The following is a 72,089-nucleotide window of genomic DNA, read 5'->3' as shown; positions in this document are numbered from 1 at the left end:
ACCACCAAAGTATATCATCTACTGTCACAGTTCTTATAATGCATAACCAGCCCCAGTTTCTCCATGTCTTTACTAAAACTTCCTCTTTTGAGGTTAATTGGGCACCATTTTTTTCCCCTTCCTCCGTTGTTTTAAAAGATGATAGAGGAAACAGAACAGTTTTATCACAACCAGATAAAAATCATCTTGGACTTCACAGGCTCTCTGAAAATCTCTGGTTCAGATCCTTGTCCTGACCCAGCAGAACTTGAACTCAGATTCTTAACACAACAAGTCAATGAGGTGAAGGAAGCTGAGAACAAGTCTTCACTGACATCCTTTGTGAAACTCTTTCATACAACCATTACTGTATTAAAAATATACTGTGTACATACAGGTATATAGGGCTCCATCATTGTGTGGGAATGTAAAATTATTATTATTTTTTTTTCATAGTTTATATAAATGCTAGTTGCCATTGTGATGATACCTCTTGGTTTATTAAACAGACAGCAAAAAGGCAACAGGGAAGAAAAGTTTGATGTGCAAGAATGCAGTGAGAAGAGGAAATGTTTGTTCTTGAACTGTGTTATTTTATATTTCTTGCCCAGCAGAATTGGATTTTCTCATCTATTTCTAGTTTGTGTAATAATGAAACCTGTCTTTAGAAGTTGAAAGTATTTATTTAAAGGAGAGGTGGGTGCAGGTCCACCTCAAGTCTCTGGTCTAATAGAGGTCTGCTCACAAGGTTGGTTTCTCCCTACCTGCACAAAGCAGTAAAACCATAATTCAGCCTGGTAAATAAATCTGACTAGAAAGATTTGACCTCAAAGGTATCTATCTATCTACCTATCTGTCTATCTATCTATATATTTTTTCCTGATCATTTCACTCATCCTATGCTTTCAGTCCTTAGGGAGCTGTATGACACTCCCATTATATAGTACTTACTGAATTTCCTATATAAACTAGGATACCTTCTCTGGAGTTATATCTGTTCTTTGATGAAGCTGAACTGTAACTATATCTTTGGAAAAAAAATAAAAATAAATAAAAGGATATATTAGAGGATCAGGGCCATGTGACTGCAAACACACTGGGCTCTGAGAAAAGTTTTGTTGATGTTGTTTTATAAGAAAACCTGTTGCCATTAGTCTAAATCAGATCCACTCCCTAGCAGAGTTGCAAGCCCAACATCTGAAACCTGTTAACAACGCTGGTTGGTGGGATGTTGTTTTCCTTTCTATTTTTAATTTCATAAGAAATAGGAACTGTTGCTTTTAACAATCATGTAAGAATGATTTATGTTCAAAAGTATAGCTAGGTCTGGTCTGAAGCTTAATTTGGAAGAGGACGAGTTTCAATTGGTATTTTATATAGCTAATTGGTAGTGATGCCTGACCCTACCTCATCACAGGGACCAATGTTTTTGTAAAGAACTGAAGATACATGCTGGGCTTGACTGCAGGCACCCACCTCTAGTGCCAACTATACTTGCTTCCAAAATCTAAATTTGAATCACCCATCAGACATACTAGCTGAAAAAAAGTATATAAATAAATAATTGAATCTCTATTGCGCTTGCAGAAAAATTTAACATACATCCTTTTAGCTTATTTACAATCTTAGTTTATGAGTTTATGTGTGTGTCTGTTGTCTGTGTGTGTGAGTGCGTGTAGTAGGAAATCCTATCAGAATTCAGAAGTAATCCTGAGGACCTGAGACTACTTGATCTTGATGTGGGAGCTGACAAGACCCAGCAGAAGACATGCCATGTCTCTTTCTTATATACCTGATCTGTCTCCTATCAGGAGTAGGAATGTGAGCCTAGGTGGCCCTCAGTCTTGAGCCAGTCTTGGAAAATTATTCACTTCTTAAGATATTTTTTTTTCCTAAATCCTAACTTTTATTAAAAATGGAACAACAAAATCAAACTCTTTAATTAAATACCAGTTCCATGAGAGCCTGCTGTGCTTTCTGGTCATGAAAAATTTGAGTTTTCCACCTTGAAGCTTAATTCAAAATATCCCAGCATTTTTTTTCTTATTTTCTAGGACAGCTTGGTAAGGCACAATATCTATAAAACAAAATGGAGAAAAACACTTCCAGTCACTGTTCAGATTAAATGAATGTCCAAATAAGCAGCCAAAAACTGATAGCAGATTTTTGTTTATTTATTTATTTATTTATTTATTTATTTTTTACATATTGTTATTTGCATAGAAAATCTCCTCACCTAAATTTACTTCCTGTGTATTTTCTGCTTAGTTTTTACAACTGAATTCAGAGGTTTCAGGCAAGATCAGAGTCATTGACTACTTAAGTGATTTACAGAAACAGCTAATCTTGTAACAGTAGGACCACTATCTGAGATCTGCACAAGCATAGAGGAACTTGGGGAAACTTGGACTTTATCCCTTCTAGAGAAAAGGAAGTTAAAACAATTGTGAAAATTCTCAAAACAATAAAGAAGCAGAACTATTAGTTCTGAGGGCTAATGAGGGAAAGTAACCTGAGGCTGGAGGCTTTCCGTAATCTGTATTGGTACTTGCTTGGTACTTTCTGTATCTATATTGGTACTTGCTTTAGAAGACAAATTTAAATCAGATTTTAAATTAGAAATACTTCTTTACATATTTTTAATTTGGAATTCAACTTTTCAACTTGTGTTAAACTGAAAATATGGTTTTCATAAAGAGAAATGCATCTAAAATTTTTTTGGCTGAAGACTTTAATCTAATAATTGAAATGTTGAAAAATAATAAAAATAAATCTATTTGGAAAAAAAAAAAAAAAGCTACGTAGAAAATGAATCTTTCAAAAAATTTTAGAGTCAAAACACATTAAAATGAATTATTATTGTTATCAGAACCATCTCTTTATTTTCTAACAATTTTCCTTAAAATGATATTAAGTCACAGAAAGAAGTACAACAGAATACCATGTCCTTTTGTTGTTGAGACCTTGGAAGGACCTGCAGTTTCCATATGTAGCAACCAGAGGAGGGAGACTTTACTAATAATTAATAATTCTGATATTCCTCAACAGACCCAAAGAAAAGTAGTTCCTCTATTACTGTTTCTTCTTTCCTTTCAAGTCCTTTCCTTCAGGGCTTTCTGCATTTCTGTCTAGCAGTAATCCTCCAGACCCACTCACTGCAGTATCTTTGCCTATTTTTATTATTTATTTATTTATTTTTAAAATGTCATTTTAAAATCTATACAAGTATATTCACAATTTGAAAATAATATATATTACACAGATCTAGTTGTGAGTGATTTCTCATAGGCTTTTTCTATGTATTTAGTGTTCAGACACTAAAGAATTCTTAGAAGAAAGTGAATAATACATATTTTTGAAGTGAATTCAGCAGTTTTCATGTGAGCATCAGTAAAAATCATGAAGTAATTGACATGGAGCATCATCACGATAATCAATATTTGTTTGAACTGACAATTCCAGGTTTGGCTTCAAAGCAACATTTTTAGTCATAGTCATTTTAAGAGCTGAAAAACAACTCCTTACCTGCTATTTCTCTGCCCACAGAGGTATGTTAAGTTGTTATTTATTTATTTCAGACACTAATAAAAAAAGAAACTTAATGATAGCTAATATTCAGAAATATTCAGACCTTATTTAATACATGTAAACTATCAGTGTTCTAACCAAAAAAAAAATGTGTAGTGATGAATACTTGATTTTTTGTCATAGAATGATGACATTGCATCTGTTTGTCACATAACAAGCCATCATAAAGAGATTTATTAGGGAGCAAAACACCTCTGATGCTCTTAAAGTTGAAAAAAAAAATAGAAAAATAAAAGGATAAAAAGGAAAAGAATGAGTAGAAATTAAAACAGGAAAAATTTTCAAAAAAAAAAAAAAAGAATCAGTCTTAAAAAATAGCATCTTAATCATACATATACACTACAGAATATAGTAGATAACTGAATATTTACATCTTCTCCATGAAATTTTAAACTTCTGGAAAATGAAGTATCTTGTCTTCAGTAGATCAGGTGGAAATTTACTACCAAAGATGACAGTTTTTGAGTAGTTCTTTGCCTTATGTTACTCAATAACATCAAGCTGAATGGAATTTACAGTTTAAAAGTGTGTTTATTCATCTGGGCTTTCTCTCACTGATACTGTTGCATAGGGAGAAACAAAATCTGTCACCTGCTACTATGGCTCTGGTTTCTGCCATTATACAGACATTTGTGGTTGCCTAAGAACATAAAACCTAGGAAGACTGAAGCCTCCCTCTCCCTCTCCCTCTCCCTCTCCCTCTCCCTCTCCCTCTCCCTCTCCCTCTCCCTCTCCCTCTCCCTCTCCCTCTCCCTCTCCCTCTCCCTCTCCCTCTCCCTCTCCCTCTCCGCTCTCTCTTTTAAATCACACTAATAAATATACTCCATTGGAAGAAGGCTGTGGATATAGAGCCAGTGTAATTAAGATAGGTTTAGAACCTGAGACATGTAAGAGCAAAGGAAAAAAAAAAATCTATCTTCTTCAGATAACATTAGAGGTTTGAGCATGGAAGGTTCCAGCTAATACAGCAATTGCCTAGCAAATCACTGACATGTATGCTTTAAGTCAATATAGTATCAGAACTAGACAACATCTTGTGCAATCAAAAACTAAGTCTCAGGACTAGAAGAATAGAACTCAGGACTAGAAAAGTAAAATTTCTATTCCATTCATTAGAGGGAACCAAGACAAGTGCTCTACTAGGAATCATTTCGTTGCCCCGTTAACATAGCTGATTGACATCAGGACTTGAGTGGTAGAAATACCCCTACAGTGAATTACATAGTTTGGGGATATCTGCACCAGTGCTAATATCAGGTACATGCTGGCATTTACCTGGTCTGACATGTTTTTATCTTGTGAATCACAAAAGAATTGATTTGTAGTTTGCAGGAAACCATAGAAACAACATTGTAGTGTTATTAATTTTCAAGTGATAACATACTTCTTGACTATGCAGAAACCAGATTCAAGGTGGGGCTAATATGAAGAATTTGTTTTAACATATAACTGATGTGTTATTGATGTTATATAAATATAACAGTAGCAGCTTCAAAAATAGGTAATCTTGTGTGGTTATTTTGTTTGTTTGTTGCTTTATTTTTTGTTTTACTGTGGACAGCTGCTTAGGTAACAACCCAAGCTACCTGCAATGAAAACAATGAATATGAACATTTCAGTGAAGTTCATTTATCTGAGATTGTCCGTGTCTCAGGCTTCTTTACAGAAGGAAGTTATGAGGTGTGTTTTCTCTAGTCTTTGAAAAGGACGACCACCATTTCCAAGGTCTTTGTGTGGTATCTAAATAAATTGCATATATGGTTGTATCAACATTTCACACTATTGTGAGTCAAATCACTTTAATGTAAGATTAGCTCCTGACTCTTAGTATACTAAACCTTTAATAGACTTACAATTTTGAAATTGAAAAGATCAAAGCAATCATAAGCAGTGTGCATAATACATATTTTGGAAAGACTAGAATCTTTCTGGTATATATTTTCCTTTATTTGTTAATCAGTAGGGAAGGAGCAACATGCTGTAATAACAGAAAGGGAAAGAGGATTCAACTACACAATATGACATTCATAAATCAGTTCCACCTATTCCCTCCCTTTTCAGATACTCGTAACTTTCTCAAAATAAATTTAAGGGGCTGAAGCTCTCCATGCTTGGGTTCAATGGAAAGGTAAATACTTGATGTTGTTTGTTATTGTTTTGAGTGTTGTTTTGTGCATGCGTGTGCATGCATATGTGTGTATGTGTTTGTTTGTTTGTTTAAGTTAAAGTATTTGAGTGTGAATTATTCAGGAGTGAACCCAACGTATTTTCTTTGTATGTTTCAATTAAAAAAGCAATTTGTACAAATAAAAAATGACTAATAATCAAAAATTTAAACACAGACTTGCAAATATTTCTTATCACATTTATATTAAGGAATGGTCCTATTTCTTTTAAAGGCTTCAAATAGATGTAGTTGAGTTTAGAAAGCTGATTATGTGCTTATCTGTTTCAAAAATTGAGACCATTCTTTGCCTGTCCTTTAGCAACAAAATTAAGCAGAATGATGTCTAGGAGAATGCTTTGAGAATGACAAAAATGGGTCTGTTCCATAAGTGTTTTTATTAAAATGTGAGCAAATTAAAGTTTTGTTCCTTGTTATTTAGTTATTTATTTATGTATTCCCCAATGATTCTTTTATTAATTTAACCTTCTTTTAATCTATATCTTGCCAAACTAATTCAGATGGGATATTGGAAGTGCTGAAACAGTTTTCCTGGTCTCAATGAGTTCTATAAAAGAAATACAATTTGAAGAAAACTGTACAATTAGGACTAATGTCTTACATGCCTGAATTCAACATTGGCATCCAATTTGGGAAGAATTTAATAGCTGTGTCCTAAACATTTCAATATTTCCCATAGTCTGAGACAGATTAAGATGACAGAAGTTTGAATAAGTATCATGACAAGAATTTGTAAAGGGTCTTGTTATTGATATTATTCTTGGTTTTATATCAACTGACAAGAAATAGAATCATAGAATCATAGAATATCCTGAGTTGGAAGGGACCCTTAAGGATCACCAAGTCCAACTCTTGACACCACACAGGTCTACCCAAAAGTTCAGACCATGTGACTAAGTGCACAGTCCAATCTCTTCTTAAATTCAGTCAGGCTCGGTGCAGTGACCACTTCCCTGGGGAGCCTGTTCCAGTGTGCAACCACTCTCTCTGTGAAGAACCTTCTCCTGATGTCAAGCCTAAACTTCCCCTGCCTCAGCTTAACCCCGTTCCCGCAGGTCCTGTCACTGGTGTTAATGGAGAAAAGGTCTCCTGCCTCTCGACACCCCCTTACGAGGAAGTTGTAGACTGCAATGAGGTCTCCCCTCAGCCTCCTCTTCTCCAGGCTGAACAGGCCCAGTGCCCTCAGCCGTTCCTCGTACGTCTTCCCCTCCAGGCCTTTCACCATCTTCATAGCCCTCCTCTGGACACTCTCCAACAGTTTCATGTCCTTTTTATACTGTGGTGCCCAGAACTGCACACAGTACTCAAGGTGAGGCTGCACCAGCGCAGAGTAGAGCGGGACAATCACCTCCCTCGACCTAAATAGCAAACAGTAGAAAGGGAAACTGGATTTTGAGATTAAAATAATTCTGCAAATTCAAGGTGAAATGCTAGAATCCCTAGTTTTCTTGATATTTCAACATTTATATATTTACTTATTTAGGATATATATTCTGTGAAAAGAATTATAAATCAGCTTTACTTATATATAATAAATCAATATGAAGCTGCTGCCTTCTATAATTTTGTGCAAAACCGAAAGGAAAGGAATATATCTATTGTTCACCAGAGGCATAGATGATCATCAAAATTCTTAACATCACCAGTTTTCTGAAGCCACAGGTTTGATAACAACAGCTTATTGTAATACATAGTTTTGATTTTTGACAAATATGAAAAAAATCCCTTTATACCTTAAAGTATGTTGATGTTTATGATTTAAAGAGTAACAGATTTTAATCTTTACTCCCATTTTTAAATGCCACAGCTTATATTCATAATATTAAACTTTTTATTTTTTTTCCTTTTTCTTTTTTTTTTTTTCCTTTTCAGTTTTGACCAGTTAATTAGCATATTGGCATAGTCCAAACTTTTGTTGTTGTTGTTTTTATTAACATATAGCCAAGTGAGTTTCAGGATCCAGCCTACAAATTCTGATTGATTTGGCACAATGACGGATTCTGATTTTTTTTTTCCTCTATGTCACAGAATCTGTTTTTCATGACTTGTCAAGCGGTCTTTGATTAATTGGCCTGGTGGTACATGGAGTAGAATCCAGTATTTTTCTTTTACATTTCCTAAAATGTATTTGACAATTCACTGTGCACACTCCAGTACCCTGGCACTGCTCTTTGGCAGAGCCCAGTGTGTCGCTTTTCAACCATGGCTAGTGACTTGTGCTCATCTCTATTCTGCCATGAACATTTCTAACCAATATGTAAACCCTCTGCTTGTTAAAGCCACTGCAAAAATGGTTTCCTATTAACCATTTTTATTTCCCTTGTTTGCCTAGCAGAGTAGGTACCCTGGAAATGCAAAGGAAATCCAGTAGATTATCAGCATTTAAAACAAGGCTACCACATACTGTTGTACTTGCAGTCAACAGTGATGAGGGTAGAGATTTTGACAAGAAAGCCAGAATTACTGAAACGACATTACCAAATGACTGTGTGTCATGACTTAAAAGAAAAAAGAATTTAAAGAGATGGAAAAGACCTATTTTATCAATTTATGATTTTATTTTTATTGTTATTTGCCAGCATGTTTCCCTGTGTATTATACAGGGAAGATAGCAGATAGAAAACTTCATATTAACCTAGGTTTCTCTCAAGCCTCATAAAAATTTAGTTTACAAAGTCTCTTCTTTATTTGTCAGCATCTGTACATCCAATGAAAACAGATATATATATATGTATTTTTTTTCCCCTACTGATTCTTTGGGGTTCTTCCTGTCTCTTTAAAGTAGCCAGTGAGGCTGAAATGTCCAAGGTCAAAAGAATCAGATTCCTTAATTGTCATTTATTGAGCAATGAAAAAAAAATATCTTAGAGTGTTTCAAAATAGAAGACACTTTTAAAATGGTGCCTTTATATATATGTTTTTAATCTAGCACAGGTATGATTCCCAAGAGTGGCACAATCCATAAAATCTCTCCCTAGACCATCATCTAAACTATTGACGTCATGGAAATATATAACATTGCTTCAATAACCTTATTGCTTTTGATTTTTCTCGTCAGCTGAAGAGTTCCTTCCACACAGAGTTTCTTTCAGAATTTGGCCCACATTTATTAGGAAAAAATAAAGACACAAGAACTTTTTTTTTTTTTTTTAATCAGTTTTACTAGAATTAACCCAAATGTTTATGGAGTGTCCTAATTCTGAGATGACAAAAGCACAGAGGTTTGCATTGATGTCTGCACCCAGACTTTCGATATTCATAAGCCTGTTGCTGTACTGAGCTGCAATCTCATGTAGATATTCAGGACAGATCCATTTTGCATATGACTCTGGGTTCATTGGAGGATGTGACCAGCTGATCTAACACCAGGATTGTCTGCTAATATGTACCATTTATTATTTCACCTCAGACTACTCAGTACTCCTTCACCAAAATACAAAAAATAATAGTTGCTGCTGTTTGAGAGATGTGAAGAGAAATCTTCAGGGCTGGTTAACCTCGATAATACACTTCTTCCTACTTTTTATGCTAATTCATCACCTAGACTGAAAACGGTCAAGAAATTAATATTTTATTCACAGACTTCCTACATGACAGAGTTCTATTCTGATTTATTGTAGAATCTAACAGTTCAAAGAATCATTTGAGTCATTGTACATCAGAAATGGACTAAAACACCTAACTATCCCCAGGATTTGACTCATGGCCTGCTGTCTAGGATCACAACACCTTCAGTGTTTCAGATGGCATTTGAAGTCTATAATCAGATCTTCATTGACCTAGATCACTCTTGCAATGGCATCTTCCAGTTAAAGAAAAAAGTTTGACCTCAGTCTGTTTTGGTATTTTTTTATTATTTTTAAATCTCAGGCTGTCTTGGGAATTTCCTGTAATTTATACTGTGGATTATATTGGTGCCATGTCCAAAAACACAGCACAAAGACCTGCAGAAAAAAAGGCTGTAGGCTATAGTTTGTGTATAGCCTGCATAGTTTGGTGCAAGGACGGCCACTTTTAATACAGTCAAGCAAATGACATAACCCGTATCTGTCCTGATACCCAAAATGGAATAGAATAGTAGAAGAGTGAATATTTCAAGTTAAAGGTGAGAAAGCCTACTGTATTGCTGTCTGATCTTAACCCCATTTCCCCTTCCTGCCATGAAAGAGCACTCTAAAGTACGTCCAATTCATTTCCTCGTTCTTTGCTCACCACACAACTATTTCTCTGTGTTGCCCTTTCAAAACAACCATCTCTTCTCGTTAGAAATACAGAGGAGGGAGAAAGGATTTTTTGTACCAAAATTCATTTTTTTCCCTGAATTTTATGTACCAGGGCTGGTTCACGGTGGTGTGGCTCTTGGGCACGGGTTCTTCCCTGCGATTAATGTCACCCTGAAGGGTGATTCAGGCCTCCTGCGATCTTAGTCAGTCTCCCTAGGAGTTTATCTTTCTCCAATGACTATAGGGAGAGCCACCAGCAGCCAGGATTCTGATCAAGGTGACTCAATGACTGCCGAAAGCCAGGCGATCTGAAATGCAGCCTGAGGGTTGCTAAATAGATTAAGAACACAACGCTGCTTTTTAGGATTCAGAATTGCATTTTCTCACTTGCCCAGGCTGATCCAGTGCTGAACGCAAAGTTCATTTTTCTGATATCCAGGGACATTACTGATGTCCCTAGACATGAAATATGGGGGAAAAAAAAAAAAAAAAAAAAAAAAAGAAGAAAAAACAAAACCAAACAAACCAAAAAAAACTTCAAATTCCACCTTAATTCCCCCTTTCCCAAACAAGCTTAACTCTCAATCCTGAGCGGTGCAGGATCTCTTTTGAAATGTAATTTGCTGAATGATATTTTGATAAATGATGATTATACCATGCAAAGCCATATAGGTTCACATCATTGTTTTAAAATTCTTTAACAGTCTCCTTGTTCTAGTGCTGCAGTATACAGCCTTTCAAGGAAATACATTACGTCTTCTTTAAAGCACGAGGGCTTGACAGCTATTTTGAGAATGGATGTCATAGTATGAATTGTATAAGCATGTGCAAAAACATTTAAAATTCACAGGATCTGAGTATAACTTTGCAAAGTTAAATTACTGTAATGTCAGAAGGATAAGAAATGTGTTCAGCGTTATGAAATGAACAGATATCTATGTGCTGTTTTCAGTCCTTATCATTTAATGGCATATAACAATGTTTTGCTGTTAGACAAGCAATCAAAAAAAAAAAATTAAATGTATATAACCTTGTCTTAAATCTATTTCACTCTGATCACTGTGTGACTGTAAAAAAACCACAGTGCAACATCATTTTCAAATGGTTTTCAGTCTAGTGGGATAGGTGTCAGTTGTGGGCGTCTTTCAGATGCTGGAGGTTTTAATCTAAGCAAAAGAGATCAATGTGCAGCACAGGAAGGAAAAGGCATTGCAAGAGTCTTTGAGAAGTTTTAGGCTTTTCTTCCCCTCCCAGCCCTTTCACTACCCTGCTATTTAAACATGAGCCATTGCCCTTGGCAGTGCTGTTTGTAAGCTACGGAGGAATTCTCCACATTGAGGCAAAATTAAAGCAGAACTAAGTAGCAGAGTTGTTTGAGGGCTTCCTCCAAAGCTCCCAGAAACCCATGTAAAGGTTCTCATTTTTTCCAACAAACACTCAGTCTGGCCTCAAGGCTCCCACTGAGTAGTCTGAATATTCTTCTTCCTTTTTGCTTCAAGCTTTTGCTCATTCTAGCCATTCCTCGTAACTTCTGTGGTCAAGATGGTAGGGTTAAAGAACTATAGAAATCACGTGTCCTGAGAAAACATCTGTACCACAGAAACTGCAGGTTTTGCTCTGTCCCAAAACAGAACAGTTCTTTGACATAAGAAAGTATCACCCTACTACAACATTTAGTAAGAAAAGCTCAAATGTAGTTTGATATGTCAGTGCAACACAGTTACTTCACTGGCGTTTGTCAGCACACATGAGAGCAGATTTCAAAACCTGAAGTCTCCTGGACAGGCTGATTTGGTTTTGTTGTGATAATTCCAAGAAGCTCTCTAGAAATAAGCACTTCACACTGAAGAAACACATTCTTAAAGAGATTGCAGCCTAAATTGGAAAGGCAGATGAAGGATGGGAAGGGAAACAGGCAGGAAGAGATGACATAACCACTCTTACCACTTTTCAAGGTAAGTCCATAGTACATGCTGAACTAGGTTTCAAACCTCTCAGCTGCTACATTGTTCATACAATGCTCCTCAGATGCAAACTGTGACATTCAGTGAAAAATGGAAGGTTGAGGAAAAAAAAATGATGTCATAGGGATTGCCTGAGCTGTGATGACATGGTTGCCATAGACCATAGCAACCATGGCTGGACTTGTGATTTTGACTTCACTGCATTACCCATTCACCATGGTCAACACTACTGCTGTGTTACAGCATAGCTTAGGACCAGCCTCTTTATCAACTCTGGGTGAGCAGTCTATTCCCAGAATCTAGCAGCCATAGGAAGCCATTCAGACAAGCCCCCAAATCCCATAGGATATCAGTTTTGCTAAAAATAAATAAATAAATAAATAAATAAAAATTATACTTCTTGCAAGAAATTATGCTTAAGATAGGTTTTCTGTGGAAGGGTTCATGGTAATCCCCAGAGGAGACTGACAGAATGAGTCAATTTTCTCTAAAATGAAATAACCCATCTCCAAATGTCAATAATTATGTGATTGCCTTTAAGTTCCCTAATTCTAAATTTACTGTTTCACATCTTTTGAAGCTCCGTTTTTAACCTGTTTTGGTACTAAGGTGGGAAAAATTTTGACTGACTGTTAGTTTTCTAAGAACAAGTGGCCTTTCTATTTTTTGTTTTCCTTTTTTTTTTTCAAGTTTGGTTATAAAACGATTCATAACTGTACTAACACCCACAGACAGTATCTCTAAAAATGATTTAAACAAAATGTATTGCATTTTGCACCTTTTTTCCATTGTTCTTAGAACTGCATTTGTTTTCATTAAGCCTTAACAAAGATCAGATTGAGCTGGAACTTGGGTAAGAGAGGTGATAAGTTTGCAGATAATAATGTATCTCATCAGTCATGAATTGCACAAATTAATCTTCAGATAGGGGCATGTCATACAAGAATTTACATGCTAGCACTTTAATTGTCAGAAGCTAGTTTCTATTAGGCAGATGGACTGTGAATGAGTAACAGCATTTCCCATTAGTGGAGGGAAAAAGAAAAATGAAGGTAAGTTCAAAAACATTAAGAAAATGCTTTAATAATATTGTTTAACTTAGCTTGTAATGAGGGGAAAGAGCAAGACCTTAAGCGAATTAAGACCATGTCTGCTTTGTTTAATATATACCGTCTCTCTGCTCAGAACAGAAGATGTGTATGGAAAAAGACAGTGAATTAAAGACGTATTACACAGGGAAAATGCATACAGAAAAGCAAAGATCTATTTAAAGGAATACTTTGAAAAGAGCAAAAAGAAATTCTGTGAAAAACTGTGCCGAGTGTTTTTGGTTTGTTTTGGTTTTGTTTTTTGTTTTTTTTTTTTTTTGGATAAAATTTGAATATTTCATTTTTTTCCGACCATTGCCGGTAAAAAGTGGGTTTTTCCTTCCTGTAATAAAGTGGACCAGAAGGGCCTTTGTACTGTGCGTGGTTTGATTTGCATAGGGAAAGAATGTGGTTGCTAGACACAGGCCACAACTCGGTCACTGTTTTTATGCTGTACTTTGTTGTTTAACATTTTGGAGCATGAATTGATCACTGTGTAGGTTCAGAAAAGTCCACGTCCATACTCTGGTGAGCTCTGAGAAAATGCAGTCCTACCTTTATGTGATACCAACTCTTTGGGTCATGCTGGAGAGGCAAGTGTTTGTGGATCAGCGCAGCAATGCTGAATTTCACGCTCAACTGTTAAATAAACAGGACAGCCACCGCTGGTTCACATTTCTGAAAATAAAAGGATTTGGGCCACATCTTTGCTTGGGATAAACTGGCTTCAAGAATAAGTACTAGTGAACAGCACCAGTTTTCACCAAGTCAGGGATTACCTTGTACATACATGCTTCCTTTGTAATTAAGGGCTTGTTCAAGATAAAGCTCAGCAGATCATTATGATGACGGTACTTTTTCCTGTTCTGCCTTTCAGTTATAATTTGAAAATGTTTTTAAAGTATTTATTGCACTTAAAAATAAAATAAAATTATGAGCCAGCACCCCAGAGGCAGCTCAGAATTATTACAACCTGTTGTTTTGCAGGTGAATAAAGGAGAACAAATATGGGTTATTAAAGCCTAGGGTTACTGTGAATAAGGAAAAATGAGGATTAAAATCAAGGTGATACAGTTGCTAATCTTTGGCTCCAATAACTAAACTGCAGTGGGTCCCACCTGTACTCAGGGTTTTTGGTTGTACATTTAGACAAGCAATTGAATAAAAGCTAAAGTCAATCCCCATTCCTGCTACAGTTAGGGAGCATTATCATGGATCTAAACGTGACATGAAAGCCTACTGAAGCTTGTCAGCACTAGGGTATATTGTAGACTTTTTTTTTTCCCCATCAGAGTAATTGAATAAATACTTAAATACATGAGTCATTATTCAAAGAACTGCCCATTTTTTAATATACATTTATCATTATGCATATTTGTGTTTACAGCAACAGAGGTTTAGGACTTCAGAAATAATTTTTCCCTTTCTTGCAATCCAGTCTCAGGTAGTTCTGTTGTCATGCTGTATTTAAGAATCAGTTATATACTTGTAGAAAGTATTGCATTATTTTATCTTAACACATTAAAGTATTGGCTTTTGGGATGATAGCCCTTGTTTTTATAAATATTTTTTTCAGTCACTTTGCCTTTGCTTAGTGTCTGTGCAAATGTAAGTCAAACTCCATTTTTTGTTTCGATTTCCTCCCCAAAAAAGTAGCTAACCTGTTATTTGTTCAATTGATTCCCCACCCCCACTCCCCACCCCCAGTGGAACACACTGATAACATTTTAATTTCTAATAACATTTAGTATCCTGAATATAAATGTTCTTGTATATCTAAGACTGATGAGATACTTTGCCTTCACAGTAATAGAAAATATTTTCATGCAAAATGTACCGAATATGAACTCATTTATGACAGTTTCCATAAGTGATAAGAAATGATTAGGGACACCTAGCATTTTTTTCTAAATTTGATGAAACGGTAAAGCTAATTTATTTTGTGTATTCCTCTTCCTTTTAGAAATGTTGTATGAACAATTCTGCTAAAAAATTTCATAAAAATATTTCACTTCTCAGAAAATATTTGGACTACTTTTTACAAAGAAAATAGAAATTGCAAAATTGGATGAATTAATCTTTATATTTAAGGATTTGTATTACATTTTTATTCACCATTTTAAAATACATAATTGTAATAGGGGCTCTAAGGAGAGTGTATACACGAACAGTTACTTTCTCTTTTGATTCCTCCATTTGTTGTCTTGTAAAACTTAAGTCTTTAAGAATTGAATACGTATGTATCAAGAAAGGAAACGAAAATTTTTTGACCACCCTATTTTATCACCAGTTCTAAAATATCAATCTCCACAAAAAAAAAAAAAAAAAAAAAAAAAAATCTTAAAGGCAGAATACCTCTTTTTTTTTCCAACCTCCTTTCCTCTAGGCCCCCAACTTTGCAACAGTCCATTGAATTATGGAATATTTGAGAATTCATGGGAGTATCTTCTGCTCATCCCCTTTACAGGTAGCTACTTCCAAACTAATCTCCCTGCACAGATTATTAAGATAAAAAGATTTTCTACTTTTTCCTTTTCTTTTGGTGAAGTCAGAGGAACCAAGTCCTAGAAGCAACCATTTTCTTTTGCTGGTACTAGAGGACATCCAGTGTCACAAGCTCAGTGAAAATACGTACACAGAATTGTCCTCCTGTAACAGCTTCTTTGTGGCTATGGTGGAAATAAGGTTTATTGAATGGAAAGCAAACTCCAAGCACCATAAACTTTGTGCTGATGGGAGTTTCTTATGAGTAGGAACATCGTAAGTTGTGGCAGGATTTTACTTTACGTCATGATGTGTTATTAGGGTAGCGGTTAATTTTAGATGGTTTTTCCAGTGACTTCAGTGAGATTTAGATAAAATGTCAAACTCTCTATTGTCCACACTTTTATTTATTTATTTTTTGCTCAGCATAAAAAATCAGTCTCTCTAATACTCAAGAAGTGGACATATGGCAGTAAATACATGGCTGGAAGAGGTACTTTATGCTAACTAGTATGATAAATTTCACTCACAAAATAAGGTTATGAATCTGTGAGTAAAATCCTTAAGATCGTGAAGGCAGATAATTAAACCAAGTTCTCTAATATAATTTTTAGAGATAATTATGTTTTATGAAATTGGTTTTCATTTTTGATAAAAAGTAGAAACACGAATTGGTGAGTAACAGAAAGCAAAACCTTCATTCAGTGTTAAATAAAGCACACACTGAGAACTTGAGAATTTACAATGAATACAAAGGAGGAATTTCTAGATCATGCATGGTTGATATTAGTAGATTTTTGGTAACTAAACAGAAAATTTTGTCAATAGTCATTTAAAAAGCTGTTAAAACCAACCAAGAAGTAGAATCTATTCTGCAAAATAGAACAGCTACAGTCACATTCTTTGTGTGTGTGATTCAAACCCACCAATATTATTAACCATAGGCTGATAGATGAAGCCAAAATATCGGTAAAAGAACAGAGTTTTTAACTGTGTGTAACACAGAAGAAAAACTGTTAAACTTACTCAGTTCTAAAGGCCTTTTCCATAATTTCTGCTAATGCAAAAGACTCCTGAGGCAACAAGACAGCTTACCTGCCAACTTTGACATTTCTATAACTAAATCAATATTTCAGGAGCCTTGTGTTATAAATCTGATGTTGATTTGAATTTCGTGAAAGTAATAAATGATCTAATTAGAAAACAAACAAAAAGGTGAGAATAATTATGGTGTTTATTCTACTGAGATGATAAGGTGGGCTTGACAAGACAGAATGCTCTTTCTAAACCTGGAGTCTGTCTACACTTGCAATTGATCTTAGGATTTAAAGTGTTTATTTTTTTGTTGTTGTTATTTGTTTGTTTTAATGCACCGAGTTAAAATGTATTACCTTGGTAGAGATGCTAAGAAGCAGTTTGCTTACAGTATCTCATACATTTCATTTTATATTCCTCTCACTGATTGCAAATTTTAAAATGCAGTTGTGAATATATTATTTATGTAGAAGTAGGTCTTATGTTTCGATGATTTACAGTAACATAGCTTCTAAAATCCTTTCCAAACAACTCTTTTCTTCACAGTATCATTCACAAATAAGAATTGTTGCATCATTTATTTATTTATTTATTTGAATAGAGAAACAACACAAAAAGTAAAGAAGGCCATTTTTCCAGCTCTTTTTCTGTACTTGCAGGTACAATCAAAATCAAAGATTGTGTTGGCACATGATTCTTTGATTTATTATTATTTAGGATTTGAAGTTGCATAGTTCACAAAACCTAAAGGAAAATTTGGGGCATAATTTTCTTTAGACATTGGTAAGTCCAACCCAAGGCCACGTATGTTTCCCTCAGTGCACTCAGACAGGTGGAATTAGGAGCCAGACTTCAGAAAGCACTAGGCCTTAAAGGGCTCCTCTCTAGCCTCAGTAGTTTCTTACAGGTGCATTTGTTATGTAGCTAATCTGTTGGGTTTCTTCAGAAGGAAAATAACAATAATAATAAAGTTATTGGTGAGTCAGTTTAGGCTTCCTGACTGTCCCACTGTATTAATGAACTTCCAGTGAGCAGCTCTTGGTTGAATCTCCTCAACATCGAGGTCTAGAGAACTCTGTTGTGGTTTCTACTTCATCTATTCCACAAGAACTTATTCTTATCTTGTCTTGACTTTTCCATATCAAGGGTACCAACAACTCAAAATAAAGATCCTCAGGTAAAAGCAAGACGTTTCACAAGAGTAGTGAAACATACTGTATTTGTGCCTAGTTACAGACTGAATGAGTGTACAAAGAAGCTGGTGGTTGATAATTTGATTCAAGACACCTTGCTTTATCTGATCAGTAAGAGCTGTATTGTGACATTAGAGTTTAAGTTGAAGTCTCATGGAACTTAAATAGTTGACTTCTCATTCAACATAGCAAGAAGTTTGGCTTTCAATAAGGGTCCCAAAGATGTTACTGGATTTGAAGATGGAGTCACCAAGTACCACAGTTCACATCAATGGGAGAGCAATGAAGCCACCAGCAAGCTCATGAAAATTAAGCCAAAAAGAGGCAGGACCTTTGTTCAGATCTGTATTTCAGGAGGTACAGAATATCCTTGCTATAATTCAGCAGTAGGGAAACCTACGCTGAAATTCTTGCTGGATTGAACTCCATTTAGCCCACTGGAAAGCTTCCCAGGACTTCAATAGTTTCACAAGTCACAGAACTTGTTTAATGTGCTTGGCTTTTACATGTGCAGAAGAAAACAAAAAAAAATATGAACCCATAATATGAAAGTCTCAGTTTTAATTCAATAATAACAGCAGCACTACCATTAACTTAAAAAAAAAAAAAAAAAAAAAAAAAGAGAGAGAGAGAGAGAAGAAAAGAACCATGGAAACACATAAGAAAATGGATAGTCTGATGTTTTGCATAGAACCATGGCTACATCTTTCCGCTGTGTTGTTTTTTGCACTCATTTGCACCAAGCAAGGTGGGAGTAAAATAAGCCTGTGCTGGGGCAGAGGATGCTAACAATTTCCACCCACTTTGCTTTCTGATTGTGCAGAGTGCAGGGCAGTGGTGAATCAGCCCCAGAGCCCCAGCAACTCCATTCCTGAGCACTGTTCCTGAGCACTGAGGTTGCTCGAAATGTTTTCAAAGTAAGGTTTTGTGTTGCTGCATCTCAGAAAGAAAAAAAAAAAAAAAGCCTTGCAGTTATTGTTCTCACAGTTTTACTGTTTTTCCCTGCTGTATTGCTATGAAAATTGTTTCATTCTTATTCTAATATTGTGAGCTTCAAGAATAGATCTCCTTGCCTAGCATTCCTCTGAAAAATGAAAGAAATGCCCTTCTGCAGCAAGCTTAACACTGCTATCATCTGCATAATAAAGATAGGCTGTATGTATAGAATATGCATATACATGTATAAATTTATACTGATATACTGTGTGGGCACAAAGATAAACAGAATAAGAATCACAGTAACAGAATAGGGGAGAGGCCTGTAGCTCAGTGACTGACATATATCACAGATCTCATCTGTCAAATGACTGAATTGAGAGGTTTTTATGAACATCTCTTCTTGGACAAAGTACTTTATATGTTGAAAATAAATGTATGCATGCTGATAGTGTGTGATTTCCTCAACAATTCCATAAAAAAGTTGTTTCTAATTCTTTCCATTTTTTATTTTTTTATTTTTTTTTCCTGGCAGTTTTCTCTCACATCATCTCCCAAGACAAAATAAAATAACGGGATTCTTAAAAATGCATGTGCTAAATTTTGGATCTCAGTATGGGTAAAATTATCTACTTAGTCATGAGTTCACACGTTCTCAGCACTACTCTAAACATCTCACAAATAATTAAAAATAGTACACTTCAGAGATATTTTTCTTCCAGATCTGTTGGGAATTTGCTTACTTGATTGCTATTTCTTTCTCTTGAGGGATGTAAAGTAAGGTAAAAAGGTGTAAAAAGCTTAAAAGTTATCAGAATTTTAGCATTATTTTTACTGGTTATCAGGAATCTTCTCTATATAATCTAATTGAGAACAATGTAATATCCATCTACTTGGTAAAGAAATTAAAAAGAATTAGCGTGTACTGGAAATTTTTGATACATCTTGCAATTCAAAGTTTTGTAACTGTCACAGGGTCTTGATTCAGAAAGGCAGTCACATATCTCACCTTATTCATGTGATTGTGCCCCAGTTTATCCCAGTGGAACCACAAACATGCTCAGGTTTCATACAGGCTTAAGAAGTTTGCTCGATCAGAACCTTGACAGCAAGAAGAAATGTCCTTCACTGTGGAATCACATTAATGACTAAATAAAAAGTCAAATATTTTCAGCTAAATACTTTCCTCTCAGAGAAAATATGATACCCTGCACTTTGCAATATATCTGTTTGCAATAAACTCTTTTCTTCTTCATCTGCTGACTTTTTCACATGTGAATTCTTAGTTTTAAGCAAATTTTATCAAACTCACCCTGAGTTTCTGATCTACCATTTAGTCACATTAGGCTTCAGTAACCTGTAACATGTAGATTCTTGTTTGAAAACAAGTTTTGCTGAATCAACATGACTTAGTGTAAGCCACATCTGACTGGAATGAACAGCAGTATTTTTCTCTCACCTTGTCCCCCATTAAGGCATCTTTAAATCCTGATGCACATCAGATGAAAAGGAATTAAAAATCCTGATGCACATCAGATGAAAAGGAATTAAAAATCAGGATTTCTTTGCAACAGAGTCAAGTAGAGAAAATCTTTTTGTTATTGTTGTTTTCTTTCTTTCTTTCTTTCTTTCTTTCTTTCTTTCTTTCTTTCTTTCTTTCTTTCTTTCTTTCTTTCTTTCTTTCTTTCTTTCTTTCTCTGAAGAAATGTTGGGGGATAGCAAAACAAATAAAAGGATTGGATTTGCTTATGTTCTTTGAAGCTTTTCTTTGTAGCCAAGGGATCAGTGTGTGGAGAGGGGAAAAGAAACCAAAAATAATTTAAGAAAACACTGAGTCCTGTCTTTGAATTATATAAAAGCATCTGCATTTCATTTATTTTTTCTTTAACATAATGTGCTGTATAATCACAGGCTTCATCACCCCCTGTGCTTGAGCTTCCTCTTAGCACAGGCTTTGGAAATTGTACCACAGAGTTTGGTGGAAGCAGAATCTGGCCCATGCTTTTTTTTAAAAATAGACTTTTATGAGTTACCTCTCCCCTTTCAGGAGCTTTTTCTTTTGAGCTGTTAATACAGTCCTAAAAATATAGCATTTGCAATACCATCAGCTTTCTGCCCCATAAGAAACTGAAAGGAATCAATAATTTACCAAAAAGTTAACATTCCATAGGCTTGTTAGTTGGAAGTGTAAATAAATAGATGCAGGAGAAATGGTACAAGATGTCAAGGGGATTGACTGCAGGACTTGTTTCAACCCCAATTCTTAACATGAGGAATGGTGAGGGAGGAAGAGTACAAGGGAGTACTCAAAGAGATAAACTTGCTTCTCGGTATACTTAAAGGCTGGATCTCGTTCAGAGTTTATTTTAACTATTAACCATGGAAAAATAAATATTATTTGATACTATTCCTATATGGAGTCAATAAGAAAATTTCCAGCACCTTTACTAAAAACAAAGTCAGAACAAAATATTGTAACCTTTAAGCCTGAAAATGGAAATAAAATGAGTAAAAGCATATAAATAATAATTTGTCTCTCCTGCTATCTGGAGAAGTCAAAATGTACTCTAAACATTGCTTAATTAAACCTTACCAGACCCTGGTTCAGTAAAAAAGGGAATTATTTCTTAACTGCTATTTTAGAGAAGAGAGCCTTTGACCTTCAATTACTATAAATTAGGCAGAGAACAAGCATGGACAAGCAGGATTGAATAGCCTTTATTCAGCTACATCTTCATGAATCTGGAAAGTGAGGTTCTTTTTGCAAGTTTTGCAAGAGTAGAACTTGACTCTACAAGCCCTGAAGTCATAGTTAAGGAACCCATAGTCACAGACCCCTGGTGTCTGCAGGGTTAGGGGTGAGCATGGACTTTGCATTAGAGCTGTTTTGCAACATCAAAACTTTTTTTTTTTTTTTTTTCAAAATGTGGATTTCCCCCCCACCACACATAGTTCTCAACGCGGTTTCAATGTACTCATCTTCCTGAGATCAGTTCTACCTGATAAAATTGCAAAGCTATTATGGCCTTATTTGTCAATTTGGTGTGTGGGGAAGAAATGCACGATTGAATGTTGAGGTTCTGCAGCTCCTCCAGCAAGTGGTGATTCATTAGGACATTATGTGGTAGGTAGTTGCATTCTGGCATGCTCTAGGCATCATATATACCGCCGTTTGAAACAGAGCAACATAATAAATCCTTTTGTTAATAACTCTAAATGATGACTTATGCCCTGGAAATTCCTTTTCCTCCTGGCACAAACAACTATAATCTCTGTGGAGCTGCAGAATGGAGTAAATGCCCTAATACCTGTAGTGGAGTTGAAGCAATATGTACCTCATTAGTAGGCCATAGATCAAACTATTAGCAACATGGTGAGAAGCAAGCTAGGATTTGGTGGGATTTATAAAAGGTCATCTGGAGGCAGCATGCAGAAAGCGTTTTGGTTCTGCAAATACTTCTAATCAGCTGATTTCCCACTTAGTGGGCACAGGGAGGACATTTTATCCCATTGAGCAGAGTAGTTTGGCAATGGTGATTACATGAGATTAAAGCTTTACACACGTCATGAAAGCTGTGGCAGTTCCTCCTGGTAAATTAACCTTAGCATTTTGTGACAGAGAAAGCCCATCAACTCATCTTTGTTTCCTTTGTTCTTTACATCTCTGCAGCATTCATAGCAGGATGGAGAGAACTAGAAAATACATCAGTATCTGCTACAAAAGAACACTGTCCTCCAATAGCCCAGAGGGTTAAATCCTTAGTCTAGGTGGTACTCAGCAACTAAATGAAGTGTGGGACCTTCTGCTCAATGCACTATAGCTGCATCAGCCAGCTTCATCTTTAGATGACTCTTCATGTTTGTATTTTTAGTGGTCTTGTTTCTTTGTGTTTAAGGAAAGGTTGGATGTAGCATTTAGGGACATTGTTTAGTGGGTAATACTGGTAGCAGGGGGACAGTTGGACTAGATGACCTTAGGGGTCTTTTCCAATGTTAATGATTCTATGATTTTTAAAGCATGTCTATCTCTAATGTAGTAAAGAAGAAGGTCAGCATTGTGTTTTTGCCATATCAAAGGGGGAACCGAGGCAGGAGGCCAACTCACCCTAAGGTCATCTTGCAAGGCTTGCAGACTCTGCATAAGTGCCACCACTCCCAAAGACCCAGGAGTTTGGTCACAGAAGAGGAAAATATTTATAATATCTTACCTTGTTCCTTGCAAGGAGGCCCACTCACTGTGAGCTCCTGCTAATTACTTTGCTAAGTTCATCAAGAGAGAAGATGTCCTGTCCTGTGTGTGCATACTTTCTGGTCCTAGGAACACCCAGGTCTCACTAGGCACCTCACAAGATCTGTGCATGCTCTTTAAATGCCTCGTGCATCCTTGCAGAGCAGCAGGTGTTGGTGATTATCCCACAGGAAAGGAGTAAGATGAAGGATTCCCTGCCTAAATTCAGGTCAGAATCATCCTTATTGGTATATAAAAAAAAAATATTTAATTATTTAATGCTTTTAAAACACACAGATTAGCTTCTGTCTATAGTCTTTGGTTCATTCCTCTCATTTTATAAAATAACTTAAGAGATGTAGCAGAATCACAGAATCACAGAATCACAGAATCTCACAGAATCACAATCTAGGTTGGAAGAGACCTCCAAGATCACCTAGTCCAACCTCTGACCTAACACTAACAAGTCCTCCAATAAACCACATCACCAAGCTCTAACTCTAATTGTCTTTTAAAGACCTCCATGAATGGTGACTCAACCACTTCCCTAGGCAGCCTATTCCAATGCCTAATAACCCTTTCAGTAAAGACATTCTTCCTAATATCCAACCTAAACCTCCCCTAGTGCAACTTTAGCCCATTCCCCTTTATCCTGTCACCAGGCACATGGGAGAATAGACCAATCCCCACCTTGCTACAGCCTCCTTTAAGGTACCTGTAGAGTGCATTAAAGTCACCCCTGAGCCTTCTCTTTTCCAGACTGAACAAGCCCAGCTCCCTCAGCCGCTCTTCATAAGACTTGTTCTCCAGACCCATCACCAGGTTCATTGCCCTTAACAAATGGCCAATGAAAGGAAATCTGAAGCTTGGTTGCTGCTTATCTAATTTTCTATTAAAATCCACATTTGGGAAATTCTTATGTAACTGGTTCCTCCAAGGTCTGGAATATTTAAGGTGTGCATAAGACATCAAGACCTGAAGATACAGAGCTAAATTGTCCACCTTATTCTAAAAAGATGCCTACAGAAATTTTTAGACAGTTTTTTCACTGATGTCTGTATCAAGAGGATGCTTTGTCATTTCAAAGGACATGCAAAGCAAGAGGGAAGAAGAGTAGTTCTCTGATATCTTTATTAGCAAGAGTAGAGTGACAGTGAGAGATAGCAGGCCTACATCAGAAAAATTCTGATTCTTTAAGGTTCTTTTCCTATCTAACCCTGTTACTGAGCCTAGTTCATTTAAATCTTTCTAGGTTTCTGTTTACTCACTTGCAAAACAGAAATAATGTTACTCTGAAATTCCTTAGAACTACTTTTTTTTTTTCTTTTTTTTTTTTTTTCCTTGAAAATGACAAACCCTTTCACTTTGACAGTATCTTCCTTTTACATAACTTAGGAAAACAAGGGGTAGACTACTGATACAGTCTAAAATCAGCATTTGATTAAAGTTAGATGATCAGGGAATAAGCAGGTCACACCAGGGTTTAAAAGCACCTAACTTAAGAGAATGTCATTGAGAGAGTTTGCATTGGCCTTCAAGGGATTTCTAGGGGTAGGAACAGCAATGTATACAGAGAAAAAGTGACATTCTCTGAGTTTGTGACAGCAAGTATTGGAATCAGTAATTCACTGTTATTTGTAAACTCAGTATTTGTGAGGTCTCTTCCCTTCCTACTCCTCAATCTCAGGCTGAGCAATACTAAGGCTGTTATGAGTCACTGTGCTATCCTCCAAGAGAAGGTAGGGTGCAATTCTTTCTTTTAACGGCCTACGCAGAGGTTTGCTGCTATGGCAAATGATTGCAATCATTACCTCCATCCACAGACCTGCTGCATTGTGCTGAACATGCAGGGCATAACCGGGGTGACTCTTGCTACAACCCTATCTTCATATCTCCTTCTTCTCTTTCCAGGACAAAGCTATAACAAAGACAGGGTATAAGGATGCAAGTGTGAATGTATCAAAATATGTTCACCTGAAGTGCAAAGTGCTAAGTTTCACAGAACTTTCAGCTGTCCATCTATGTGAGACAGGCAGCATCCACACCATAACGTAACATGGTATCATGCCACTTTTCCATCAGTAAAGACATGTTTCCCAAGGGCTGTTCTGCAGTAACAAAACACCATTGTTGCTGTCATTATTGTTATTATTATTATATTAGAGTTATTATCTAGTTTATTGTTATTATCTGGTTTATTTTTAAAGTTTCTGAAATAATGTAAAGGCTGTGCTGAAGTCCACCAAAGCAGTATTTTCATGGCACAACCTGACAATATGTGTTCCCCTGCTGGCTGAGTGACATCTGTGCAGGTATAAAGCTCACTGGAGCAGTGTTGGATAATTATGTAACACAAAACAATATGGGGATCTGTGTAATATGATGGTGGAAACGTACCCAGTGTATCCTGGGTCTCATGTCCCACCAAGGTCCAGCTCTTCTGAAGCCATACAGACAAGATCTGGTTTCTGGTACAGCAACTATTGGCAAGGGAGGAACAAGATGGTGAGAAAAATAATCAAGCTAATGTTCTTCCAGTACCTTGCTGCAGCTCTATTCTTTATTTATTTGTGGTCAGAGGAAAAATGGTGGCTTATTCAAGCAGTGTGTAAGAATGAAGCTTGGGAAGGGGTACCTGCACCACTTCTGCCCAGCTCTCCCTTAATAAGATTAAAATAACACAAATTCGGAATGTTTTAATATTTCAGTATAGGTTCTGCTTTGGAAGCATTCAGACAACGACTTGCTAAAGGGCCTTGCAGAGTGATTTCCCTTTCAGAAAGGACCATTAAAACTCTAAGCTATCTTATCTCTTCACAACTTATATTGTTTTAGGACCACAGGACAAAAATTGTTGAATGGAATTTCTGAGGGATTGGTAGAAATCAATATATCTTTTTTTTTGTTAAATGTTTTAGAATCTATTTTCCTGCAATATAAATACATTTATAATATCCCTAATACTGATAAAATATCATCTTGATAATCTATTCAAACACTTAAGAGAGCTCAGTTTATGTTCTGACATACTCTGAATTTCAGTTAAAAAATGCATTCTGGTTTAACTGCCATCAATAGCCTAATGCAATCTCAAAGAAGCAGGCACAGTCTATTCAAATATGTTTCCAATATAAGTCACAGATTGCCAGACAAAGAAGAAAAAAAAAGAAAAAAAAAGAAAAAAAAAGAAAAAAAAAAGAAAAAAAAAGAAAAAAAAGAAAAAAAAAGCTTCACAATTAAAGACATAAATGTCAAGAGAAAAGAACAGGAAAGAAAAATATGGGAAATTCTGATTTTTTTATATTACATTTTTCTGGTTTAAGTCAATTAATCATAAATTAAAATAATTTTAATAAAAAAATATTCTATAAAGCAGAGTTAAAGAACATGACTTCGTTCATCAAGATCTAAGAGAGTTTTTCTATGCTGTTGAAATTTTAATTACTCACTCTTTCAATATTCATAAGTCACTTCATTTTCTAAATATTGAGGTGAGCAACACAATCATCAGACTAAAAAATTAAAAAAGATAGTAAATTTGGGATGTGTTCCTGTACTTAGGTATTTTTTTATATTTTCATGTATAGCTTTGTATTTGAATATTCGCAATACAAGCTTTGCAGTCTTAGGGTCTGAAGCCCCACTATCACAAAAACTGAAATTCTTATGGAACAATATGACTACAGTAAGTGAAAGTTTCTGAGCTGTGCCAGATATTCCAAATCTCAAAAGAAAATTATGAGTTACAGTCTCTGGTTGTTACTAGAAAGTGAATTTTTTAACTTTCACAATGGATCTATGTTAATAATATGTTGATAATGACACTAATACCTTAACTGTTCACTCACCAAATCTAAATCAAGGATTAAAACATTATGAAACAAATTATAGCCATTAATATAATCATTTTGATTTTTGTTTTAAAGGTCAGTTAATGAGTTTCAAGCTGTCCTACCAAACAACATAATTGTGCAAATAGAAGTGATATTTCATTCTGCTACTTCCTCTCTTGTATGACAGCATTATATTTACATAGTACTGAGGTGCAAGATGAAGACTCTGGATAACCTAGCAATTCCTAAACTGTAATACCATACCCTTTCTTTAAAGCCAATATTTTTAGCAACACTCTACCCTATTTTGAAGAAATGTAAAAGTTAAAAAAAGTCGTACTAAAAACCTATTCATGCTCTCAATGATAGCCCCGTGTAAATGGAGAAAACTTGACCTTAAAGGATAAGTTTGAAAGGGCTGTGTAGGTCACAGATACTTTTCTATTACAAAACTATTTGAAAGACTCACAACCCTCTATTTTGCCTTCTGTTAGCCCCACAAAGCAGCCTCAGAGACACAGACAGAGAGGCTGTGGCAATTTGCCCTGAACAAAAGATGTGGCTCTGATAGCAGGATCACGTAGCTTGATAGTTTTTGTCACCATTTGTCTGTTTGTGGGAGTTCCTGTTCACCAAAAGGGGCCTTTAAATTTTTGGCTATTCTGCATATTTCCTCTCCCACTAAGCATATTATCATTGGTGGTTGGGTTGTTTTACTTTTTTTTTGGTTAGGCCCACTTTTTTTTTTTTTTTTTTTTTTTTTTTTGACTTGTGATTAGCCTTTTCCATGAGAACCAGAGAGTTTCTGGGTTAAGATAAAGAAAATGTTCATATTGGTAACTCCCTTACGTTCTACTTGCTTTCCCCAAATATTGCCTCTTTTTTCTATGATAAAATGATGTGCTAATAAGAATTAATAAGAACGTGTTGATGTTTCTTATTTTTCACATGGAATTCATTTTTCTCTGAAATATTCCCAGTGAGATAATTTTAAAGTCACACTGCATTTTTTTTTTCCCAAGAGTTTGAGAAGAAATTAATGTATTGAGAAACACAAAATTTTCTTGAACGGATTGAAAGGTCCTTGAAATCCATTAAGATCTCAAGGATTTATTTGGAACCCACAAATGCAACGAAGAGAAGTAAGTTTATTGAGCAAGTTTCTTGTTAGGAGCCTTCACTGTGGGATTCCTTTCCATTTGTAAATTTCTAGTACACAAATCAGAAGATGAAAACTGTGGAGAATCAGACTACCTGAAAAACAAAGCCTTATAACATTTTGAGTTAAAGTGTTCAACAGAAGTCCAAGGCCATCATTAGTATGCTTGATGTGCCTCCGATCCAAAAATATATTTCCTAGACAGGGTGGTGCCTAGCTTCACTTTCTAGACATTAAATATTGTTATTTTTTTATCTGCTATATTGAGTTGAACTCTGGTGCGTTATTGCTCTGTGCTGATAATGGAGGAAACATGCTGATGTTCTTAGATTGTTTTTTAAATTTGTAACAGAGATGTTCTGTGGGGATAGATGGCCACACTTGTTTCATATTTCTGTCTACCAGATACTGTACATATTTATGGAAAGCACCCATAAAACAAATCCTTACCATCAGAATAATTATACAAAAATAGTGTAATTCAAGTAATAAGAATGAACAAATATCTGTCCTACATATATCTCTATATAGCCATCTGTTCTCTTACAGATTTTTTAACCTACTTCAACACTTCAGTTCTTATAGAATACATCCAAAAACACTTTTTTTATATATATTAAATAAACAGTAATAAAAAAATTCCCCATATTAAGTTCAAATCCTGATAATGGTACAATTTTATTGCTTTGTACTGAACTTATCAATCAGTGCAATTATGAGCTAATTCATTCTCATCAGTTTTGGAAAGTTTTTTTTTTTTTTTTTTTCAAATTCATATCTGATATTTTTGCATGTGAAATGCTTACAAAGGGAAGTTAATAAAAGAGCAGTTCATCTGCATATACAAAGAAAGATCATAATATAAAAAAAAAAAAAAAATTGCCACATTAGAGAAGTCTAGACCTTGACTATCTGTCATATATTTTTATAGCATCTTATCATTGTGTTATCTGATTAAAAAGTGAAATGGTTAAGATAAATGAGACTTAATTAGCGGAACTGATACCTGTCTGTTGCTAGTCTTAAATGTGCATCTGGGAGCTCTGATTTTCAGAGGTGGAAAGCACACGACTGCACTCCTTCTTCCCTTTGAAATCAATAGGAGTTTTCCCTGCAGTGAAAAGAAATTCTCAAGGTTTCATTCAAAGCAGACTGAAACTTCTGCAGTCTACTGCAGAAGACTTTGGGTCCCTTTGACCCATAAGCTAAAATCTGTGGAGACAAATACCAGAGCTCTGAGATGGAGGGAAAAGAGCCTAGACATGACTTCTAATGTGTCAGGTTGCAGAGCTCAGCAGCATGAAGAGATAAATAAATTGTATCAGGAATAAGGGCTGGCACATATTATTTTCTCTCTGGAACAAGAGTGACCACAATGTGGCTCAGATTTTTTCAGCTTTGCTTGTGGAGTAAAGTATTTACTTTTGAGCTCAGGGATTAGATGGCCAGTTGCCATCGGTTTCAACTATTTCAATAGGAATGGGCTGGAGCATAAGTTCCCCGCCAAACGCTCTCTGTGCAGAACAAACGATTTACCACAGAGCTCAGAGATGGGGTATTTACATTCATTTAAGTTTGGTATAAACATTTACAGAACATTAGGACAAATACCGGCATTCTCAGCTAAATGTCTGACCACAATTATTTTTGATGAATAAATGTCTTGTAGAGTGACTCTGAGTTGAGGATTTTTTCTGTTTTTCTCCTCTCAAACCAAAGGACTTTGAAAACACAGTGCACAATGCAACTAAACACACTGTACAAAGGTTCATGCAGAGTTAAAGAAAACCATAGATGTTTGAGAGATTAGGGAATGAACATCTAGATTAAACCAGTTTATGGTGTCCTTCATCTGCTGTTCTGTTTTTTCCTTCAAAATCTTACCTTAAAATCTGACCCTGACAGACATGTCTAGCTCTGTGAAGATGTTTTGTGCTGAGCAAGTACTTTTTTTAACCAACAATTATGAGCTGGCCACTGCAGAGGTACTTTTCCCACTGGAAATGGTGGCATGAGGGTTGTTGACTACAGCATGAGAGTCCATTTACTAAATATTTCTTAGAAACACCTGGCTGTGAGAATATGGAAGCCATTCAAAGGGGTCTGGAACTGCCCGGTCTAAACTGTGCTTTTTCTCCTTACTTTTAGTACAAAACACAAATGTATTCTTTCCATTCTGTTTTATTTATTTTATATATATATATACATATACATATACATATGCATATACATATACACATACACGTAATATATCTATATATGTAGATATAGATATGTTGTGCCACAAGTAAAGAATGCAAATGCAATTATTTCTGTTCAGTGCTGTCTCTAGAGCCCTTCTTCTCATGACCAATTCTTCTTCATGGTAGAGGCAACATTGACCCCTCTGCTGGACAGCATCTTCTTTTGGGTTCAAGAATGAAACTCTTTCCTACCTGTGCTACAGGAAGGGGTGAAGATAATTCTGAAACAACACTGAGAAACCAAACTTCAGCAATTCAGAGAAAGAACTTCCCAGACATTTTCTACCTATGATTTCATTAAAAAAAAAAAAAAAAAAAAAAAAAAAAAAAAAAAAACACAAAAAAAAAAAACCCTGTCATTCTGTCATTTTCTGAACATTTCTTACAACTAGAGGAGTTCAGCAATTATAGGACTAACTTAACACATCAGAAACAGTTCTGGTTTCAACTCTGACAGAACAGGGAGTCAAACCTGATTTTCAAGAATCTTGGCAGAACATGTAATTATGAGTTTATTGACTATTTTGGGAGGGGTCTGTCTTGTTTTGGGGGTGGTAATGTCTGATTAGTGTTGTTTTTTGTTTAATTGTTTGTTTGTTTGTTTTCCCATTACACTAATTTCAAGCATCTAATGAAAACATCTTATTAATAGCTCAGCATTTCTGAGTGAAGTTAAATACTTTTTGTTCTGGATACAGAACAAATACTAGCATGGAGCTTGCTGGTAAGAAAACAAAATCTAATTCCTATAACTAGACCAAACATTGAGATTACCAAGAGTTGTTTCAAGGCAGAGCTCTTCTGGACTGTTACAAGGTAGATCACCTTGTTTGGTAGGGGTCAGAAATCTGCGAAGCTCCCGTGGATGTTTGGGAGCATCAGTTTTCTGGATCAAGGCCTTCAAAAAACTGGCCTCCAGGTAGAAAGGGACTTCATCCTATGCTGTTTAAACCTATAGACAGAGACAAAGATGTAAAGCAAGTTTTTGTTCTGTACTTGGTTTTCATGCAATACCATGGCAGATTAATCTTAGCTTTCAATTCCTGATTTCTACGCTTCTCACTGACATAATTTTGGTTAGGAGAATATTATTTCATCAAAAGAGAACAAAAAACGTTACTAACACCCTACATCCCTATGAACTACTGAGGTCAAGTAGGATATATCACAGTATATAAAAGCAGAAAGAAACAGAAGAAAAACAAGCTGCAAGCATTTAGGTGAGGCTTAGATGGAAATTGAGACCACTTTGTTCCTGCGTATTTCACAGCACAATGAACTTAAACTGAATTTAAAATTGTGAATGCATCTCAGAGGAAGTGTTTTACACTCTTTATCTGAAGGTGCAAAACCCTGTATGACAGCCTGAGCAGTGGTGAATCTTGTCTGAAAAGTTACACACATATTCAGTGAGGGGGTGTGGGAGGGAATTTTAATGAGTTTGGGATTTCTGTCTTCAGTAGCTTTAGCCATCAGGTCTCTCCCCAAAATGAAGAATATTCATGCTTACAATAATTAATACTGAACAGGAGATTTATATCAATCTGACAGATAGGAGATGAAATTAACTGTGCTTTCATGTTCAATTTTAAGTAGGTCAGATAAGAACATCTATTGTAACCAACTTTTATTTTATAGATAGATATGCTCTGACACATACAGACCCACACGTACACATTATGTATGTCTATAAAAATCTCCCACACAGCAGAATCTCCTTAACCTCACATTTACTAGCTACCCATTTCTTTCCTTCAAGCTCACCTCTCTTCCCCACATTGATTCATAGGCTGTAAGGTCAGAGGGGACACTTGTGATATACACAGATCTGCAAACACAGGACTTAGAATAGCACACAGCAATTCCTACAATGCATCCCATCGGCTGAGATTGGACAGGAGCATGTGGAAAATATTTAAAGAATAAAACAACCTCCTATGCTGCATTGATTTTTCTCTGTATTTTATTCTATTGCCTTCCTAACTTACACAGTTACACTAGATCAGCATCAGTGATCTAGACAGGCTTCCTTTCTAAGTAACATTTCATATTAGGTAGTGAGAGCAATGGTAAGAATATAACTGACTGATAAAAAAAAAAAAAAAAAAAAGGTATTAGAATATAACATTGATGTGATGGGGTTTCAGTTGACTTAGTTCTCTGAAGGTGTTCATTAGTTGTTCATAACATTTGGTACTTTGGAATTGAATTCCTTCAACAGATAATGGAAATGCAAAGAAAAGATGTCTCTATCCTGCAGTGCATTCTACTTGCTTTTTTTTTTTTTTACATGAACCTAAATTATAAAGAAATGAACAGCCCCTTGAGGTGTGCAGGCTTCTTTACAATGATGCTGTTTTACCTCTTTTGTAAAATGAAAAATTAAATCTGTTTTTAATATTTATTTAAGACTCTAACTGTTGGCTGTGTTAACATATGGCTGCTTGAATAAAGTAATTTATTTGTGTGTGAATCATCAAGGGAAAACATTAGAACCTGAAACCAGACTCTGAAACATTGTTTGCTAATAGTTTTGGTTAAATGTCTTGTTCTACTTTTCCATCAGATATTTTCTTCCTCGTTGAAAAGTAGAAAGAAGGGGAATTGGAGAAGGAAAAAATAAGAATAATCTCAATAGACATGGATTTATGTCAATAGACATAAATCATTATAAAAATTAATATAACTGATTAAAAATGCTGCCAACATTTTCTTATGGAAACTATACAAATCATGTTTTGAAATATTACAGTGATCTGCCAGAGGCGTGTTTGTTGTTGGACAAATGCTACAGTGATGTGACATAGTGACATAGTCACTAATCAATACCATGTACTTAACTAATCATGCATATAATCATAATCGTGTCCTTAATTGCTGAATTGGGGACAAGTCCAAAGCCCATATAAATCCATGGCAAGCCTCTGCATGGGATTATTAGTCATCTAAGTGATTTTCTAGACTTTCTTACTAGTTAGTGGAAGAAGATAAAAGGATCAGAGAGACTTCATCCCACCAGTGACCCAAGTGTCCTCTTGACCCCATGGATTCTGAGATTCAGCTTCACAAAGAGGGGTGCAGTGCTTCCACATTGGGTATCTCTCAACTTGGGGCTGGAATCAGTTTTGGGAGGTGAATCTGCTCTTGCTGAAGAGCATGCAGAGATCATTGGAGTTATGGGAAGAAAAATAGTGCCACTAATTTTCAGTAGGAGTTGAAATTAGATAAAGTGGACCTACGCTGGATTTTCAGTTGGACTGTTTCTCCTAAAGCAGCCCAAGAGAGGTACCCTGTTGAAGTGCCTGAAGGTAGGTCACCTGCACTGCTGACCTTGGGACAGGACCTCAGACTCAGACACACCTACAGACCTATGCTTGGATGGGATGGAAAAACTCCCCATCTTATGCAAAAAGCCACTGCCTGAGTGGGCACTGGGGTCCTGCAGGTTTGAATTGAGGAGGGAACAAGAAGAAGGGCTGTGAGTATGTAATAGTTACTTAGTGTATTTCCTCTTGTATGTGAGCAAAAAATGTAACACAAAAGCAAAGGGAGAGATAATCAGGACAAGTGGGCTGCTTTTTTTTTTTTTTCTTGTTAAGAAACTTTATTTTAAAAAGTCCCTTTTGGTAGCTGCAAGCTTAACTTATCATATGAATCAAAAAAAAATGAAACCGAGTGAGAAAAAAGGTGAAATTGTCTAGACTGAATGAATTGCAAACAGCATGGTGAAAAGTAAATTAGGAAGTTTAACAGGCTTTCATTTTTAATAAGCTGAGGTGTTATCAATAATGTCTGTAATTAATTTTTAAAAAAGATGTTCATTTTAGATCAATAACATCCCTATGAAACAGCCAAGACATGACCTTTTATCATATTTAAACAGTAAGGTACCAGCTCAATGGTGGAATTGTAGCAATTAACATTAGTGAGGATGATACCATATTATCATTTCAAAGTTGTCAACCAAATATAAATATATATTTTAACATTGATAATATATGTATTTCCCTTTGTCTATTTTCCTTTTTTTGTAGTGATGCTTTTGAAGTGTGGAAAATGAGTGCTTACAGAGCTGACAACAAGTATTCTTGAAACTGTATAACTTCTGATTCTCAGGGAAGTTTTCTGTAGGGGTGCTAAAAATATTAGCCCCCAGAATAGCACGAGCTGACCACTGCAAACACTGTAATTTAAGGACCTGTGTGCTCTTGGGTCACGTTTAATAGTTACATGTGGGCATTTGAGTTTTTTTCCCATGAAATACTTGTCCTTGAGATGCAGGCTTTGATGCAGTTGACAGGCAAATAATAAATTCAATAGCACATATTTATGGGTTTGCTATTATAAACATGAGGGCAACATCTCCATGAAGATACACAGGTCTCTCCTCCCAAAACAACAACAAAAAAAAAAAACACAGCACTGATCATGGCAGAACCAAAGTCTGGTGAATCAGACCTTTAGCTGGCTTAGCAGCTAAATGAAGCTCCAGCTCTTTGCTGAGGAACAGATCCTGTCAGCCCCTGCAGGTAAATGACTGTTTTTGAAATCAATGTCATATCGATGACAGTCATTAGCATGAAACCATAACATTTGTGAACTGCCTTTTATATGGTGTGGGCTGCTGGCATTTAGACCAACAGCTACAATTTTGCTATACAGGAAGCAAAGTGCTGCAACACCACACAGCTAGAGACAACTTGATTATAATAAACCTTATATCCTTTTTTTCATTTTTTTTTTCCCTTTAGTGCTCTGTTCTTGTCTTTCCTCTTTTTTTTTTTTTTTCCTAAGAAATTTCAATGAATAATCCTAGAATCATCTTAACATCATATACTTGAAACATCTCCGTAAGCACCCTGAGCATTAAAACAAGACAAAAATACTGAAGATGACCTAAGATATATTTCTTTATGATTTTTTGTAGAAAGCTTAGTTTTATAAGGGATCCACCCTTCATATTTCCTTTGTTGTTGTTTATTGTGATCATATAAGAAAGCAAACATGGCTGTATACAGTACATAAGAATACATTAAGAGAAACTTCAAATTAGCCAAACCATAGCTCCTCATTTGAAGGGAGGGGGAGAAGTATATATATATACATTACATATATATAATATATATATATATACATGCACACAAGGTTTATTTTTTTCCCTTGCTGCTTATGTTGGGGGGAAAGTACCTTGTTCTTACAAGATAGTTCTGCCTCCTGTTTTGAACATGCTGTCTGGGAGACAGTATGTAGCTATTTGCTTGTACATTATGAATGATTTTTCTATATGGAAAACCTGAAGACTTTATTACTTTTTTTTGTGTGTGTGTGTGTGTGTGTGTGTGCGTGACTTTAATGTTTTTGATAACTAAAGTTCATGAAAAAGCCATGTAATTGGTACGGAACATTTTTTTTTTACTTGCATCAAGCACCATAATCTTTGAACATTAGAATAATTTTGCATCTAGCCTGGGGTAAATTAGTTTCTACATTTTTTTTTTTATTTAACTTCCCAGCATTATTTATTTTCAATTTGAAATTCTTTTAATATCAAAGTGGGTGTAATTAATTCTCTGTTTCTGATGATCTGAAAATTAAAATGAAAAATTACAAATAATATATCAAAGAACTTTCATAAAATATACCTGACCAAAATACTTTAGGTTTACTGAACCTACATATCCATTTTTGTGGGGATTTTTCCCCTTGTATATAAAAGCCATGCTTTAGTGCCATCTAGTGCACTGAGAAATCACAAATGAAGTTTCCATGAATGTTTATACTCCTGTCTTGCAACAAACACTTAAAAACTCTAGATTAGAGACATGGTTATGATATTAAGTAAACAGTCAAATGACTCTTAATTACCCACTTGGAGTGTGACTGCGTATGACCAAGGGTGAGTATAAAGCAAGAGTTTCAGGTCCTCTCTCGCCAGCAATCGCTGAAACTGAAAAAGACTCAGCAGTTCAGATTTAATCTCTTTTCCTTTGGAAAATTAGGGTTGTCTTGAAAGAATTCTAGCTCACAGCTGAAGGTTTGATTATTGTTCAATATACAAAATATGGTGTGTGCACAGCCTGGGTTCCTCCTATTCCATAACTGAACAATTTTTGTCTAATGACAGGAAAAAATAAATAAATAAAACCAACACCAAAAACCCACTGGTAGAAAATACAGCTAGTAAGAATAAAATCATAAACACATATTTATCTTTTTTTTACCTTTTTTTTTTTTTCTCAGAATTCATCAACAGTCAATCAAAATTCAACCAGTAAGCGTAAGCTTGACAAAAATGTCTGACCCACATATCAACAGGTGAGATACTGCCCTGAATTGCTCTCTTTTTCATTTGATTCATGGTGGCAATCCCAAGAGGAGAGTTTGGGCTGCAGCATGTGTCCAGCTAGCTGTTTTACCAATGTTCTCTGGATTTTTGAGCATTACATTTGTTATCAGCATAGGCACTCTGGTGGTGTGTATGTGATTCATAAATAGCTAGAAAGGTTTGAGAGGTTAGAGGATTTGATTAGATGATCTGAGGTTAGATATTTTTATTGGAGAGGTTAGATGATCTGCTGAAAGCATTCAGATCTTTGGAGACTGAGACACAGATTATCAGCACAGATTTTACAGCAGGTACACACAGGTTGTCAAGTTTGACAGTTCCAGTGCTTGCAAACAGGTGGAATATTTCCTACCCAAAATCAGTGAAAAAACACTGCACTGGAACACTTAATGTTGGAGGGGTGGTGGTGGTGGTGGTGATAGTTTTGATGAAATATTGAAACTTCTAACAGTCTTGTTAAACAAGTTATCTGTGCTGATACTCTATTTGTGTCCCTGATAAAGATTCCTCTACCTTTCTTTAATATGCATTTAGAGTCTAGCAAAGCAAAATATTTTCAGGTAAAACCAGATATTCGCAGTGAGAGATCACAGTTCATTGCCTACATGAACTGGTAACAGCTGAGGGTCAAGGTAGAAGCATGGGGAAAATGCAAAACTTCCCCAGAAAGAAACCAACCAATATGGTTGGCAACTTGGGGATGTTAAAAGAATGTGGGAATATTGCAACCCCTTTTCCAATACAATAATAAAAAGCAAATTAAAATCTTTCTTCTGCCTTAGGACTTTTGGTGACCTGAGAGCAGAAATCAGGAGGAGTTCAGCTGAAGCACTGACAGCATCTCTGAGCTGGAATAATATGCATTGTGGTGGGGCCCCGACCTCTGCTTGGACTTCCAGGTGCAAAGTCATGATAATCATCCCTTCATGAGAACATATGCTGGGTATCAGCTGGGAATCAGGACAGGAAGGAGGATAGGAAGGAAGGGTGCAGCATGTCAGATGATGCCTCCACTTCACAGTGGTAAAAAGGAACACGGGTAAATTCTTCATGCTGATGGCTGCATGACTTTCAGACCTATGAGCTGGATGTAGCTGTCCTGTACTGATAAGATCCTTCCCCCTCAAATCACAGCCTTCAGGAGCATCAGGAGCTCTGCTTACCACTTGCTGGCCTGCTCCTGCCTTGCAAATAGAATAAAATAATAGCAATCTTGTTAAGAGAAATGCATTTGTCAGCACTCTGAATTTTAATGTGAACTGGCAGCGGATCTCAGCGATAAAGAAGAAGTCTAATGCGGATGGTAATTTTGCAGGGACCTTGCTAACATATGTTATCCACTGGCTTTCTTTTGTTCACCGCTGTGAATTATCAACTGACTCAAGGCAATAGAAGGAAAAAAAGTTATATTTCTCACTGTGTCACTTTCCTAACATCATCCAAAGCTCACTGCGATAATTTAATTTTGCAGAGAAAGCACCGAGTTTATTACATTTCTCTCCCTCCTCATCCCTGGTATTTTGTAGACAGGTATTGAATGGTGATTGACCAGAAGTTGTGACTCATGGTTAGCCACAGGGTCCCACAATATGTTTAACAAATTCATTTTTCCCAGGGGAAAAATAAATATATAAATAGGAAAATATCACATTTCCTAGTCCTCAAGATTGATCCATGATCAGAACCAAACTTTCCCAAGGAAAATCCAAGAGGCCTTGCAGAACTGGTATGATTAAACAACCCAAGGAAATCTTCTTCTTAACCTTTAACAGTTTTAGAGATAGCAATATTTTTCTATGCAAAATATCTCTGTTAAAAATAGGGGTTGTAAAAAATATGAATAAACATAAATCTGAGATTATTACTTTTATGAGAAACTTTGGTGATGATTTCAGAAATTATTTTACTACAAACAGTAGCTGAAGAATTGCAACAAATGCACTGAAGCTGTGCATTTATACTGTTCAAATTGTGAAAATTCTGAGGATGTTAGATCTAAGCAAACAGCTACTGAATGAAGATGTAGTTCCTTCTTTGATTCATTTTCAATGTCCAATATTTATGCTAAAATCATTTCTGTGGATAATCCTGAGCCATTCTGCTGTAGCATTCTGAGCCATTCAGTTTTCTGTGCAGTGAGGAATTCCCCAGGTTCTGCATTCAAAAGGAATTTCCTTGATCATCCATAAATGCAGTCTTCCACCACTACAGCCTCAGAAGTTGCCTCACTAACACTATTGGTTCTAGCCACATTTTACACCAGTCAGCAGAATTTGGCACATCATGTCAACATTTCTGTGCACTAGAAATCCCCGCTGTCCACCCCAAATTTAAGCAGCAGTTCTTGAAAATGTGGAAAATAACCTTTAAAGTCATCATTAAGAGTATTGCTGGGAGTGTCATATAAATATCTTATTTACAAAAGCATTGAATACCATATGTTCAGAGGGAGATGTGCCAAAAAGTGCTAATTACACTGTTATTTAATGCCAACCAGGTAATTACGTTCAGCCCACTTAAATGCTTGCTGCAATCTGGGTTGCCTCAGCAGCTGAGGAAGGATTAGTGCTGCCCCATATTGCACGTCAGTGCCCTTTCCCTGAGGGCACCACGTATTGAATCAAACTTCTGATTACGGATCCAAACCTCACTGTCCATTCATTCCTCTGCTCCTTCTCCTCCGTTTTCTAGTTGCTTTTCTCCACTCAGATACTCAGGAGTTTTGTTTGTTTGTCTGTTTGTTTGTTTTTTTTCCTGACCCAGTGACATCTGCAAGTCTTTTTTCTCTCTTAAATTCTTCCCACTCCTTTAAATGCTTTCTGTCCTGTATAGAACTCTGCTGTCTCCTGACTTATCTTCTGATAACTGGGAGAGAGGTGGCCATCATTTGCTGAACATGGCCCATCTTCCCAGCTGATCAGTAATTGTCAGCTTAGCTCTGTTGAGTATTTCTGCACTCTCATTTTGAACTATTTGCTTAGCACAGATATGCTGGTTCAGCAATAGGATTAATGTTCAAATTCCTTTCTATTTCTCGAATCAATTTCTGATCAAAAGGCCAGCCCAGAGGCAAGGTAAACACACACACACACATATATAAATGTATACATATTTGGAACATTCCTGGAGTGATTTTTAAGGATTGTGCCAACAGATAGCTGGGGGGAAGCATATAAATATGATATGCGAGGCTGATCTGCAAATCTAATCCCAATCATTTGCAGGCAGCAAAACCGCCAGGTATGGTGGTCCTGAGCACTATGCACTTGTATGCAAAAAGTATGAAACGTACCGAGCAACCAGTGGTAAAATTTGTCATCACTTTAATGCAGTCAGGAGGCAATTGGAGACAATTTAACAGATGTTTCCATATTTAAGCCAGAACAAACTAAACAGATTAATTTCCCTACTTTCTCTTCAGAAGCAAGTGCCAGAAAGATCTGTGTCTGCAATTTCACCATGTAACACAAGGAAAAAAAAATGTTTTGATCACGTCAGCAGCAGCAAAGTCAATGTATGTAGTCAGGGGGATCTTAGAAACCAGAAGCCAGGCTGCCATGGAGGGGTAACAAGGGTACAGTGAGATCTATTAATGCCTTATCAGACTACTTTGAGTACAATAAATTTAGAAATATTGCATGCTACTGATATTAACTAGAAATACTGGAGCAGATTGTCTGTGAGTATGAGAAAGAATATCTCAGCCCAGCACTAAATTTGTCATTTTTCTGAACTTCAGGGCAGGTTGAACATCATGCCTTTTTTATTATTATTTTTATTTTATTTTTCCCCTATGCAGTGTGTATTTGCCAGAAAGGGATGAAAAGCATGCTTACTCTCTGCCAGTGCCATCTCACTGATTGCAGAGGGGTGTCCCAGGGCACACATCAATGATGAACACAGCCCAGAGGTCACAAGCTACCTCTCAAATTGCAGGACTCCCACACTTAATTCACTGCTCTAATTATACCATCAGCTGTCATTAGTCCTGTTATTTAGATCTGTCATCCTGACCCAACAGAGAGGGCTGGGGGTGAGCTAGTGCTCTGGGTCTTGTGGAGGCATTAAGGGTTGCAGTATCCAGGGATCTTGCACCCAAGATTGCAAAATGGAGCAGTTTTGAAGCAGCTGGAGTGGAAACTTCAGACGTGAGATGGTTTTTACAAAGCTGCTTCCTCCTTCTGTACATGCGTACAAAGGGTTGCTTTTCTGATTTTCTCACTCCATGTGTCTTGAAGTTTATTAAGACTCACTCTCCAAAGCAAAGAGGTCTATTTTAATGACAGCAGTCCAGCATCACAAAAAACACCATGTAATTTCAAATAATATTCTATTTTTACTCATAACTTCCCCTCTTCATTGCTCTGGGAGGAGGGAGGAATAAACAGAGTGAAGGGTTAAGTCTCCTACCTTGCCCAGCAAGCAGTGAGTTTGCGTGGGCTCACTCCTTCCTGAGCACCCAGCGCTCTCCACCCCAAACGTGAAAGTTGTGTAATAACCCCTTCCCTAACCTTGACTCAATCTTTGCCAGCTCGGTGATTCACCACGGCTCTGCCACCTGCTTTCTCTGGAACTGTGAGCCGAAACCCCAGCTGAAAACAGCTCATGTGGAGACGCAGAGAGCTGCTGTCCCCACAGCCCAGTTCTGCTCAGGCTCCCAGCCCTGAATGACAGCTGTGGGGTTATATTTATCACAGGTGTGTATCTGACATTAAAAAAGGGGGGGGGGAAATGCCTTTCCTTTGTGGTAAGATTTCCCCTTCGTCTGCTGTTTTGAAGGTTTTACAGTTATTAGATAGTCATGTTCATGATTGCCTCATGAAAACTTTGCTGGAGCTTAAATGCGTATTCTGTGTGACAACGATTTTAGTCCTGGCAGGATCTAAAACAGGGTTTTAATCCTAGTTATGTTCTGTTCCACTTAATTGCCTTACCGAACGCTTGCACTCAGTATAAAGACAATCCATCTTTTCCCCACTTGCTTCTGAAATAATCATTACCTTCCTCTGCAGAAATTAAAAGAAAAAAAAAAAAAAGAAAAAAGAAAAAAAAAAAAAAAAAGAAAAAAAAGTGATGTGGGTTAGGAGGAAATGACATTGAAAACAGACACCCAAAGATGTTTTTGAACAATTCCAAATGTTTCTTATGCACTTCACAGAGATCCTTGCTGGAGCTAAAGGAGTTTTAATGAAGGATTTTTCCCTCCTCCCTGCACCATGCTGCTTCCCCTCCCCTTTCCCATTCCACAGAGAAGTTTCCAAAAGTAATCCCAAAAACAATATTTAGATGACTGAAATGTTAGAGCATAATGTTACTGCATAACACAGCACACCCAGGACTTTCCTCTGGGATGGAAATCTTTTATTTTCTCTATATTAAAGGAGAAGTAAACATGTGTTGAGGACAAAAATGGATGCTTGAAAGGTTATTTTGCATTTTTTGCCATTTTCCTACATTTTTATCACTTTGAGCAAAATCATTATTTTTTCTAGGGAATGGATTGCTGGAAATAGAATCTGAATGCCTTTGGGGGCTGAAGCACTTTCTCTTGGTGATAGATGCAGGCCACTCTGCTCAGATCTCTCATGTGCTCCCTGCTCTTTGCTCCTATGTAATTTCTGAGTGTACAATTGGATCAGGTACCATTTATACAGCCTACTAAAAACACTGATATGTTTTCCTTGGCTTTCAAGTCAACCCAAAACTAATACTTTGGTCTTCATATGGCTTTTGTGTAGTCTCTAAAACAGTGGAGTCAGCCTTCATCTTTAGCAAGCCAAACCTTCATCCACAGAGTTGATCAGGTCAGTCTTTTTTTTTACAGAATCCTGGCCACAAAATTCATAGCTAAGATATTCCCAGAATTGTGTGGGACAGCCATCTTTCTGGGATAATGAAGCTGTGACAACAAAGCACTTTGTTGAGAGATGTTGAGATGATTTGGGGGCAGCTCCTTGCTCTTCCCCAGACTTTCTGTTTGACTGTGGGCAAGCCCCACCATTTCACCAGGAAGTAGTTTATCATCTCCAAAATGGGGTTGATTAATCCTCTGTTTTACAGTCAGAGAGGGTGAATGAATCCACAAAGAAATATTCTGGTCTTGTCTTCCCCAAAGAGGTTTTGGTTTCAGTGGAGATTCCCAAAACATCTCTAAACTGGCTTACATAGGTAGCATTAACAGTTCCAAACACACTACAGACCTGCTTTAAACCTAGCTCGGGTATATCACAATTATAGAACAGACACAGCAGTGAATCATGTAATGAGAGGGATAAAGACAGATACACCGGCTGTTTTTTAAACACTGAATCTATGGCATTAACATGTTAAGACCAATAAAAAACCTGTTATTAACCAGTTTTGTTTTCAGAATCAACCTGCTTCTCATATCTATTAAAAAACTTGTGCTGTGGTAAATTGCTAATTTTTTTTTTTTTTTTTTATTTTATTTATTTTTTGATGTGTCTGGGTTTTGGTTAAAAAATGCCCACTTAAAATTCACATTTCCCATTGCATCAGAGTGAGCTTAGGTCTTGAACAAAGGAGATCACTGGTTTTTCCACATGTGAAAATCTCAGTGGAAATTTGCAGGTCCTATAACCACTTTGCTGACCTAGTCAGCTGGCCACCTTTTTTGATGCAAAATGTTTCACGTGAACAGCTCCTGTTTTATGCTTTGTAACATTTTAATGTGACTCATGAGAAGTGATTCATATTTCTATGGTATTCACCAAAGATCATACTTAGAAATTGAATTCTTAGAAATTTTTAATTCCCTTGTGTAGGAGGCACTGTGGGTGCTGCACTCAGGTTCATTATGATAATGCGATCTCAGAAGGTGTTGCATAAGCCAGTTTACAGTAATAAATAATAATAATCACAAAATTCACAAGAGTCTCAAGCTTCTTATTTAAAGAAGCCAAGAATAATATATCTGAGAGTGTTATTTTGTAAGAGTAACAATAGTTACTCTTACATTTAATGTGTGTGAGTGAAAAAAATAACAGTAAATTACCTAATAATTGAGCAATAAGATGGAATTTGAGGTCCAGGTTTGAGTCTTTTCCTTGCTAATGTACTTCCAGTACAAATTCATGCAAATTACTGATGCTCCAATAGTATTTTCTCCCATAAAATGTGCTATTTGATTATGTTTTTGTCCATTTTGATCTTAAATTCTCCATCTGGAAAAAAAAAAAAAAAAAAAAAAAAAAAAGTGGGGTAATTGTTGAGCTTATATATTGTTTATCAAGTCAGTAAAGTAATGAGTAAGGATGTCTAGAGGATACTTACGATTTTTGCTAGGAATGCTCAATGCTGCTTTTATGTAGCTAAGAATCAAGTAATCATGAAAATGAAGAATTTTCATATATCTTTTGGATAGCAGTTTTTTTTCCCATTGCTTAAATGTATCTTGAAATTGAAACAATATATGATTTAATTTTTGGTACTTGGGTGCTCTGCACAGTCAAATAATGCATAAAATTTTCCTAATTTAACTATCTTCAGGCTCTTTCGCTCTCTTTCTTTTTCTGTGTGTATGCGGTGAAGATGGGAAAAAAAAAAAAAGTGTGGACATTAAAATCAAGAACAAGAGAAGGAAAAGAGATAAGATAGTGGCCTTCTTTTTATTATTATTATTAGTGGTTTTTGTTTTTTTTCCGTTTATGAAAATTCAAATTTTAGATGAAAGTTGGCTCACATTTTCTATTTTGTCAGAATTAGCTGACCCTTGCAATTTCCATTTCTGTCAATACAGTCATCTTATGGTAAGCCCTCAAATGATACTAGTATCTGTAGTGGGAATGAAGCAATATTCAGCTAGAAGAAGGGAACCTCTGACTTTGATCTCATATATATCAGATCCTAGATTTTTACATTTTACATTAAAAGGACATTGGACAAAGTACATTAAAAACCCTTGTCATATCAGAGAATTTAGATTCTATATTGACTCCAATCTACTGTAATGGCAAACCCTTGCAAAAGGTTGCCCTTAGATCCATGACAGCGTTGTTGACATGAATGTGTCCACCCTGCTTGGACCTCTCTTTCCAACAGAAGAAATAACACAGGGATGAAGATTAAGAAGAGTAGAGAAGGCTCCAGGGTGACCTCTTTGCAGCTTTTCAATACTTAAAGAGGGCTTATGAAAAAGATGGAGATCAACTTTTTGCTCAGTCAGAGAATGAAAGGACAAGGGGGGACGATTTTCAACTAAAGGAAGGGAGATTTAGATTAGAGGTTAGGAGGAAATTCTTCACTCAGAATGTGGTGAGGCACTGGCACAGTTTGTCCAGAGAAGTTGGGAATGCCCCATCCCCCGAGGTGTTCAAGGCCAGATTGGAGGAGACCCCAGACAACCTGATTCAGTTTGTGGCATCCCTGCCCATGGCGGAGGGGTTAGGGCTAGATGATCTTTAAGGTCACTTCCAACCTGAGACATTCCACGATTAAAGTAATGTTCATGCAGTTGCTATTTTTCTCCAAGTAGAACAATTTGGCATAACTACAATCAAAAGATGATTGTAAAAGCCAGGAACTTTGTCAGAATGACCTTATGAATTATTTTTGCAAGGGATGCCTTGATAAGGGTAAGATCCCTTTCATGCTGTGTCCATGGCCAGCAGCCCCCTCCAAACTCTTACACCAAAACCTGCCACAAAAGGGTTCTATGAAGTCCTTACTAGGTTCCCTTCATCTTTGTCCAAGCTTTCACTTTTGTTTTGAGTGAAAACTGAGATTAGAAAAAATGATCTGGTGACAAGATACTGTAAATGTTCATTGTGGAGGATTTTTTTTTTCTTTTTTTTTTTTTCTTCCTGAGCTGTTCACCATATTCTACATTGAACCAATGCATATGGCTTATGTGCAGCTCTTCAGCTTCACAAAGGTACACAGAAGCAAATTTGCGTGTTTTAAAATACAGCAATAAATATATAGGAATCTGTTGTTATTATTGTTGTTGTTGTTGTTAGTAGTAGTAGTATTAAAGACTGAAAAGGGATTTTTCTCTGTCTTTTCTGAGCTTTGGAGCAGACATTAAGGGAAAGAATAAAAGAAAAAGGCCATGCAAATATGCCTACTTACTACTTTTATTTTTCTCCTTTCATATACGTTTTTGATGTTTTAGTTAGAAAGTATTAAATATGAAGGTCTTAACCCTAATGACCACATTTAGTTCTTAAGAATTTTTTCACATTCACCGATTAACTCAGAAACATTTATTTAGAAGCGGTAGAAAGTAAGTCCTCCCAAACAGTTGTCAAGTGACAAATGCATTAAAGGTTAAGATAATGTCCATGGCTCACTTAGGTAAATACTATCAGTCTGAAATCTCCTTTTAAGGAGGAGATAACCAAACCCACTCAAGAAATAACAGCAAACAAAGCAAGACAAAGTAAACTCACATTAAAAGAAATTAGTACCTAACAAAACAGGGTAACAGCTTAACAAGCTACTGGTGCAGCACAAATCTCCTTTAAGTACCAGGAAATAAGCCATTGAACCTTCATCACTAAAGTGAAGTCCCCACTTGTAAAACTTCAGATAGCTACAAACTCCTTTGATTTGATGCAAATCAGAAGGTGGTTTTTTTTTTGTGTTTTTTTTTTTTTTTTTTTTTTTTTTTTGGGTGCTATTAGCTTCTAATGTATCTAAACACTAGGTGAGCTGAGAAAGACTGGGGATGAGCAAACACAGGATAGTGTATCCCATTGACGATGAGTGAATTTAAAAACAACAATAGCAACTCTTAAGTGTTTGTATTTCTGTTGATTTCACCCTTTCATCTTCTATCATAAGATGATGTTTAGTGTGATATCTTGTTAACCACTCTAAAGTCTTTTTGCTTTGTAATCTTCACTTCAGAGATACCTAGCATTTCCAACTTTAAATAAGGTATTATACCCACACATAGAGAGGTAATAATATAACTTCTGTTATGACTCAGTGTAAGGATAGATTCATTTTCAAATTACATCTTCCCTGGCATATGCAACCCACTGCTCACTGTCTGGTCTGCCTTCTCCTCTATATATGATCTATGGACAATACAAAACTGTTTCAACTCTCAGTAAGAGGCTTAAGTCTGTACCTCAGACTATAGGCTCCCAGAGACTAAGCTCTGAATAGGCTATTGGATCAGCTAGTGTGGCCTTCTTTACAAAGCAGGCCCTTACATTTCATTCAGCTACCTCTGCAAGAAGTGTTTGAGCTTGTTTGATTTAGGACTTCCACCTTGTGAAATATATCTCTCAGAAAGTGCATTTGAAAAAAAGCCGCAACTTGCCTTCATACTGTATGTCAATGTTCAATCTGCTTTGCCTAAAAATAATCACCTAAATAACAACATACATTTGTCTTCTACCAGCCTATTGCTCCAAAATTTCTAGACTGAGCTGCAGATGTTTAAAGTATTCACTACTGGGTGAATTATCACCTTAGGTGATAATTTCCCTTGATATGTCTCAAGGTCTTTTTCCATACTGGCAATATTTTCTCTGCTTTCTTTCAGTCATAATGAGTCCTTTAAACTGTCAGGTTTCAGGATGCTCCTTCCTGAGTTACTCCTTGCTACTCAACTTCCTTGTCTTTTTGGCTTTGCTGAGTTTCTATTAACCTGAAATCACTATATTAGATTTGTGCTGAAGCAGTGCAACAGGCAACATAATGCCAGTGGGAAACAGTAGAAGCGCTGCACTGTGAAATAAATTTGAGTGGCCAAGATACTTAAATTGAAGTTAAGGGTTACTTCATATGAATAGTTACTTCATATTTTCCCTGTGTATGTAGGACAAGCTGATGTACTTGATGCCAGGTTCAAAAGTAAACACATTCAGGTACAAATACTAGCTTAACTATGTAGATGCAGTCCAACAAGCAGCAAGCCTGGCACAGTTCCACTGTGCAAACATGGAAAACATACCAAAAGATCCCAAAAGGGTCATGGTGAGCCCAGGAATATGAACCTATGCAAACGTATTGGCCAAATCCTTAAATGGTGCAAAATTGCCTGTCTTAGTGTATCAATATATACAGGGATTTGTGTCAGCTATAACAAGAGGATAACAATACCAAAATATAACTAAACAAGCATATTTTTCAGTTCTAAGGGCAATTCACAAGTCTACTATATAGTGTCACTTTAAATAAATGCAGTGGTAACGATAGATAAAATGAGTATTTCTGAGCTGGAGAGAGAATAAAGCAGGGCAGTACATAACATAAGTTATGTGGTATTTAGTTCAACTTTATTTCTTCTTAATTTTCCCTGAGTTTTAAAATCAGTCTCAAAGGGGTGACAGACATTTCTGGAGAAGAAGCTCGTGTTCGATACATCCTGGAGCTGACCATCTTCTCTGCAAACCCATCACTTGGCTTGACGCAGAGTAGGTGTTCTTCTGCAGCAGCACCAGGAAATGGGAGCCAGCTCAAGCCAAGTCCCTGCGGACCTCAGCTCCGTGTTTATGTCACCACTTAGTGGAATAATGAGCACTGATGGGTTGAAATGAATCCTGATCCCAACAGATTGAACCTAGCCTGTCCCATATCAGCCATCTCTCAATTTTTAGGGATAGGGTTTCAGTAAAGTAGAGGGCAAGGCCAAGTTCAGAATGGGACCCTGAACAGAGATTGGTATTAATAATATCAGTTTTACACATTTGTCTGAGGGATTTGTTTTCCTGCTATTTATTCAGCATGATTTTATCATCTTTCAGCTGATATTGATTTATTTTTTTTTTAATTAATCAGAATAAAACAGGATTTGCTGATTTCATACAGCATACATCCTATATAAGTTATTTTCCAAGGTCATTGTGAAATTTCTCTATATTATATCTCCTATCTCTAATAAGGGAGTTAATGATATTTATCTTGCAACTTTGCCCAGTGTTAATTTCTGATAGTGGCCTGATAAAGTAAATTACTGCATGGCAGAGGACTGGCATTTTCAGTGTGGTTTAGGTGGAACCAGCTTTCTCTCTGACTCATGGTTTTGACAACTCATCTCCACCCTTTCTTTTTCATGTCAATGGAGCAACACCCGTCCACTGAAAATCACTGGTGTGTGGCTAAATGCGTGGCTGTATTGCCCTCTAGTGCTGACCCTCAGAGGAGAAGTGCAAATGTTATTATTATTGAGGGTAAATTCAGCCCTTTTAGGAGCTATGGGTCCTCAGATCCACTCCTGAGAGACAGGTTGACCAACTCAGGAGATGATGTCATGCCGGGAAAAGAAAAGAATTTAGTGTGAGAAGTCTCAGCAGCCAGTGAAGAAAATGATATCTGCTTAAAAGAGCTTTGAGCATCTTATTGCCTCAGTAGGATGTGTGTGTGTGTGTGTGTATTTCCTTTGGGCGAAAATAGGATACAGATAAAAGCTTTTCAAATGTTTCTCTTTTAATAGGAAATATTGACTTCTGGAAACACCACAGTTTATAAATGGGGACCAGAGAGGGAACATGCATGTTTTCCGTAGTAAGGATAATATTCTTCTTCAAAGTGGGGATCATCCTTCAATACTACTACATTTAAGTCTCTAAAACTATCAGGATCCACAGGATAAGAAACTCCTTTAGATAGGGAAGACCAAGGAACAGACCATTCTTCTGCCTGAACCAACACAAGAACTTTAATCTTCTCCATCCCAGCTAAGATATCTATACACTGGAGTATTGTCTTATTTAAAAATAAGGCTACCAGTGTGATTTTCACTACGCAATTAATTGTTTATTTTTTTATTTATTTCTCTTGATGTTTTTCTTTATTCCCCATTCTGGCTGCACATCTATTTTCATGACCCAAGAGCCACAACTGACCTAAGTGCTTGGGTTATTCACGTCTGAACAGCTGCAAAAGTGATTGGTGTATTCTCATCTCAGTACAATGCACTCACTGCCCAGTCTATCACCATTACCATTGTTAGTCACATTAGCCCTCACTCATTCAAGATGAAGAAGTGTTTTGTATAAGTGGGATAGACTATCAATGTTATGGGACATGCATCTTCATCCTCTACTTCTATGAAATGCATCCTTCATGTGATAGCAGCCCGTGTTCCTTACAGCTACAAAACCACATCTTAGGGAGCATTTTGAGATACAGTGTTTCCCATAAGCCTTTTTCCTTCCTATCTTCAAATAATATGAGTAAAAATCTTAATTTACATAATTACAACATCATCAACACAGATGCAACCCAATCTAATGAAGGAGTTTCATGGTTGAGTGGATATGACTGCATTACAGGCTGTAAGAGTACACACAACTCTGGTCAACCCTTGTCTCTCATCCTGTTAAATGTTTGCCAAAATAGCCAAATATTTTCTTCTTTTTCTTCCTTCCTTAGCTAAGACAAACTAACTAAGTAACTAACACTTTAGGGAAAGATAAACTATGAAAAATGGAAAGTTACAGAAAAATATCAAAGCAAAAATATCCTATGAGGAAAAGAAAAGTTTGCAAAGAAAACAAAAACTTTTCTGATTTTTTTTTTTTTAAATCCTACTTTTCATCCAGGAATAGCAGTATTGAACAACTTGTATGAACTCCACTGATTGTATTTTTATTTTATTTATTTATTTTTTTAATGACAACAATTTATTTGATGCAATTATCACTTTTCTTTGAAAAAAGTTTGTTGTAGAATCATTGCATAAACAGCATGCACTATATCACAGCACAGCAAAGGAAGCCTCTTCACAGTCTTGGCTGTGTGACATAAGGGAGGAGGAAAAAAAAAAAAAAAAAAACTTTTTTCTAATGTTATCTGGATGGCTATCAGGGGAAAAGATTTTAAAGAAAAGAAGTTACCAGTGAACATGCCTATACAGGACATGCAAACTTACTGAACAAGTTAATAAAGCGTAGAATAATATTTTAGCAGTTTACTTATTATTAGCAAGAGACCATACCCCACATGAAACATGACTCAGCCAGCTGCAAATATACCCCTCTTAGTCCTCTGAGGTTTCTTTCTTTGATGCTCAACTTATTCAAGATACTTCCCACTGCCTGCCTCCAATTTTGCTTTTGTGGTAAGTTGTTTAGACATGATTTAAAAACACATTACGGGCTATGGAGTGCGATAAGATGTAAATCAAGCTCATCCAGTCATTCAATCCAAAAATAATATGCTGGCATGGCGGGATATTAGAACCTCTGTAGGATCCCAAGTGAGAAGTCTTGAAACAAAATCAAAGTTATTGTTGTTGTTATTATTACACTACACTGAAGAGTGGAGGATTCTTCCCTATCTTCAATGGGCATCTTGTGTCAGGTTTCCCACACTTTGGAAATGAAAGCAAACCCTTTGATTAGAAAGAATAATACACTGTGGCATATGTGGTGTGGTCTACTGCTGCCTTGTTGTACTGAATGCATGCTAACAAGAATGATGGGCAGGTTGACTTTGGTTAGGCAAAATGTGAAGAAAACTAAAAGTGCAATGAAATTCCTTTGGAACTTACTCAGCCTAAGTGCCAAAAATGTGAGTTCCTGCAATTATTGGATTATTTATATAGGGTACGAGTTCGGAGTATATAATAATAACCTGGTTAAAGAATAAATAAATAAATAAATAAATAAAATAAAGAAGGCAAAATCATCACCTGAAAATTAAATTCCTCAACAGCACTAAGAATGAGTTATGGATAAATATGATTTAAATTATCCACAGTAAAATACATATTAAATGTGATATATGAATATACCATATCAACTACAATATCAATTATCCATGGCCTAGAAAGCTGTAAGGCCTGGAAATGCTTTCTTTCCAACCAATACCACTTAGCATTTCTCTGTTGACAGTCATGACACGTTGGTAGATTTGCTTGTGAAAAAGAATAAATTAAATATCTATTCTGCCCAGAATAATGGACTGATGAGAGTTTTATAATATAGGGGAAACATAATGGAAGGTAATATCAGAAATTAAGTGCTTTGCCCTCTTTTATTTCAGTAATGATAAAATATTTCAGCATGAAAATGGGAGCTTGTTTGTAAATTCTGTGCTTGACTTGCTTATTGTTTACCTTATGATTGCAGGAGTTGAACTAATGCAAAGCCTGAATGAGGCCAAAAGTCAGTCCTGTCCATCAGAGAGCTTCCAGAAGAGACATGACCACTTTGATCCTTAAAAAAAGCCTGTGACAGACAGACTCATGGTTGGTAGTCATTCTTCAGCACGAAGTAGCTTAACCTTTCTATAGAAGTTCATTATATCAAGCAAACAAACAAACAAAAATACACCAAACTGTACACATGATCTCTATTCCTCAGTTTCGATATCCTTGGATATGTTGGCCTCTGAGCACCTTGAAAAGGAAGAAACTTTGGACCTGATTTACTATTATATTCCAATCCCATATAGAACATGGAAGAATGAACATATCTTTGGTTGAAGAGTTGCTGTGGTATTGACAGTGACTGGAGGATTTGCAAAGGTAAATGGTGTGGAGCACAGGTATGGCATGTGCTGAAATTGTCCCAGGAAATGATGAAAGCAACTGAAGCCAAGTAATTGTTCACGCACATGAAATGGGATTTCCTCCTCTTCTGAAAGCAGTGGAAAATAGTGAATGATAGACCCTGTCAACAAAAAACGTAGAACTGGGGAAGAACCCAGCTGTGTTCCTAACCTTCACATTGAACTAGAAAGTTGAGGATGTCTGTTCTTAGCTGAAGGAAACTGCATCATGGCAAAATACTTGATTCACTTAACCTCTGTCCTGTTCTGTCCAGATGAGACTAACTTCTGTTGCCTGTGGTCATACTAAAGAGAAGGTCACCTGTTCTGGCTGAGAGCAGAAACTAAACAGTCCTAACCCATGTGTTTTGTTATTTGATGACTCAGGCACTAAATGGTGAATAACAGGAGCTGAATGTGATTCAACCCAAACAAAAGTTGAACTCTTTCCCAATGCTGCATTATTGTCAGACATTCCTGAATAAGTGGTACAACCTTATGCAAAATCCAAACAAACCTAGCATGTGAAAATGGCATTTAAGCCTGAATAAAGTGTTAAAATAAACATATTAGGCAGCAAGGATATGTTTTGTAAACACATCAGGATTTGTGAACAGATTGTCATATTACATTAAAACCATTTAAAACCCCATTTGTGACTACAGCCATTTCATAACATCTTTTTCTAAGTGGCTAAAGAGACATATGTGTTTAGTCTATTAAAAGAGAGAGCAGGCACACATGGGGAGTGATAATTCCTGTGGCTGAGCCTCTGTTACACCCTGAGCTAGCTGTAACCCATGTCTCCCCATCAACACTGCTGGCACACAGATAGCACCATAGCACCCCTAAGCTTGCAGTGGAAGTCCTTTGTTGCCAGTCACCTCACTGAACAGAGGTGACCTCCTATGCTTTTATTTTTTAACAGACTTCAAAAACAGGCTTCACTGTAAAATAGCACTACCAAAGTACCACAGAACAGTGACAGGAAGTCTGGTTTAGCTAAAATGCTTTGGCCTCCATATCTTTGGCCTAATTCTTCTCAGCAATGTACATTCTCAACACTGTAGCTTACATGTGTTTACTGAATCAAGGATCAGAGACCTTCTTAAACTTTAATTTTTCTGTCTTGCTCATTCTTTTCAAGATATTTTCTACTCTTTCCATGAAGTGTAAATCCTTCAATATCAGTACTTTAGGGTGCCTCTGGGAAAAAAAAAAAAAAAAGTCTCCAGGCTCCAGGGGACCTTAAGGATCTTTAAAGGATTGGTGCTCTTTACATTGACTACTAAGTGGGAGTCAAGACATGCAACAGGACTGTGACTTTTTGATGAGTGAAATTAGAAGACATTAATTGCATTTGCACATTTAATAGCTAATATATACATATAATAAAAAAAAATAAATCACTCTAAATAGCAATATTGTCAAATGATACGTATTGGAGTTTCAAGACTGACTACTATGAAGCTTCTTTTTGATGGTACCTTCCCTGTTGGCAAAAACTAAGGATCTGGCCTAAGATTTTCCTGCTTGAAAAAGCAAACAAACAAACAAACAAACAAACAAAAAACTACTATTTAAATGTTTTTATGTTTCACTCATGGACGAATTTCTTATTCCAAGTTAGCTTTTGTCCCACATCAATGATGTGAATTTCATGTGTTCAGAGTCAGGAGGCTGGCTTAAAAAAGAAGGGGGGGGGTAGGGAGAGGCAAAATATCAGGATCATGCAGGTGTCTGAAGCTGTTTGTATATATTTAGATTTTTTTTTTTTTTTAAATACAGAATTAAAGAAGGAGATAAAAGGCTAAGAAGCAACTGCAATGATCTTAAAATAAAGTTATTCCAGCAGCCTGGGACTTGTATTGCCCCTGTTCCCAAGCTAAGTTTGCAAAGACATCTCTGTATTACAGCTCAGAACTTAACTACTCTGGTCACTTGGAAATGGGCCCAGAGACAGCTCTGGTAAAGCACAGTTTATCATTAGTTGCAAACTTTTATAGGCTTAGTTATGTGTGTTGTTGTGAGATGCACACTAATTATTTTACTCCCTTCCCAGCCTGCTGTTTCCAAGTTTGGAAACACTAGGTCCCAGCCATTGACTTTTCAAAATAGAATTTCAGTCTAGCTGAAGTTAATTAATTTAAATTGGGCTCCAACTCCCATTCATCTTTCATAAGCTATCCTTTTCCTCTGCTTCAGCAAAATCTTAGTACCTCATCTGCTGGACTGGTCCTCATAAGCAGTGTGCAGCCTGGGCACAGGTATTAACCCTTCTCTAGCACTTGCATTGCCACTGAGATAACCTGCAGAGAGACCATTTAAAGCTTATTATGAAGTATTTTTTTCAGATGTAGAAATGCTGGGAAAACAAACACAAAGCTTGTTTATTTGATCACAGTATATAGGAGACATAGAGATTATAAGGCAGTGATGATGATTTACAATTGCATGGGTCCTGCCCCCAAAGGACATATTTTGTGTTTAGGGTAAGGCTCCTTTATCTTACCATGGCACTACAGAGGGACCCCAAAATGAAGATATATCCTTGATCCCCCTGAGGTTTCTTTCAGGGTAACTGAGCTGTTGAATTAAGGAGTCAGACTCCAAGTGCTTGCTAAACCGTAGGCAAAGAAGAACTGTTCAGCCTGCCTCCAGCTATTTCTACATGTCCTGTTTCCAAAACTGCCACTGCTTAAAATTCCCAGAGCATGCTTTCAGAGATGTCTCTGAAACTCAGAAGCTCCTGTTTGGAATATTAACTGTAAATAACCTTCCAAGATAAGCTTTGTATGGCAAAGAGGAAAAAAAAAATCCTTTGACTCTTCCTTGATGATGTAGCACAATGTTCCCTTACTGTAAACTTCTCCCATTCATCTATGCTGCAGATATGTCTAATGAAATGTCTTTCAACTCCATAGACACTTGTTATACACATCCCCATTAAGTCACTGTACATAGCCATAGCAGATAGTTCCGCTGGCACAATAGGACAATCCAAATGAGGTGATGTTGTGTTTCTCAGCTGCCACTGTCCGGGAGGATATACAATGAGATACAGGCGAGAACTCAATTAAAATTGGCATTTTAATTCAGATGACTTAAGAATTTCCTTCTCCTAAAGATGGATAAAGAGGTTTCCTATCTTTACATTTCAACCCACTGGCTGATAAATTCAAGGCACTTCTTGTCTGCAGATACAGCTAGCTGCAGAAGCTGCCATGCCATCAGAAATCACTTGAGAGAGACAGCCAGGGATTCAAGCTGCTTCTTAGCACCACTAAATAGGTTGATGCCTATAATTCCTAAAACCATAACAGCTCACTAGTAATTTCTGTCATTTCAACAATATAGTTTTAGAAGAGATTTAAAAATGTATCACCACTATTTCATCAAATGCCACATTTCACCTTCTGTAGCCACTATTTTGTATCCTTCTTTGCTATTAAATTGACTTCAGTTCTTCAAATGACACATCTGTTTAAGCCTTATCTGTTCAAAGAAAGCTAATAAGCATAGCTAGGTTTAAAAGGATTAACTTGGATGGGAATTCTAAAAGTTTTCAAACATTCTTGATAGTATTTGCTATTAAAAAAGGGAAAAAATGAAAAAAAAAATGTATTTACCTTCTTAAAAACTCTCAAACTTAGAACGATGAGAGATTAATTCCTTAGCAGGTTAAATGGATGAGGATGACATTTCTGTGCTTAGGGAAGCTCCAGATATCTATCTAATGTCTCTCTCTGTACTTTTAAGATCTGTGCTGGAAAAGAGGATAAGTTGCATTTTTATTTTTTTTTTTTATTTTGAGCAGTAAAATTCAGAATACCTATACATATATGAATGCTTTATTCAGTTATATATAGTTAGGTCTGAATTGCTGAAAAAAAAAATACAAAGAAAAAAAAATGTTACTGTATGAAATGTTGATAAGCCACTTCATTTAAAATAAATAAGTAAATCTTTAACCAGTTGTTTTCCTGTTTTTGTTCCATAAACATATGTTCCTATGCTCTGTACTGTACACCTTGCTGTAGCCCAAGTTGCACATCTTTAACAAGCACAATAATGAGGTTCAAACAGTCAGAAGTCATCTGAAAAACATTCAGAATGATTTTAGATACAGAGGACAAATTCACATCTATGTCAGATAAGCAGCATGAACTGCATATTGGGTCCTGGACAAAACACTTGGCTCTGCTGAAATCAGTGTCTGTCTTTATGAAGAGTTCAGCAACAGTGATGTGAGATATGGAGAGCTGACTTTCACTAGAAAAAATTCCCATATGCATCTGTTTAGGGATAAAATATGGATGAAAGAGGTAAAATCCATGCATTATAAAATTGTGTAAAACTCAAGCTCAGACAGGGCAAGACTGCAAAATTCGAACTTAGGATGAGATGCTTCAGAAAATTATCTACCAGAGACAATGGAAAATTGTCCCAGATTCTGGAATAATGAATCTCAATGCACTGAACTAAAGAAGAAATAGTTGACACTTAAGAAATAGAAAATATTGCTAAATTTACTTGTTGTCTGCTACCAGACAAGAATAAAGTCAAAGAATAAAGACAAGAACAAGAATAAAGTTTTTGTTTGTTTGTTTGTTTGTTTGTTTTTTAAATGAAAATTGAAAGCAAAAAGCTATTGCCACCATTTCTCCAGGAGACACAGACTCTCACGAGTAATTCTGTCTCTCTCTGTATATGGATTTTAGATGCAATTACAACTGAAAGAGAGAGAAGCCAAGCAAAGCAGACACAGGCACTAATACTATATCTGTCAGTCACAAAGATGAGCTGCTCACCTCTAGCTTTAACCAAATTAACACATCAGTGACTTATGCATAACTTTGGGACTTTAATTCACAGCTTGACAAATGATAAACAAGAAACCAAGGTACGGATTTCACATTTTTCAGTAAATGCTTCAAAGGCAGCTGGATCCAGTGAATAGCCCGAGTGATGCAGTAGGTGTGCTTGCTGTGGCAGAATATCCCAAAATTCCCAATCCGAGTTTTCTTACCATACAGAGGTAGACCAGGAGGTAATATACAGAAATGCATAAAGAGAAAATAGGGCTTTTGATTTAGGTTTAGGATCAGCTTAAAGACAACCTAGAAATCTCTTCAGTTGTTCCACTGTGGTAAAACTAAAACTATAGAAAGTGAATTCAGAAGGGAAACTTTTATCAATTTTGTCTGTAAACCAAAAGGCAGACCTTGTAGGTTGGCTCAGCCCCAAAGGTTCCTGTCAGTATCAGCTTTCATCAGTAAGTCAGAGTGGAGGCTGAGAACCTACTCTGTGTCCATATTCATTTGTATGCACAAGGGAGAGACATAAACCCACTGAACATCTAACCAAGAATCTTTGGAAATCTAGTTTACTTTCCATCCTCATTTCCACCTTTCTTAATATTTCCCCCCCCCCCCCCCACTGTAATCTTACGATTGACTTCAGTGGATTTATCATGATTCATTTCAGGTGAAAAGAGATGAACTTTTATTTAATCCAACCTAAATATTGTTTTCAAATACAGATAATGTAAAAACACATTGTTTTTTTGGATTGGCAGCCTTTCTAAGTAAGTTGTAAAGCTCCATGGGAACTGTAAGAAAATGGACCTCCCCATAAAAATCTGGATTCGATTCTAAGTTGAATTTCTAATCCATTTCCCTTTAAAATTCAGCATGGTTCAGCTTCTAAGACATTGCATAACTTTAATTACTAGTGGAAAACGATCATTTCACCCAGTTAATCTAGTTTGTCTTTGAAAGTATAATAAAGTACTATCTAATAATAAAGTATGTGCTTATCATCTGACCAAGCTTCTAGCTAAAGTACTGTTTACTGATCTAATGATCTGGCTTTGCTTTAAACAATAACATCTAAATATAAACATTATTCCTCCACTTGATCTCCTACACATTTGATTTTATGTAGGTCATTAATGATGCCAGAAAGGATAGGCTTTAATGCATTTAAATAAAATAAAGTTGAAGAAACACGTGGGAGAAAAAGAATCCAGCCCATCAGTTGAGGTATGTTGGCTAATAATTTCAGTCAGTGCAATGCCCAAGAGGCAGGTGTCCTATTTAGATATAGGCTCTTCTAGCACGTCATAGTGTTGGGCTAAAAACTACAGACCAAAAGACCCATCAGAACCTGGCTGACTATTCCTTAGACCTAATACAGAGAATAGGCTTGCATTAAAAAAAAAAAAAAAATAAAAAATAAAAAAGTAGTTACATCAAATAATTATTTGAGCAGGTATATAGAAAGGATGTGAAACAAAGTCCAAAGTGTCAGTTTTTTTCAATGTGATGAGTCCAAGAGACTGAATCAGCATGTTTAAGTCTCACATAAAACTCCAGTATCTTCACTAAATAAACGTACCCATAAATATTGTGCTGACAGTTCAGCGTGTCAGTAATTGACAACTGCAATTACTCCTCTTTTGTCTATTCTATTTTGTGAAATAGAAGCAGAACTGTTATGAGTAGAATTCTTTGGCAGAAAAGCACCAACACAGCTGAGAAGCTGTGTGAAAGTCCTGTAAGTCATAGAATAAAATAATAGAATTATAGAATAACTTAAGCTGGAAAAAAACTCCATCATCAAGTCTAACCATTAACCTAGCAGTGCCAAGTCTACTATTGAACCATGTCTCTAAACATGATATCTACAAATCTTTTAAATACCTCTAGGGATGGTGACTCAACTATTTCCCCGTGCAGCCTGTTCCAATGCCTCATAACCCTTTCAGTGAATAATTTTTTTCCAAATATCCAACATAAACTTTCCCCAGTATAACTTGTGGTCATTTCCTCTTGTCCTATTGCTTGTTACCTGGGAGAAAAAATCAACACTTTCCTCACTACAACTTCTTTTAAGTTAACTGTAAATAGTAAGGTCTTCCCCGAGTCTCCTTTTCTCCAGACTGAATAACTCCAGTTCTCTCAGCTGCTCCTCATAAGACTTGTTCTCTAGACCATTTACCAGCCTCTTTGCCTTTCTTTGGTCAAGTCCTCATAGTGATGTAGCCAGGAGAGCTTCTGTCTCTCTGAACAGGAGATGTGGTAGAATTAGGACAGATTGCCTCTGCTCCCATGGGTATAGAAAATGTCATGTCATCCCAACTTTATTTCCTGTTGCCTGAACTTCTTTCAGTAAAGGATGAGGTTAACATTCAAGCATAGTTTATAACAACATTCAAAATGATATTACTGAAAGAGAAGCATACCTTGGTTAGAGTTCAGAGGCCTTGATTTCAAAACCATGAAATAACATGAGACTCATGCAGAACCCAATGTGAGAGTTGTAAAAAAACAAATGTTGCCGGACATTTGAGAAAAACAGAAAGCTGGTGGTTTAGTTCCATAAGTTACATTTCTGAATGAACAAGAGGATTGCTGGCAATAATAATCAAGTCAATGTGATAAATGTGTACATTTGAGTGAATTTTTCACTCTAAGCATTTGCAGCAAACAAGCAAGATGGTCACAAGTGTTGTGGTCAAACCCTTAGAGACACACATGGTAGGGCAGAAGTTGGCCTTGTGTTAGAAGCAGATGTGTCCAATATTCCCAGAAAATCTAAGTGTCCATATAACCATGACAGAAAATATCATTGGAAGAACATTTTGGGTGTCTTTGGCACAGCATATGAAAAAGAAAAGAAGCAAAACGCAGTTCTCTGTGGCTTGAGGGTCACCCAGAAGCTGTTCCCACAGTTCTATTTAGCTAATGAAGTCATACAAACTGTGCGCAAAGTGGCACTAGTGACCCCTGTGTTGCTGGATGCTGAACTTTAAAGGTAACACGATAATAGTTTAAGACATAGAAACAAAGGAAGCCTATGTGTAACCACATAAGCAGGAGACTGACAAACAAAGATGCTATAGAATGGAAATAGATAATTTCAGGCAGGGAGAATGTAAAGTAATCGCTCCTGCTAGTTCCACTGTTCATTGCCATGCAGGCTTGGCTTCTGTTCTCCTCTATTTTTCCACCTTTTATACTCAATAAAGAGATTTGTTTTCTAACATGGAGCAAAAGCACATAAACAGAGTTACTAATTCCCCTCCAATTTTCACATACACATGTGAACATAGGAGTATCCTACTCAGGGTTGTGAGATGCACTGTCCTCTTGTGTAAGAAGCCTTGACATAAGACACTGAAAAAAAATGCCTCATTAAACTTTTATCTTCTCTCCTTATTTAAGTCCCCAAACAATTGCATGTCTTGCTTTCTCTTTCTTTTCTTTCTCTTTCCCTCTTTCATTTTGTGTTTTTCTTTTAATTCTTTCCTTTTTTTTTTTTCTTTTCTTTCTTATTTGCCCTCTTTCTCCCTCTTTTTGCACAAACTTTGAAAATAAGAATGGGAAAAAAAAAGAATTTCCATGGGTTTATAGTCAATTTGTTTTCAACCTTAAATTCTATAAAAACTTTGGCAATAAATAAAGAAAAATTAAACTTCTAAAGCAGATCAGAAGAACTTAGAAATATTTAAGTTCCCACGCTAGTTTCATGAGTTTGCTGGTATATCAGTAAATTAACAAATTAAAATACACTAAAAACATAAGGTAGTATTCTTATCATTTTTCATTTCATTTTAGCCCAATGTTTTTTGCTAAACAACGTAAGGTAAAGGGAATAAAAACATATATCATCTTTTTTTTTGAAACCAGAGTTGCTTATGTCTTATGTGCCTTCAAGTCACAAGAACAGAAGGGTATACATTTTTCATGAAAGCTGTACTTATACATCTGTCTTCCAGTCTTTAATGCATTCTTTTTTTCCAGATTGCTCATCTATAGTAAAGATTTGTTGTTGTCCCCATTTTGCAGCTGTAGTCCTGAGAAGTGGACACATTCACACAGCACTTCTCTAGAGCTGAACAACACAAGCAAGCCTTGTGCTCCAGCCCTGAGGCTAAGTGGAGTAGCCTGACTCATGTCCACATGCCTAAATTCTCCTTTCAAGAAAAAAAAAAAAAAAAAAAGGAAAAAAAATGTGGCCACATCCAGATTGCCTACTGGGGACAACACTTGTCTTATACTATTATTTGGAAGAGTTTGTAAGTAGCTGAGCCCAGATCAATGTCATGAAGTGTGACGATGGCTGAACCAAGTAGACCATAGCCACTATCCAGCCTGCCCCACTGCAGGTAAGTCAAGGACACAGCCATAGGGACTCCCAGAAGGAGAAGAGTTTGGTGACTCAAGACACAAATTGTTATTTCAGACACTGAGCAGTCCTTCAGCCCTTTTTCTTACAATTTTCATGCAAACAGGAAACTTAACAGAACCTCTATGCTCTTGTGCTAAAGGGTCTGTAAAGTCAAAACTTCATGTAAGACTTAACAGCATATGAGCCAACTTTTATTTGGAAGTTTCCATGGATGCATCATCATGATGTTGCATATGGACCTTTTTGGGAGGCCCATCCAGACAGAAGACAGTGCAAGCTAATGCAGCTGCATATTATTTCCGGACCAGAACTGGCTTCCTCCTGGCCAGCTCTGAGCAGGAGGAAAGATCACATCTGTCTATATCTATCTTTAAAGTCTGAATTGTCTGCTACAATTTTGGGGCCTGTTCCCAGCATAGCCCAGTTCATGCTCCCTACTTTGGACTTATGGTAAAAGCAGACTTTAAGCAATTTTTTCAACTAACTCCTGCATGCGTGTACTAATATATAAATGTTAAAAAAATCTGCATTTCTATAAATAGAGTTATTTTCATGAGACACATAAATAATGTTTCATTCAAAATCTACAATCTGAAAGGACACATTTTGTCTTAATAAGATATGTAGTGGGTTTCCTGTGTGTGACACTGGAATAGCGAATGTTTCCCAATGGACCATTTAACTATAATAAATCCAGGCTTGTTCCTTATAAAGAAACATTGTCAGCAACAAATTGTTTAACAGTTGTTTTAAGGTCATGCTTTCTAAACCCACCTACTTCCCACAGTATTTACAGCACCGCTATTTAATATAGTTAAAACGTGATTGATTGTACATGTGTGTGGGGGCGTGTATGTGATTATTTTCATTAAACAAAATAGTTCCATTGCCATCTTATCAGAAATTGCAGAAAGAACTGAATGAAAATGAACTGAATTAATAATAAATTGAAAGAGGATTGTGCAATGCCAGGGTTGCTACTAAAGGCGAGATGAACTTGAATCAGAATGTTTCTCAGAAGCACTTGTTTCTGGGATGCATTTGGGTTCAAACATCTGTTTTGGTGGGATAGTAGATTAAAAATTAACTAGCGCCTACCTTTGTGGGGACATGGAGTTAAATGGAACTCTCTGATAGCTCTTTTCTCCACAGCAAAATATTTCTGTGTGCTGAACACTTCTGGCTTTAGGTGAAGCTCTCTCAAACCCTGCATTCTGGGATTCCTCACATTTACACGCATATAGGGTAAAAATTGCCCCATTCTTTACCCTGTTAAAAATCTTTCCAATCTGAAGGAGCTATTTGTTTTCCTGAGTTTACATAAATATGATTTTCAAAGGATTTTATGACAGTGCACTGGACACAAACATCAAATATTTACACACATAATAAAGTGGAACAAATTTACCATACAAATGCAGCTGGTTGATTCCAGAGTACCAATACTATTACCACTGCTATAAAGTTTTAAGGACTGAACAGCTTAAATATCCATTTCACAGGTTAAAGGGAATGAACCTCTCTCTTTGTTTAAATATAGGGGTAAAATAATGTAAATTGGGTCACACCCAGGCTTGAACTAGTCAAACATTATGGTTGAGACAGCTGCTCAAAAACTTTGGACAGTAGATAGTTTAGAAAAACACATTATTTTGTATACCCAAGTTTGAAATTGTTAGCCTGTGAATCTTCAACATATGTGGAGCATCCCTGCAAGTCCCTCTGCAGTAGAATGGAGAACCTGCAGCTCTACCCACCCTGAACCTAAAATTTCTTCCCCTGTGATAGAGCTCATAAGCTTTTCCCAGGCACACAGGGAGTACTCAGGTGAGACATGCGGCAAGTCCAGACCTCTTCCATCCCACTAAATTAACTTGATTTTATTGTTGCCTCATTCCCCACACTCCCAGGCCAGCCCCCGCTTGTCCATTTAATATCCAGCATTGCATCCTGTCTGACATATAGAAAGTAGATTTCCTAACTGAGGGGCTGTATCTTTTTTTGTGCTGTTCCCTGTCTACTGGGGCCCTGATTCTCAATGGGAATTCCTAGCCTCTTTTTCATTAAAATTGTAAATAATAAAGTACATCAAGATTTTGTAATATTAACCTATTAGTCCTTAGTGGGTGGGAAGGGCACCCAACCCTTAACGGCCTGGGTTTGCTATTGTTTTAGGTACTTTTGCAACCACAGGTCACCAACTAGCTGTGAATCTACTGCCATCTACCACAACTCCAATTAATTCTAGCCAATATATTTTGAGCCAGCAGTAAGTTAAAATAACACCTTATTTGCTTGCATAACAGCCTTGCACATGCAATGGTTTTCCTGTATAACCGCACCTTCTGACTGGTCATGAACAACACTTTAAATAGTGCCCACATTATGATTTTTTAAGGGAAAAATCTGGGGAAGCATAGACAGTTGTTATGCAAGCAAATATGATAATCATATTTATCACATGTTAACAGAAATCAAATATGTGACTGGTTGGCACTTCCATTGATTAAACTCTTAGAGTAAGAAGTAGGCTGGGCTTTTTATTATTATTTGTCAGGGGATAGAGCTCCCATTGTGATAGGCACTTTATATATGCAAAATGAGATGCTGTTCCCTCCTTACTCAAGAGCTGGCAATCTCTGGGCATAGACACATTGCCTGGTCACACTGCTGATCTGTGCCAAAGCTTTCAAGTCATTAGACCACACACCTTTTCTCAAATAAAATCTGTAATAATGTCTCTATTATTAAAAATGGACTTTTGCCATAAAACAAACTCATCATATTAAGCAAGTCTATGTGAGTAGAGTGGCTTGCCACATGACCTCAAAAGCCTGCGATGCCAGCTGCAACTATAAGCTATCTTTTTCTGCTCAACAGCTCACTAATAATTCAGACAACCCTTGTTCTCACTAAATTATTTTTGTGAGCTGAACTGGGAGAGCACTTGCAAGAGGAGAGCATTTTGTTAGAGTTTTCAATGCTGCTCTGAATGTGACTGGCAGCATGTTCTGGCAGTCCTCCATTTGGACGGCACAATGGTGTCACTTCTAATAATAAAGAACGTACAGACATTTCATGAGCTTTAAAGCACCCGCTTTGCTGCAGACTTCAGGGGCCTCTTATTGCCTGGAAGTGTTAATAAAAAGGATGAAAAAAAAATAGTCTTTATTAAAAGGAACTTTTAATGTTGGATAATCTGGCCCTATAGTTTTATCTTTTATTTTATTTTATTTTATTTTATTTTATTTTATTTTATTTTATTTTATTTTATTTTATTTTATTTTATTTTATTTTATTTTATTTTAATTTAATTTAATTTAATTTATTTTAAAGATTATGATAATGTATTTTACCTAGAAATACCTTGATTGGATATCAGATTACTTTCTAATCACATTTGAACTATTTGGTGACTGTAGATAGCATCACTTTGGGGGGGGACAATTGCTTTCTCTTTCTTTCTCCTCCATTTTTTGGACTGCTGTGTTCAATTGTTTGGCTAAGTTATTTAATCTTTATCCATGGAGGTATTCCAAATCTCTCTGGACATGGTCCTGGGCAACTTGTTCTGGGTGGCCCTACTTGATATGGAGAGTTGAACCAGATGACATCCAGAAGCCATTTCCAACCTCAACCATTCCATGATTACGTGAATTAGATTTAAGGATTTTCAACAGAAAGAGTGGTTCTCATTGTGCAATTGTGCAGTGCCCTGCTCCACAGTACACACAGAAACAAGTAAAACCAAAGGCCAAACACTCATTTATTTAAATTGTGGCACAAAAACTGATTTAAATATGAAAAAGTTATATTTATCTGGTATTTACATTCTTTGGATGTATTCTTTGAGAGAGAACTGCTTATTTCCAGGTAGTCTGATGAAAAACACTGTTGGATTAACTCAACTGAGTAAAGCAGAATGACGAATACAAGAGATCTTATTCCTGAGAAAATTGCATATCTTCAGAGGAAGGCTGATGACCTGGTCTTTAAGACATTTTGGAGCCCAAAGAGCATTAAAACAAAAACTAAGATTCCTCCAGTCTGTCATCCACTTCGCTATAAAACACAGGCACAGGTCTCACAGTTTTACTTGACTTACGATTTTTTCAAGGCAGGTAAAAAGCTATGCATTTCATTGTTCAGTTCTTATGAAAGCAAGCTGTGAGCTTTTGTATATGCTGTGTGTCTATCCCAAAACATTTGATCCTCTGGCCTGGCCTGACACCATAATTTTACCATTAGCACTGAACAGAAGTAGCTATATTTTTCCAGTGTTTCAGGTAATATCCACAAAGAGTGTTTTAACATTGTGTGTGTATCTACAGCCTTCTGTCTCATTAAAATCAGTGGCAAAGAAAATCATGTCTAAGCTAAATAAGAAGGGCAGGGCTTGGGGACTTCTTTATGAGCCTTTAGTTTGATGTTAACATTATTTCTTTATAACTAATACATATTCTAATAAAGGTGAAATAAATGAAAAATAAACACACCTTACCAGAATGCAAGATGTTCTAGAAGTAATGCATTTCCAGGAAAGATGTTGATGACACCGTGAGTCAGATAAAACCTGTATATAAAAACATATATTCAGACCGAAGCTACCATTGTTAATTCAAGGTACTATTTTCTCTCCTTTAACTTGCACTTTTATCTGACAGCTGTAAAGGCTTTCAGCCATAATAAATCTCCCTCTGACTTCCCAAAGCAAACAGTGCTGAAGAGAGTGATCCCTCCAATAACATATTGTCAGCTTGAATCACTACTGTGTTGTGAGTCACTCAGATAGTCTGTGCTGGTTTCTTCCCAGGTTTCTTTTGGTCCTTATTGTCTATATCTGTCCTCAATCCTAAAAAGACATTTAACTGTAGCTATACCTGTTGATTGGGTGAATTGTTCTTTTCCTGTTAAATCTGGCAATTTTTAAGTGTGAGAAATTCACCAGACATGATGTTTGTCTTCTCTGCAAAGTTGTTCAGTGGGTTACTTGTTCTCTTTGCAGATAATTTTAGTCATTCAAATCTCAGGTTATTTAAGTAAAAAACAACTACAACAAAAATTGATTACGTAAGGATTTTTTGTTTACAACTGATCTACTAGGCCTTTAATAGAAAGACCAGAGTGTGGTGTGTATGTATATATATATATATATATATATATGAGGTCCCTATGTCCCCATTAACACTGCGGTGTGATTAACTGTCCAGCACAACTCAAATTCTTCTATATGGTTTTAAGACATGGGAAATGGAAAAAAATAAAAGAACTGGAAACTAATCAAGACTTAGACCTGAGTACCCCAGATCAGTTCCTAGCTTGATAAAGGCAATTCCTGCTGATTTACTCAGATAACACTCCATTTGCAGTCCTAGTTACTGCTAGTAATCTCTTACACACTTCACAGTCTCCTTTTGTGTTATAGGGCACCTAGGTACCTCCTTTACCTCTGGGATTTTGGGGACTGCCTTGCTGGAGAGCAGCGAAGGGGAAAGAGATTTGGGGGTCGTGGTGGACAGCAGGATGACCACTGTGCCCTTGTGGCCAAGAAGGCCAATGGCATCCTGGGGTGTGGTTAGTAGGTTGAGAGATGTTCTTCTCCCCCTCTACTCTGCCCTGTGAGACCTCATCTGAAATATTGCATCCAGTTCTGGGCACCTCAGTTCAAGAAGAACAGGGAACTGCTTGAGAGAGTCCAGCGCATAACCACAAAGATGATTAAGGGAGTGCATCTCCTTTAAAAGGAAAGGCTGAGTTTTAAAAGCTGGGTCTCTTTAGCTTACAGAAGAGGAGACTGAGGGTTGACCTCATTAATGTTTATAAATATGTAAAGGGTAAGTGTCAGGGGGTTGGTGTCAGGCTCTTCTTGGTGACATCTAATAATAAGACAAGGGGCAATGTGTACAAGCTGGAACATAGGATGTTCTGTTTAAATATGAGACAAAACATTTTCATGGTAAGGGTGACAGAACACTGGAACAGGTTGCCCAGGGTGGGTTGTGGAGTCTTCTTCTCTGGAGACATTCAAAACCCACCTGGATGCATTCCTGTATGACTTGATCTAGGTGTTCCTGCTCTGTCAGTGAGATTGGACTAGATGACCTTTCAGGGTTTCTTCCAATCCCTAACATTCTGTGATTCTGTGTGATTTTCACACAAGGAAAGAGTGAACTCTAGAGAAGAGTTTGATGCAGAATTTTCTCAACTTACTTTGCTCTGACGTTGGGAGAAAATGTCCATCATTTTATATGCACCATGTGCCACGTCCTGGCAACAGCAAAATCTCCACAGTGACAGAAATCCTGTAATGTGGATTCTGGGTAATATAGAAGGTCAGCTGCACAGATAACAAACCAGCTCAGGGTAACGAGGCCTCTTCAGAGGCATCAGATGGCTTTGGTAGACATACACAGTTACATATATGCAATTGTTCTCATTTCACCCTAGTGAGATATGCAAATCTAACAGTGTGGAAAATACCTTCAATCATCCATGAGTACCACCAGAAACTTCATTAATTACTTAGATGTAAGTAACAGTCATAGAGAAAAATGCTTTGAGAAAAGTATTTATCTGCACCAGTTCAACTACCTCATAAACCCTATGGCTGAAGGCACAAAGAGAAGAGGAGCTGGCTGTTGAATATTCATATCAATACACTATACTGTTAACTTTTCCTTTTTATATGTAGCTTCAGTATCTGTGGTAAATATTTGAGTGAAAAGAAGTTACAAATTTTCTATGCTAAAAACACTTCTTATTTTTAAGAGATTTCTTATATGCAATTATTTTTGCTCTTCTTTCCAGTGTCTGACAAAAAGCTGTTTGTTAGAGTTTCTGTGTTCTTTAACAGTGAATGCAAGTTGGAAAACTGAAGGCACCCAGGCTGAAGAAAAGAGCTATGGCTTTTGCCAGATGAAGTGTGAGAGTCCTAAATTTCTCTAACATACAGATATCAAGTATTTAAGAATCTGGAAACACTCTGGAGACAGTCTCTGAGAAAGGAGTCACTGATGTGGCCTATTCTTCAAAATGCCCTTGCTGCCAGTAGCAGCTCAATACTATTCTGACTGAGCTTTAGACAGATGCACTCATGCAAATCCCAGCTATCATCAGGCATCATAGAGCAGCTGAATAATGTTGTAATGGGCTAAAACTCAAAGATTCCTCTCAAAATGTCCAAATCATTGCTTTCCATATGCCGCCCCAAGGTAGAGGTGGATATACCAGAAAGATTTCAATAGAGGGTCACCAAAATGGTAAAGTGACTGAAGAAGCTCTCTTACAAAAAGAAGCTGAGAGAGCTGAGACTCTTGAATTTGGAGAAGGGGAGGCTCAGGGAGATCTTATCAAAGTCTATAAACACCTCAAGTGAAGATGCAAAGCAAACAAAATCAGTGGTGTCCAGTGCCAGGACAAGAGTCAATGGACACAAACTGGAACACAACAGGTTCCCTCTGAAAATCAGGAAGCATTTCTGTGCAGTGTGGGTGACCAAGCAGTGGCACAGGTTGCCAGGAGAGGTGGTGGTGGACTCTCCCTTCTTGAAGATCTTCAAAAGCCACCTGGTATGGTCCCTGAGTACCTTGTCTGGATGTCCCTGCTTGAGCAGAGGGATTGGACCAGATGGCCCCCAAAGGTTCCTTCACCTTAATCATGTTGTGATTCTGGGATTCCATGGTTTCAAAATGTATTAAGGGAACTTAGATGAGAAATGAACTGAGAAAGTCCACTGGCCTTAAAATTGAGATAGATATTGGTAGTCTACTTCTAATGAAATGGAAGGTCCTATGTAGATATTGACAATTCTCTGGTTGTTTTTGTTGTCTTCCCACTCAGTATACTAGCTTGCAGGTCCAATGAACATAAAGTCTTGTAGGTGCCAAATAAAATGAAATAGGAATTCAATAGAAGGAAGGTATGTCACCCAGAGGGACTTAGACAGGATTGAGAAATGGGACCATGTAAGACTCATGAAACCTTACAAGGCCAAGTGCAAGGTTCTGCACATGAGTTGGGGCAATTCCTGGTGTAAGTACAGACCAGGATTGAATGGATGGAGAGCAGCCATGTAGAAAAACATGTGGGGATATCAGTGGATGCAACATTGGACATGAGCCATCAGTGTGTGCTTGCATCTCGGAAAGCCAACCATATCTTTGGCTGCATAAAAAGAAGCATTGAGTCACCAGGTCGAGGGAGGTGATTCTCCTGCTCTACTCTGCTCTTGTGAGACCCCACCTTGAGTGCTGCATTCAATTCTAAGGTTCCCAGCAAAAGAGAGCCATGGACCTGTTGGTACAGGTCCAGAGGAGGACCATAAAAATGATCCAAGGACTGGAGAGCCTCTCCTACAAAGAAAGGCTTACAGAAGAGAAGGCTCCAGGGAGACCTTATTGCAGCATTTCAATACTTAATTGGGGGCTTATAAGAATGTGGAGAGAGATTTTCTACAAGGGTATGTAGTGACAGAACAATGAGTAATGGTTTTAAACTAAAAGAGAGTAGAGTTAGATTTGACATAAGGAGGAAATTCTTCATTCAGAGGGTGATAAGGCACTGGAAGAAGTGGCCCAGAGAAGTTGTGGATGTCCCATCCTGGAAGTGTTTAAGACCAGGTTGTATGGGGCTATGGGCAACCTGGTCTAGTGAAAGATATCTCTTCCCCTGGCAGGGGGGTTGGACTAAATGATCTTTAATCCCCTTCCAGCACAAAACGTTTTATGATTTTATGAAAAATCCACTATCCCAAAAAATATCTTTTGGTATTGCCATGGCAAACATGCCTTTAAAATATAGTGGGGTTCCAACATTTATCCAAGGTGAATTACCATATAAAAAGTTATAGATTAGTGTTTTGCATGAATTACTTTCAACTGCCTTGGTGCATATTGTAAGCTTAATATAACAATGCAATCGATAAAAGCAAGTATGGAAATCAAAGTACTATTTGATTTTAATCATCTGTGTTGTTTTCCAGGCACTTGTGGGCATTTGGTGGTATCCCCTAGCCTGTGGAAGCTCCCCTGTCTAATTCTAAATCAACCAGTTTTATCAACAAATATATTGAAAAGCAGATCTTGGTATCACCAGGGGAGGTTTAGGTTGGATATTAGGAAGAAATTCTTTACTGAAAAGGTTGTTAGGCATTGGAATAGGCTGCCCAGGGAAGTGGTTGAGTCACTATCCATGGAGGTCTTTAAAAGATGTTTAGATTTAGAGCTTGGTGATATGGTTTAGTGGAGGCCTGGTTAGTGTTAGGTCAGAGGTTGGACTGGATGATCTTGGAGGTCTCTTCCAACCTAGATTGTGATTCTGTGATTCTGTGATTCTGTGATTCTGTGATCCTCATTTGTAACTGTTTAATCTGTTGACAAATGTTATCAAAACTCTAGTACTCTAATGGGTTGATAAGATTTTGGTCCTCCTTAGTCACTGTATTTTTCTTCAATTTGCTCTTGCTCACACATGCACTTTTGCACATGTTCACATCCATATTTCTTTCAATCTAATTTTTTTTTTTTTTGTGTGTGTGTGACATTTCTCATGGTGATGAACTAGTGAACAGAACAGGTGGAGTTTTCCAGATGTCAGGTGGGTCTGTGCTGCTTAGAAAAACATTTCAAGGAGAAAATAGCTCATGTTGATTGCTTTGAAAACTGGTGATTCCTTTTCCTAAAAGAGCAAACTCAAAAATGGTTGCCTTTGGCAGGTAAACATACTGTTTTGCTTCAGGCAAAAGAGAAGGGAAAAACCTTGCACTGGTTAATTTTTTATAAGGTAAAACATTCAAAGAGGAGAAAGTGGTTTTGATCAGTGACAGGAGGCTGCCTATAAAAACAGTCAGGTTCAGTCCCATATTTTAATTAAATATATTTGCTTTATGGTAGAGAAGTTATGGAAATACATGAACTGGGATTTTCCTTGGGTGCCCTATCTCTCAGATCTATTTCTCTTTCTCAGGTAGATGAAGAATTGTCATGCATTTGCCCCAGGCTTGAATTCATCATTTTCATAAGCAAGTTGTATTTATCCCCTCAGTGTGATCCCAGTAATGAACTCCTCCTCCCCCTCCCCCCCCAACAACAAACCAGAAATGCATTCATTTTATTTGCTTGTTTATTTTCTCTAAAGTCATTGACTTGGGGATGAAGGATGCCTTGTTTTTCATTAACCTGCAGAAACATGACTTTTTTTTACTAGTCATGTGTTGGTTAAGAAATATTTTTTCAGCGTCAGACAAAACACTGTACAGGCTTCAACCACAAATGAGTCTCTCACATCACTGGAAGAAGAGGGAAATTAATAAATAAATAAAATGAATGGAGAAAGGGGAAGGGGGAAGGGGGAAGGGGGAAGGGGGAAGCGGGAAGGGGGAAGGGGGAAGGGGGAAGGGGGAAGGGGGAAGGGGGGAAGGGAAAAGGGAAGGGAAGGGAAGGGAAAAGGGAAGGGAAGGGAAAAGGGAAGGGAAGGGAAAAGGGAAGGGAAGGGAAAAGGGAAGGGAAGGGAAAAGGGAAGGGAAGGGAAAAGGGAAGGGAAGGGAAAAGGGAAGGGAAGGGAAAAGGGAAGGGAAGGGAAAAGGGAAGGGAAGGGAAAAGGGAAGGGAAGGGAAAAGGGAAGGGAAGGGAAAAGGGAAGGGAAGGGAAAAGGGAAGGGAAGGGAAAAGGGAAGGGAAGGGAAAAGGGAAGGGAAGGGAAAAGGGAAGGGAAGGGAAAAGGGAAGGGAAGGGAAAAGGGAAGGGAAGGGAAAAGGGAAGGGAAGGGAAAAGGGAAGGGAAGGGAAAAGGGAAGGGAAGGGAAAAGGGAAGGGAAGGGAAAAGGGAAGGGAAGGGAAAAGGGAAGGGAAGGGAAAAGGGAAGGGAAGGGAAAAGGGAAGGGAAGGGAAAAGGGAAGGGAAGGGAAAAGGGAAGGGAAGGGAAAAGGGAAGGGAAGGGAAAAGG

The 72,089-nt window shown here is 36.9% G+C and overlaps 1 long non-coding RNA gene across 4 annotated transcripts; it reads left to right on the top strand.

Moving 5' to 3' along the window:
• Positions 1 to 12,814: 12,814 nt before the first annotated feature.
• Positions 12,815 to 57,015, top strand: LOC137849910 (uncharacterized). 4 transcript variants are annotated; one of them, XR_011092161.1, is made up of 5 exons: positions 12,815 to 12,991; positions 27,759 to 27,878; positions 36,379 to 36,453; positions 37,267 to 41,181; positions 51,535 to 57,015. It is a non-coding gene; the product is annotated as an uncharacterized lncRNA (long non-coding RNA). The 4 variants fall into 4 exon arrangements; XR_011092162.1 differs by lacking the exon at positions 27,759 to 27,878 and having other exon boundaries at positions 12,819 to 12,991; positions 37,267 to 37,383; positions 41,016 to 41,181; positions 51,535 to 57,011; XR_011092160.1 differs by lacking the exon at positions 27,759 to 27,878.
• Positions 57,016 to 72,089: the final 15,074 nt, after the last annotated feature.

The sequence above is a fragment of the Anas acuta genome, chromosome 1 (assembly GCF_963932015.1).
Source record: "Anas acuta chromosome 1, bAnaAcu1.1, whole genome shotgun sequence".
NCBI lineage: Eukaryota > Metazoa > Chordata > Aves > Anseriformes > Anatidae > Anas > Anas acuta.
Note: the sequence above shows the minus strand (reverse complement) of the source record. Positions and strands in the feature narration are given on the sequence as shown.